Source organism: Alexandromys fortis, unplaced genomic scaffold (genome assembly GCF_014885135.2).
Source record: "Alexandromys fortis isolate MF-2015 unplaced genomic scaffold, M_Fortis_MF-2015_v1.1 scaffold_406, whole genome shotgun sequence".
Lineage (NCBI taxonomy): Eukaryota > Metazoa > Chordata > Mammalia > Rodentia > Cricetidae > Alexandromys > Alexandromys fortis.
The window spans coordinates 319,367-381,523 of record NW_026068280.1 but is presented as its reverse complement, the minus strand read 5'-3'; the positions used below and the strand labels follow the sequence as shown (position 1 = coordinate 381,523).

At 39.5% G+C, this 62,157-nt stretch overlaps 1 protein-coding gene across 2 annotated transcripts; it reads right to left on the bottom strand.

Annotated features, from left to right (window-relative positions):
- Positions 1 to 9,291: 9,291 nt before the first annotated feature.
- Klhl15 (kelch like family member 15) lies at positions 9,292 to 56,140 on the bottom strand. Of its 2 annotated transcripts, none has more exons than XM_050132166.1 (4): positions 56,092 to 56,140; positions 55,290 to 55,498; positions 34,439 to 35,150; positions 9,292 to 14,486 (listed from the first exon to the last, which is right to left on the bottom strand). In XM_050132166.1, exons 3-4 carry the CDS (start codon positions 35,141 to 35,143, stop codon positions 13,377 to 13,379), a joined length of 1,815 nt encoding a protein of 604 aa, XP_049988123.1. In that variant the 5' UTR covers positions 35,144 to 35,150; positions 55,290 to 55,498; positions 56,092 to 56,140; the 3' UTR covers positions 9,292 to 13,376. The 2 variants fall into 2 exon arrangements, with proteins under 2 accessions (XP_049988123.1, XP_049988122.1); XM_050132165.1 differs by lacking the exon at positions 56,092 to 56,140 and adding an exon at positions 55,676 to 55,792.
- Positions 56,141 to 62,157: the final 6,017 nt, after the last annotated feature.

The following is a 62,157-nucleotide window of genomic DNA, read 5'->3' as shown; positions in this document are numbered from 1 at the left end:
GGGCTGGAGAGATGGCTCAGAGGTTAAGAGCATTGCCTGCTCTTCCAAAGGTCCTGAGTTCAATTCCCAGCAACCACATGGTGGCTCACAACCATCTGTTGAGGGTCTGGTGCCCTCTTCTGGCCAGCAGACATACAGACAGACTATTGTATACATAATAAATAAATAAATATTAAAAAAATGTATTTCACTGCACAAATTCAAATCCACTTAATTTGTTGATATCAGTTTTCATCTATAAAGTGCAAGGAAACTATTTCTAGTATTTTTTGTATCCTTTGAAAAATTTTCCAAAGTTATTTTAATCTGTAAAGTTCCTGTTCCTATAATTGTTGCTGGGGAGATGTTTTAAAACTTGCCCAAATTGGGGGCTGGAGAGGTGGCTTAGTGGTTAATAATACTGGCTGCTCTTCCAAAGGACCGGGGTTCAATTCCCAGCACCCACATGGCAGCTCACAACTGTCTGTAACTCCAAGATCTAACAACCTCACACAGACATACATGCAGGCAAACCACCAATGCATATAAGATAAATAAATACTTGATGTGGGAGTGTCATATATCAATCTGTTGATTTCATTGGTTAATTAAATCAAGAAACTTCTTGCCCTGATAGGTTAAAACATAGGTGGGAGGAATAAACAGGAGGAAGTGAGGTAAGACTCCTCGGTCAGACTCTGCTCGGCTCCCGGAGAGAGACCCGATAGCTCTGCTCTGGAGCAGAGACGCCATGCTCCGCTCTCCTGATAGCTCTGCTCTCTGAGGCTCCCGCGATGAAGCTCCGACCCAACATGGACATAGGTTAGAATCTTCTCGGTAAGCGCATCTTGGGGTGCTTACACGAATTATTAGAAATGGGCTAGTCCAGGTGCGAGAGTTAGCCGAAAAGAGGCTGGATATAATGGGCAAGCAGTCTTTAAATGAATACAGTTTGTGTGTTGTTATTTTGGGCATAAGCTAGCCAAGCGGCCGGGGTGTTGGGGACGCAGCCCCGCCGCTCCGTATTTCAACAAATACTGACTTGCCTCCTGTCTTGGAAAAATAAAAAAATAAAATAAAATAAAATTTAAGAAAAAAATAAATACTTAAAAAAAAAAACTTGCCCAAATTGAGCCTGGGGTGGTAGTGCACACCTTGGATCTCAGCAGAGCCAGGCAGAGTTCCAGGACAGGCAGGGCTACACAGAGAAATCCTGTCTTAAAAACAAAACCAAGGGGGCTGGAGAGATGGCTCAGAGGTTAAGAGCATTGCCTGCTCTTCCAAAGGTCCTGAGTTCAATTCCCAGCAACCACATGATGGCTCACAACCATCTGTAATGAGGTCTGGTGCCCTTTGCTGGCCTGCAGGCAAACACACAGACAGAATATTGTATACATAATAAATAAATATTAAAAAAAAGAACCTGCACAAATACTTTTTTATTATAGACATCATGCATTTTATATTTCAAGCTCCTTGAAAATAGTATCAACATATTTTTCTTGTATTCAGAACATTGCGAGTTCCAAACAAGGCCTTGGATTTTTTGTGTGTTTGTCTTGTTTTGTTGAGACAGGGTCTCCCTGTGTAGGCCTGGACATCCTGGAACTTACTCTGTAGACCAAGCTGGCCTCAAACTCACAGAGAGCCATCTGCTTTTGCCTCCTGAGTGCTGGGATTAAAGGTGTGTGCCAACACACCTGGCTATTTTATTTTTAACTAATTGTTAAACTTCTTAGAAGTAAGCTAATTTGCTGTGTCTAAATTTCTCTATTTGAAAAATCTTGTCAGCCTAAATTTTGTCAAATGTGAGTGACTCCTGACAAAATGGAACGGACAGTGATGGTGCTATACCTGTAAAGGAGGGTGGTCCACTGGGAGTAATCCAGGACACACCCAGACACCAAGTTCTCAGCACAAAGGACATTCATTTATCACTCCAGAGGGGCAAGCAGAGGGTTGATGCAAAGGCGGTGGCGGCAGCAACAAGCAAGCAAGCAGGTGTTTTTTGCAGGAGTGGGTTTTCTAGAGAAAAGGGGGGGCGGGATCTATGCTAGGGTGAGTTGGTAAATCCTGATTGGATATGTTAGCCAACTAATGAAATTTGATTGTTGGACCTTGGTGTTTTGGGCCAAATAAGGGAATAGGCTTTGGGGGCTAGCTTTAGGAATGTAATCTAATGGTTTAACAAGGTAGGGAACGATAAAAGGCAAAACCTGTCAGCACCATTTTTGCCATAATGGGGTCTGTTGGAGAGCCCTTCAATACCCCTGTCCACCTGGCCCTACTTTTCAACTCTTCATTTGAGGATTACCTCAGTCCACAGCCTCAGCCTGAAGTGCTGGGGAGTTACAGTCCCTGGGAACCACCCTAAACCAATGACTCATTGGAGGAAAAACATCCCAGCTTCCTAGTCTCTCTGATGGGATGATGTTGAGGTAAGGAGGGAGGATTGAATCCAACTGATCTCCAGAGGATAATGTCTGATGATATACTTGCAGCCTTCATTCCTGTCCTATAGTTATCTTTTTTTAAACAGAGCTTAAGTGGGGAGTTTATTGAGAGAAAGAGGAAGAGGAGGGAAGAAAGAAAAAGACAGAGAGAGAGAGAGAGAGAGAGAGAGAGAGAGAGAGAGAGAGAGAAAGAGAGAGAGAGGACCTATAGTCATCTTAAAATAAATTATTTGCAGGTTAGCCAGATGGATCAGTGAGTGAAGGTGATCGCCACCCCAAGACTGATGACCTGAGTTAGATCCCCACAGCCAACATGGTGCAAAGGGAGTACTGACTCCTAAAAGTTGTCCTGTCCTACACACACACTATGGCACATATGGCCCTGCACAGCGATAAATCCATAAAGTTTTCCATGTTATTTTTATGTGTGTACATGCACATGCTGGTGTGTGTGGCTGTGAGCATTCATGCAGAGGTCAGAGGAGGATGGCACGTATCCTTCCATATTACCTTTTGCTTATTCCTTTGAGGTGGAGTTTCTCCCTAAACTTAGGACTTGCACTTCTAAGCTAGGCTGGAAACCAGTAAGCCCCAGAGATCCTCCTGTCTCCACCTCTGTTAGAGTTGAGGTTACAGGAATGCACGCAATGTTTGGGTTGTTATTCTAGTTCTCTAACCCATATCCTGTCCTCATGATTGGGAAAGCAAGCTCTCCTAACGGTGGAACCATCTCTCCAACACCATCTCTTGTCCCACCCTCCAACCTCTGCTTCCCGGAATTGTCTCTCCAATTGACCACATTTTAAATCCCTTTTCAAGGAAGTCCAAACTAAGATTAGAAATGTAATTGTATAGGTTTTGCCACTGTCTATTTTAATTTTTTTATTTGAAAATTTTATACATTTACAATGTATCTTGGCTATATACTTGTACTGTTAGTTTTCTAGTATTGATTGATCAACTCTAATGTTTTCCATTGTCATTTGTTTTTATTTTTTTTCTCTTTTGGTTTTTCAAGACAGGGTTTATCTGAAGCTTTGGAGCCTGTCCTGGAACTAGCTCTTGTAGACCAGGCTGACCTCAAACTCACAGAGATCCGCCTGCCTCTGTGCTTCCCAAGTGCTGGGATTAAAGGTGTGCGCCACCATCGCCCGGCTTGTTTTTAAATTCTTAAACACTTGAGTTAAAATGAGCCCAGACATTTTTCATTCAGAACAAATTTTGCTAGGCACTGTTTTTTTTTTTTTTTCTTTTTTGGTTTTTTGAGACAGGGTTTCTCTGTGGCTTTGGAGCCTGTCCTGGAACTAGCTTTTATAGACCAGGCTGACTTCCAATCAAAGATCTTCCTGAGGGCTGGAGAGATGGCTCAGCGGTTAAGAGCACTGNGCTTTGGAGCCTGTCCTGGAACTAGCTCTGTAGACCAGGCTGGTCTCGAATTCACAGAGATCCGCCTGCCTCTGCCTCCCGAGTGCTGGGATTAAAGGCGTGCGCCACCACCGCCCGGCACTAGGCACTGTTTTATGTTGTTTCTGCCAGCAGAGTCAAAGTCTGAAATGTTCACCAAGCAGGCTAAAGAAGGCTAGGGCTGGGGTGTATGCCTCAATCAGAGCATTCTGCTTTGTGTGACCTCCCAATGCATTTTTGTCTTCCTCCCTTGGCAGCCCCTTTTTCCATATCTTTCCTGTTGAGAAATACCATTTAATCTGCATGACCTAGTGAAAGTCAGTCCCGCATGACCAAGGACAGAGTCAATTCTTCCATGAAACTGGTCCTCATTTTCTTCAATAGCATTAAAATCCCCGAGCTCCCACAGCAGGCTACTTTTTCTTCTAGCACTTTTTATTTTCAGTGATTTGTTGTTGCTTACACACCCTCATTAGCAAAATGGATCTTGCTTGGGTTGTGGTGGCAGGTGTTTTAACGGGAACTGAGCCTAAGTCCTTGCTCATGCTAGGCAAGTGTTTTACCACTGAGCTACGTCCCCAGTCCTTTTTGTGTTTTCAGACAGGATCTCACTAAATTGCCCAAGCAGGCCTTGAACACGCAGTCGTGTCTCAGCTTGTCAAGTAACTGAGATCACAGGCCTGGGATCATCACAGTTGCCTTTTCCCTGAACCTGATGTCACTCCTTTAATCCCAGCAGTCAGGACACAGAGGCAGGCAGATCTCTCCGAATTTTAGGCCATCCAGGTCTACACAGAGAGACCCTATTTCAAAATAGAGGTGGAAGGAGAGGAGAACAGTGACTAGAATTAGAATTAAAATATAAATTTCATCTATTGGTGTCCATTTTTTTCTTTTTGAAGTACAGTACTCAGTATCAGTGAGGATATAGCAATCAGGTTATATCCAATACTAATATGGGTATAATACTCCACAATTTTCTGGAGCCAAATCCAGCAATTATTTGTAAGGGACTCTTGAGTTCATTCGGGGCCTTGAAGATATGGCTCAGTGATAGAACTCTTCTTATTTGGTATGCATAAGGCCCTGAGTTTGATCCCCAGCAGTGCAAAAATAAGTGCATAGAGTAGTATGCTTTAAATTCTATTTTCAGAAAACTACTTTAGGGAAATGCCCAGAAGTTTGGATGCTATAAGTATAGACACAAATCAAAATAACTTTAAATTTATGACGTTTGTATGGGGGTGTGCATGTGCCATGGTACACCTATCATGCTACACCTGCAAAGGTCAAAGGATAACTTGTATAATTAGTTCTTTCCACCATGTGGGATCCAGGGATCAAACTTAGGTTGTCAGACTTGGAGCAGCAAGCATTTTCCACTGAACCATCTTACCAATCTTGAAACAAAGAACTTTAAAATATAGTTTGTACTACTTGGGACAAGGTCAGATAAACTGCAGTATATATTTCAGAACACCAAGCAGTCATTAAAAATATTTTCAAAGAAATTTAAAGGCAGAGGAAATTGCTTCTAATAAAATTTTCCAAGGGGGGACTTAAGTGTTTAACACATCTATTGGAGCAGCTTTTGGAGATTAGCTGAGCTTTGTTTGGCTGCTCTGAAGTCCTACTCCTTTTTGTTTCCCTACTCCTTTTAAGTTGTACAAATTATACAAATTCTTCTCTTACAGGGAGAAAGTATGACCCTCCTTATGAAGTGAAACCCTCAACGTGGTGTTATCTTGGCCAAATATTGGTGTCACGACGTAGAATCTGACTGGGCCTGCAGGGGGTAGTCCTATTTTGTAACCCAAAGTGCCTACACTAGATAATATGTTCATTGTCTTCACAACTCTGTAGCTAAGAAAAAATTTAAAGGATTTATGAGAATTTTTCTTGCATCTATGTCTGTGTATCATGTGTAACCTGAAAACTGGAGTTATAGATGATTGTAAGCCACCAGGTGGGTGCTGGAAATCAAACCCAAGTCCTCTGCAAGAAAAAGTGCTCTGAAGCACCAAGCCATGATTCCAGTCTCTTAGCTAGACTTTTAAGAATATTCTGGGGAAGGTGAAGGGAATGGGAGGAGGGGAGGACGTGGGAACTGGAATTGGTATGTAAAATGATAAAGGTTTGTTTCCTTTTTTAAAAAATAAAAAAATACTTTGTGATCAAACATTTAGTTTATATGGCCATAAACAAAATCAGAATGAGTAGAGCAAACTTCTCAGAGCCTTTAATAATTAAAATGCTAAATCTGATAATTTCTCTAAGAAAGAGGAATGGTATATGCTGTTTCCCAGTAGTACTGAGACCAGTGAACACTTTCTTATCCCACATTTTGAGAGACTGATGTTCCGGCAAGCACCTTTTAGGCCTGTTTTATTTGGCATTTTCAGCCTGAATCAGGAATCCCGAGATATCCAGGAAGTATTTGTTGACAACTGTGATAAGTGCGCACACATCAGCTTTCCAGACACGAGAGCAGTGGTAGGAGAAATGAATGGATGTCTTCAGGGAAGTCAATCTTGGCAGACAAGTTCTCTAATACAACTCTCTCTCCTCAAAGGGAGCATTTTGTTGGTACTTCTCCAATTTTCTGGGTTCTATTTTTATTGAGGATTTACCATGTGCCAGATACTAAGATTCTTGGAAGACAAAAAGGACAGTATCTGTCCTTAGTATATGTACAGTTTTTTTTTTTTTTTAGTGTATGTACAGTTAGGGGTATAATGGGGAAGGGAGTTATCCTCACATATGAGAAAAGGTGAGACCTAAGTATACACAAGGTGCTATTAGAAGACTAAAGGGTAGAAGTTTTAAAACAACGAGAAAATGTTTGTTACCAAGACTGGTTTATGAAGGCCAAGAAAGGGTGAGCCAAGAGAGGATAGGGTGTGGGGTGTGGGTCAAAAGGCAATGAGGCTTGAAGAAAACATAGCCTATTCAGAAACCCATGAGGTTTGCTCAACAGGGAGTTGGGGGGACAGCTCAGTAGTAGAGTTGTTGTCTAGTAAGTGCAGGGTTCCATCCCCAATATGGAGGACAGGTCAGAAAAAGGTTTTACGTGGCACGCTAGTGATTTGGGACCTTACTCTCACAAGATGAAAGGCAATTATTGAAGAATGTTCTATCTCAGGAGCAGATTTACCTTTAGAGAGCTCTCTCTGGCAGCCGTGTAGAAAAGAGAATATGGAAGCTGATCAGAAAGACAATTCAGGAAGTCTAATAGGAACCATGAGAGCGTGAACCAAACAAGCTTAAGAAGATGGATGAGAGTTTAAAGTGGCAAAAGACCAGTGTGATGTCAGACCTGTATTCCCTACACAAGGAAGGCTGAGGTAGGATCACCCAGCATTCAAAGTCAGCCTAGGACACACAGTAAGACTGACTTAAAAGACCCTGGAGATTGGTAAGAGAACTCACATGTTGGGTAAGGACAATGCAGATTTCTGCTTTGAACTACCACAGGCAATGGCAGAGCCACACACATAATCCAGGCAAAATTGTGGCCAGATATAAGAAGGAGTGCAGTACTTAGAAAAATAAATGTCCCCCAGGCTCAGGCATTTGAACAGCTGGCTATCAGTTGGTGGTGCTGTTTGGGGAGGTTTAGAAGATATGGCCTTGCTGGAGGAATCCTGTTCCTGGGGCGTGCTTTAGAGTAAAAGCCTATCCTACTTCTAACCTGCTCTCTTGTACTTCACGCTTACATTTGAAGACATGAGCTCTCTGCTTCCTGCTCCTACCACCATGACCCTGCTTACTGCCATGGACTCTCATCCTTCTGGAGCCATAAGCCAAAATAACTTAAGTTGTCTTTGCTCATGGTATTTTATCACAGCAATAAAAAAGTAACTAATCCAGAAGATAAACATGCTCAGTTTACTATGCCAATGAAGCACACGAGGAATGCTTAGGAACTGGCTGGAACCCTAAGGTGAGAAATGTGGATTTGTCAGGTGACAGAACTGAAGTTTGAAAGGAAGCTATAGGTGTGGCTAAGATTATGTAGGAAGTGTGTACATAAAGAAAACCAAGCTAGAAGCCCAGAAGCCGTTACCTCTAACTCATCTAGCTCCCTATAGCACTTGCCTGTAACCTACAATGGAACCTGTCATGCTGCGATGAACACTTACTATGAACATAGCACAGGCTAGTCCTGAGGGTCTTTCCATTCAAGGCAGTAAGATACGGCATTTATATCCAAGGAGACTATGATCTAAGCACGGAGAAAGAATTCTGTACTATACTATTGTGCAAACTGAATGAAATCAAGAGCTACAAAAGAGTGGAGTGTAGAAGAGGCAATAAATTCACTGGGTAGAAATACAAGTTTCAAAGGGGAGGTGTATTATTTTTCTATTGTCATGATAAAATACCATGACTGAAGAAAATCATATGAGAGTTTTAAGCTTACAGTCACAGAGGATTAGACTCCATGATGGCAGAGCATAAGTAACAGGCATGTGGGTGGAGTAGAAGCCAAGAGCTGAGGGCTTACATTTCTATCTACAAGCAGGAAACAGAAAGCGCAAAGCCTGCCACCACTGACACACTTCCTCCAACAAGACCACACATCCAAGCTTCCCCTTGGGACCAAGTATTCAAATGCCCAAGATTATTGGGGGACTTCAGTTGGGCTTCATAAATGAAGTGGACTGGCAAGGAAAGAGAAAGACAGTTTGAAGCTGGACACGAATACACTGAAAGATAAACAGAATGAAAGAAGGCCATTGGAACAGCGCGCAGGAAGTGGTGGGCACAAAAGCTAGAAAATGATCTGAGTAAGTCAGGTCCTTTGGAATCCTGCTGAGGTTTCTTAGGAGTTCACGTGAAAGGCATGTGTGTGTGTGTGCATGCACACATACCTAAGACTACTTTCTGCCTATTTTCTAAGTTAAGGAATACCTTTAAGAACAATGAAAGAGGCTGGAGAGATGGCTCAGAGGTTAAGAGCACTAGCTGTTCTTCCAGAGCTGCAATTCCCAGCATCCACATGGCAGCTCACCACTATCTGTAACTCCTCTTCTAGGGGATCTGATTCCCTCATACAGATATACTTGCAGGCAAAACACCAATATATATAAAATAAATAAATTATTTTTTAAAAAGAACCATGAGAGAAATTTCAGAGAAAACATAAAGCTCACCAACTAAAGTTGAGGATCACATGCCTGTTCTCAGTTCTCATATTTCTATTCTGTAAAACTGAAAAAGTCTTGTTAGCAGACCTTTAATAATTTGGCTTTGTTATATCATTTCTATTGCATATAAGAATATAAATCATCTCACTCTAATGTTCTCATTTGAATCTTCTGCTGAAAACATTGGTAGAAATCAGTTTTCTTGGCACGTTGAAGAATAACAAAGTATACTATTAAGTTATTAATGACTTGAATGTGAAGGATTAAATAAAAGACTAAATAATCAGATAAAGACATACTTTTAAAGATTAAAAATATTTTATTTAAACTTTTCTTCATAAACACTTTTAACTTTTTTTTCAATTTAAAAACAGAATGGATAGCATAAACATGTTGAATAGATTATATCCACGGCTTGGGAAAAATTACCTGACAAAAAATGTAAAGGCTTTCAAAACAGGTATAAAAGGCAAACCTTAAATTATCCTAAGATTTTAATATCGGCTCTAGGATTATTTGACTACTGGCCCCACAGGTACCTAAAGGTCAAAATATTTTTTATAGACAAATTATGCCCAAGAGTATAGGGCATAAACAAGTTAGGTAGAAAAGAACCTTTCTGATCACCTCTTAGGAACATTCCTTCAGAAAGCAAACACCCAATCCTTACTGATATACTGATTAGTAACTTTTAATGCAGTTGTTCCCAAAGAAGTCAAAAGAAAACCCAAGAATTTTAAGAGGGAACAAAGCTAATGGCATTCTCAATGTTATTCACATAATATTGGGAGCTATACTGATATAGTAAAAGAATGGGATTTCCATGAATTATCTATTCCAGTTCATGCCTATGGGGTATCTGAAGTAATAAACTCTCAATAAACTAATTTTTTAGGACTTTAATTTTTAAGATAAATCTCTTTTTAGAAGATATTTATTCCCAAACCGACTCTAAATGCAATTAAACAAATGGATGGTCTCACAAAATGTTCAGAATACCAAAAAAAAAAAAAAAAAAAACCACCAACAATCAACTGAAAACATGGTAGGCAAACAAGAAAACTGGCACTAGCAGTTCCACTGCCATATAGCCCTCAAACATTTCTAATTTACACTACTGTCTATGTTGTTTTACTTCGGTCTAAAACCTTTAAATTATGTATTCTCAAAAGAGCTAGTTTCTTTTGAGAGATAGCTTATAAACTGAAATAACAATTTATATTATAAACTGAAATGTTATGACCTACACCCACATATACATATATAAAAATAGTCCCACAAAACGTTTGACATGTTTAGATTATGCAGCTCAAATAATTTGTTATAAAATATTTTAAAGCTTAGTTTCATGTAATTAAGACAAAACTCTCCATTTTACCACTTCTTCCCCACACAAGTGTGTGTGTCCTTTATTGTGACTCAAGCAAGTTTCCCAGAATGAGGTGTCCAAAGGTGCTGCTTTAAAAAAGATACGAGAAGGGCTCAGTAAGTATTTCACAATTAGAGTAACACTCATACAAGATAGAGCAACGAGGAGGACACAGAAAAAGTTAGCAAAGAAAGTTAATCATTCTATAATGCTTTGCCTTTTAGAAACCAGTAGCATTTCTTCCAATACAAAACCTTCAACACGAGAATCTTGTATTCTATGAAAAGGCTGTAGTGCAAGAATTTTCTTTAACATCAAAACTTAGGTCAAAGACATGTAAGAAAATAAGTGATGCCAACTAAAAGGCAATTAAAGAAAATTTACTATTTTTGTGACGTCTACCATTTAAAATGTAAAGTGGAAGATGACACATTTAAAGATCCTAACAGTTAAACCATATAGTTTCAAACCACTTACTGAGTTTTTCAAAATGACAGTCTTGTTCATATACAATGCATATAGACAGTGATTCCAAAAGAAGCACAGAAAAGCATGAAAAAATTCTATGAAAAATTTTTCATAGTTTAGTATAACAAAAATAAATCTCTTGCAGCTATTAAACCATAATTTTAAAAGGGAATGTAAGTTATTTGTGGATTTATAATCTAAATTAGAACTATGATTTCCTCATACATTCAGAACCCAAGCAATAGCAACTAGTCTTAAAGCTCAAAACTGATTACTACTAAGATTATAGTCAGACATGACTTACGTGAAGCTGAACCCAGAATTAGTTCAAGTTAAGATATCATGAATTTTCTGAAACAATCGTTGACCTTGGCCTTATATATTCCAAATGGAAGACCAAGACTATTCAATTGTTTACGAAGATGTTGATCTACACAGGACTATGAAGTTGTATGAAAGCAATTAAAGAGAACTGCCACTGGAGTGTAAAGCCTTTGATAGGGGTACCCTGTCTGATATCCTCTTCTTGGTCATTTCCAACAAAAGATATCAAGAAAAATAATGAAGACATTTTCTTTAAAGACACACAAATAAACTTCTAAGTATAGTAGAAAAAATAGATGGCTAACCTATAGTTTCAAAAAGCAAAATAATAAACTTATTTTTAAAATAAAAAAAACCCTTTAACCACATTCTAAGGGAAACTCAAATATCAATTTTATTTTCAGAAATCAGAAATAAATGAAAGGCCACCTAATAAAAATGGAAGGATCACACACAAAAGAAGCCACTATTCTGATTCCTGAAAGAAAAAAAAAGTTTTCTTTAGAAAGTGTACCTGACACTTTCTAAAACTCAAACATCTGGCTTTACAGTTTTGAAAAATCATGCTGATTCGCAGCATGGGGGGAGGGGAAGAAAAACCCAAAATCTTCACATTTCCATTCTTTCACACTTCCATTTTATGCTCAATGGTGCCAGCAGCAAAAATAAAACAAAACAAAGTAACTAGAAAAATTTATACAACAGCAGCCATATAGAAGGCATTGCAATATTGCACCAAAATCCACAGATCTGGCAGGCTATGCCAGTGTAAGATTTAATCAGATACAGACTGCTCATGAGAAAATGGCATCAATTTGAATGACCCACCCACACGGATCACTCTTAATTTTGTCAGCTATATTTTCTTCCTTTGCATTTGAAGAGTTGAAATGTGCAGTTAATCCTAAACTATTTATTATAAGCGCCATTAAAACAGCTATTCAAGATTCATTTCAAACTTTCGAGTGACTATCCTTCATGCTAGTAGCTTCCAGAAACTAAAAAGACGCTGAGGGTTAACATATCTCTCTAGTGCCACTGAATATTTTGTACAAAGTGATCAAGCAGATCTAACCAGTAACATCATAACTCCTTTGTCACCTCTCAGTCGAAACTGACTCAAACTGTGTAAGAGTTGCTGCCCCACGTTCACCACCTACAGCAAGCCTTACTGAATAGAAACTATGGGAGTTGCACTTACTTTTACGAGGCTTTTACTTAGGAGTCGGGTAGTACCTGACTTTTCTTTAAAAGTGCTTGTACACTGCAGGCTGAGAGCTTGACACAGAGCACTCTGATTCTCACTAAAACAGGGTAACCAAGATTAAACAGACTGCAAAGAAAAACATTTTCAAACAAGGAAAAAATCATACATTAATATGAAATATTAATGTTTAGTTTTGAAAACAAAATGTAAAAGTTTTTTATCCATACATGTTTCAGAAATATGAGTTCAAATTTTACTAAACTAGTATGGACTGAAGATAGACTACTTTGATACTGAATGAGGACTCCAGTTATTTTAACTTTCTAAAAACATTAGTACAGTAACGACATTACATCTAAATTTCAACAAGTATGGCGAACTGTGTGTGCAAGTGCACTAGCTTAAAAATATAGAATCCTAATCACGCATAAAAGGGATATGCCTTATATATTTATAGGATGTGCGCGAGTATGGATATGCTTTCACTAACACAATGCAGATAAGAGAAGGCAGCTTAGAAATAGTGTTCTGATATAAAAAACTTTTGTAGAAAATTTAAATTTTTGCATTTTCAGCAAAAGCCATGCAAAAAGGTCAAGAGTTTTAAACTTTTAAATAATAAACCAAAACATATAGCAGACTAAAACAATGTATAAAACTAGTTCAGACAGACAGAGACTGAAATCACATCCAGTGACACTTACTGGGTCTTCTCTTAGAAGATGCACAAATCCTACACTAACATCTGGAAGAAATGTTTAAAGCAGAAAAATACACTTCCCAGGTAAGTGGAGAAGTATAAACTGCTTTTGGAAGTAGTTTCAAGAGCTAGTGCTTTAAATGAACTTATTGCATGAGTTTGAGGCCACTCAAAGGAAAAAGATGCTAGCACAGAATGAAATCTTACAATATTAGACCAATGGCTTTGATAGGAAAACTGGTGAGGTTTTTCTTTATGCTTTTAAACTACTTTATTACAAATGCTTTATTTGCCTTTTTGATTTTTAGGGAGAAAGATGATATCAGTTGCAACGCCTAACCTCATCCATTATATAGTCTGGAAAATGTAGGTTGCACACTTGTAAACCATCCAGCTTGCAGGGCATTCGAGGATATTCGTCTTCCTTCCACTTATTTTCATCTGGGTCAAAGGTGAGAATGGAATCACTGTAATGACCATTGTAACAAAGCCCTCCAAGGACCATTATTTGTTTGTCGAGCACAGTCACACCATGGCCACTTCTACCAATTGGCATGGATGCCAAGATGGTCCACTGATCAGTATCTGGGTTGTACACCTCTGTGGAAGGGCAGCCCTGAGATTCAAAAGAGGCCCTCAAGATCACACAGACACCACCGAAGACATAAAGCTTGCCATTATAAGATATCATCTTGTGAAAGCATCTGGCATAATTCATCTTGCTCTTATTTTCCCAGCAATTGGTGACTACTTGAGTTCTCCTGGTCCGCTGTTCTATGGTCCCTTCTTTACTGGGATCAAACACACATACTTGTTTAGATGTGGAAGACGAAGTGATTCCTCCAGTGATAAACAATCTGTTATTGAGTACTGTCCCCTCATGTCCATATTTGTTAACTGGATAAGGATCTACAAATTCCCATTTATCATTAATGATATCATATCTTTCTGTCGAGTAGAAAGTCTCATCTCTTGTTCTGCCTGCTACAGCATAAATAAATTTCCCAATAACACCAACAGCAAATTCTGAGCGGGGTACAGACATGTCTGCCATGCGCAGCCAAGAATTTTGTCTTGGATCATACCTGAACACTTTTGAAGATGCATGGAATTCGCCATCTGGGCCTAGTTCTTCTCCACCTAACAGGAATACAAAATTATTGACAATAGCAAGGCAGTCTGGCCTCAGAGGTACTTGGGGGCCTTCCAGTTCCCACCAAACTCTTGGTTTCTTTAGAAGAAGTATTTTACTATTGACCATGCTATGTCCAATCATTCCTCGGAATACTGTAGTTTGTGGTTTGGCAGAACGAATACGGCTTGATTTCATGTCTAACAAGGGCTGCTGGTGAATGTTCTGGAAGTAATTCAATGCTTGGTCAACTTCATAGCGTAGCTGTCGAGAATATCTATAAAATTCTGATGTCTTTACCTAGGAATACAAGTAAAAGAATTTAACCAAAAGACATGGCATAAATGTTAAACAAACTATCAATGCCTACTATGATCAAGATATTTTAAGACTCCTTTGCTAAAACTTTTTTCCTGGAAAAATTACTTTGTTTTCTACAAAGCCTTTTCATTGTATTTGTTTCTGTAACTTGCATTTATAATTACATATATATGTTCCCCCAAGCCTTTAAAAGTAAACAATCTCTTTTTAAGGAATAAGTTAATTTTTAAACTGAACAGGGTTTATGAAAAAGTCTATTATCAGACACTGTTATATGTTAGGCCCTAGGCTGCAAGTGGTGATCAGGTCATAAACAGGGCTTCATATTAGAAAAAGATCTCATCTGTAGCTTTCTTAACCAGGGATATTACATACCATGAAACAACCTCAAGTGCATCATGTGGAGAGCTATGGTAGTGAGTTAGTGAAAATTTTATGTACATACAGAATTCCCAGAAGGTTTTTGACATGAAGATTTAGTATGTCATCAACAAATCCTATTAAATAACAAACCAGCTGAAAATGGGTCAACTTTTCCTTTGTTTTTGGAAGTAGAACTACTTTAACATGACTACTATCAAAATCTTAGGAAGTACTTCTAAGAGCTATACTAAGCACTACTGGGAGATAGAAAGGTAAGTGTAAGAAGTAGTTTATGCCAGGCAGTGGTGGTGCATGCCTTTAATAGCAGCACTCAAGAGGCAGAGACAGGCAGATCTCTGTGAATTCAAAGCCAGCCTTGTCTACAAAGCAAGTTCCAGGACAGGCTCTAAAGCTACAGAGAAACTTTCTCTCAAAAAAGAAAAAGAAAGAAAGAAAGAAAGAAAGAAAGAAAGAAAGAAAGGAAGGAAGGAAGGAAGGAAGGAAGGAAGGAAGGAAGGAAGGAAGGAAGGAAGAAAGGGTTTATTTCCTCAAAGAACTTAGGATATATTTATAAAAATTAAAGCATACATAAATTGGTCAAGTTGACAGGTATGAAGTAGTCCAGCACATCTCTGTATAGTAGCACTTTAGGTGTAAGAACGTGTCAGTCAGGCTGTGGTGGTCCATGTTTTTAATCCCTTTAATCCTAGCATTTAGGAGGCAGAGGCAGGAGGATCTCTGTGAGTTCAAGGCCAGTTTGGTCTACTGAGTAAGTTCCAGAACAGCTAGGACTGTTACACAGAGAAACCCTATCTAGGAAAAAAAAAGTTATATATATAATATATATATATATATATTTTTACCTAAATTTGCCAAGAAATACTTTGTAAAAGAGGATGTTGGAAACCAGCAGAGAAAAAAAAATCCCGTTTTCAATAACAAGGATTCACTACTCTAAGATGAGGGCTAGAGATGTAGTGGAGTACTTGCCTACCATGTGGCAAGGACCTGGGTGCCTTCCTCAGCAATGTAAACAATTCTACAGATGACCATGATTAATTTGACAGAGTAGGAAAGCGAAAACTTTAATGTGATTTGTGGACTTAAACTTAAGATATTACATGAGTGGTGGATTACAGATATGAGAAAAGCAGCTAGGCTTTGGGAGAGGTATTTATTTCCCTGGCAGGAAAATTGCTGGCAGGGTGCTGAAGAAGGAAATATCTAGGAGCCTGTTGGAAATCCAATCTGATAGTTCAAGAAAAAGTCAAAAGCAGGTATATGAGCTTTCTCTCTTCTCTTCTTAGGTGTTTTTCATTAATCCATCCTGTCATGAATTCTCCCAGGTAAGTCCAAAAAGATATCAAAGTTAAATGTTTCAACTGTATTCAATATAATTGTTGTCCTTTGTAACTCCAGCATTTCATTTATGCAAATAAGACCATCACTTTGATATGGAGGTTCCCTCCATGGGCTTCACTAGACTAATAAAGGCAAAATGTCTTGTCTAACTACAGAAGATGGTAAACAAGAGCTGTGCTGGGCACTTTATATGTGTAGATTTTGTTAAAATTATTCCACCTATAAGAGAACAATAACAATCCCTGATTTTCTGCTAAGAAAATTGAGGCTTAGGATATTATGTGACTTACTCGCTCAAATTATTTACATAACTAAACTGGTAGATCCAGAATCTGAAGACAATTTTACTCTAAAGTGCATATTATTTCTAGTATGCTGGGAATACAGCTTCCATTCTGCTTTAGAAAAAAAGAATTTGTTTTTGTCAAAACAGGGTTTCTCTGTGTAGCCATAGCTGTTCTGGAACTCACTCTGTAGACCAGGCTGTCCTCAAACTCACATAGATCCACCTGCCTCTGCATCCCAAGTGCTGAATAGAATTTTTTAAATGTATTTTCCATCTTCACATGGCTTTTTTTTTAATTGAACTACACATTTTTCTCTGCTCCCCTCTTTTCCTCCCCCTTCAGGGATAGAAAAATTTTTTAATAGTATGTTCATTAATAAAAAATCCTAGCTAGCCAGGTGGTGGTGGAGGTGCATATTTTTAATCCCAGTGCTAGGGAGGCAGAGGCAGGTGGATCTCTGTGTGAGTTAGAGGTTAGCCTGGTCTACAGAGTGAGTTCCATAATGGCCAAAGCTACAAAAAGAAACCCTATATCAAAAAACCAGAAAGATCCTAGCAAGTGATTGGACCTAATGACTCATTTCAAAGAAAAGAAACTATAACTGTCCTTAGCAAAAACTGATAGCCTGGTGTGTTAGTGCATGCCTGTAATTTTAGCACTTGGAAAACAGACATGGGGACCAGAACTGCAAGACCATCTCTGACTACATAGTAAATTTTAAGCAGCCTGGGCTACCTGAAAGTATGTCTTGAAATAAAACAAAATCAGTTACTGGGATGACAATGATTACAAATTCAGCTCAATTCTTTCTACTAAAACAAGTGTAGAAGAATTCAGCAAATAAAAACTATGAACAAATGATTGCAATAAAGAAAAATATGAAAAAGACCCAATCCTTTATCATTTTAGTTCACATATTTAACATGGAAAGATGTTCACAGAATATTTAGTTGTTTATTTTTATTTTATTATTGTTTGTTTTTCAAGACAGGGTTTTCCTGTGTAACCTTGGCATGCATTCCTGGAACTCACTCTGTACACCAGGCAGGCTGGCCTTGAACTCAGAGATCCACCTGCTCCTGCCTCCCAACTGCTGGGATTAAAGGTGCGCACCATCATCACCTGGATCAGTCAGTTATTTTATTGGTACTGATTACTGAACTCAGGTCTTGAATGACAGGCAAGCATCCTATCAACTGAGCTATATCCCAAAGCCTCACAGTATGTTCTGTTCATTTTTCTGAAGAACAACAGTACCCTGGCACTATACCAACTAAATACATTTTTATATAAGCTTACTTACATTAGTAGTGATTCCCTCTAGAATTTCACGAATATTTTCGGTTCTTTATCATGTATCATATTTGTAAGTAAAAAGGAGTCTTTCCATTTTAAAAATGGGTCCCAAAGTGGATGGGGGTGGGTTGGGGGTCAGGAGAAGGGGAGGGAGTGGGAACTGGAACTGGTATGTAAAATGAGAAAAGACTGCTTCAAAAAATAAATGGCTGGGCTATGGTGGTGCACGCTTTTAATCCCAGCACTCGGGAGGCAGACGCAGGTGGATCTCTGTGAGTTCAAGACCAGTCTGGTCTACAGGGTGAGTTCTCGGACAGGCCTCAAAGCTACAAAGAAATCCTGTCTTGAAAAAACTAGATAGATAGATAGATAGATAGATAGATAGATAGATAGATAGATAGATAGATAGATAGATACAGACAGACAGACAGACAGACAGACAGACAAACAGATTTTTTAAAAATGAATTCCAAAGTGTTGAAGATATTCAACTCAATTGCAGAGTACTTGCCTAGCCTACGTAAGCCCTGGATTTGGTTCCCAGAACCCTGAAAAAAGAAGTTAAGACCATCAAAACTCTACTTCAAGCCAGTCATGGTGGCACATGCCTGGAATTCAGTAAACAGTAGGTTAAGTGGAAGCTGAACTGATTACCTAGTGAAATATTGTTTTGTTTTGTTGGGGGAGGTGTACAGACATGATAGTTTAAAATTTCATGAGTAAAGATGAGTGTTTTTCTACTTTCCTTTCTTATTCACTTTCTATAAATTGTCTAATAGTGTGCTGTATTCATTTATAATTTCCTTATTGATTTGTTGGAACTAAAAGTTCATACTCTGTAAGTATGGACTAACAAGAATTAATTATGTATGATTAACAAGAATTAAGCATCCTATCAGTCAGAAAGACCAGGTGTTCAAGGTCATCCTCAGCTATATAGGAAGATGGATGCTAGCCTGAGCTACATGAAACTCTATCTTGAAAGAGAGAAAGAAAAGGAAAGGAGGAGAGAGAAAAAAGTAAATTAGCAGGGACCACAAACCTCAACTTACCAATTTAAGGGTTTAAAGTGCACAACCAGTGGCCTGGGTGCCACACAAATTCCTAAATAATAGAATTTTGTCCAGCATAGTAATTAAACAACCAATCCAGTATGGAGATTAAGGATTCAATTTCTGATTTTGGAACACATAAGCTGTACAACCTTGAACCTTTTGTTTTTTAAATGTGCATTGGTGTTTGGCCTACATGTATGACTGTCTGAGGATGTCGAATCCCCTGGAACTGGAGTTACAGACAGTTATGAACTGCTATATGGGAACTGAACCTGGGTCCTCTGGAAGAGCAGCCAGAGCTCCTAACCATTCAACCATCTTTCCAGTCCCAACCTTGAACCTTTAATCCTGTTTCCCCATCTGTTATTATTGGGATATCACCTATGCTTCTTAATTTTGGAGAAGATGACTGAGATAGCCCAAGTGCAAAGGATTTAGTTTAGTGTCTGTCATGTGTCCATGTACAAAATTCATTAGCTGTTACATTAAAAGTTAGTCTGTAGAGAGAGACAGAAATCAGAGGAACCTATTTTGGACCTAACTGAAACATGACTGCTAATATACTAATAGAACACTACTTTACAGAAAGCAGCCTTGTTCAGAGATTGAGGAAGGAGAACCCTTCATATCCTAGACAGGAAGCTCTCAAGTTTTTCCAAAAAAAAAAAATCAGGAACTTTGCAAGGAAGCTTAGGAAGGCTTGGAGGTTCTGTGAAGTATAACACTAACTCCTTAACTGCAAAACACCCTGAAGAGAGAAATGAGAAAGTGACCTGATGTAGCAGTTATCTGGAATTCAGATGCTAAGAAACAAGTTCATAGAGCAAGTATTATGAAGAGTGGAATGAAACTGTAAGAATGCATTAAAATGCTGAATCTTCACAAAGTACCAGATATTAAACAAAAAGCATCTTAAAGTAAAAATTAGAAGAAAAACTGAAATTAACAACAGAGAGAAAAAAAAAAAAACCTCAGGTGGCACACGCCTTTAATCCCAGAACTTGGGGGGCAGAGTAGATGGATCTATGTGAGCTATAGATAAACCTAAGTTCCAGACCAACCAGAGACCCTATCTCAAAGAAAAAATAATTAGTTGAATGAACTATGGCATATACCATCATTTTAATGATTGTGTATGATGTGAAATGAACCCAAGATGTACTGACAGATATTCAAAATGTTAAATGAGGAAAACCAAAGAACAGTACACATATTCTTAAATAAAAATCAACTATTTTATAGTTGGAAGCACATATGGGGGATCCACATGTGTTCAATACACAACTACCAGCAAGTTCCCGAGGTCTACCCCAATTTGATTTTATATGGGTTAGAATATATTTTTTTTACAAGGGTCATAGCCTTTTTTTGTAATAATCAGTTTTAAAAGATACCTAATTTGTTCCAAATCAAGACAACTGGATCTCTGGAGTCAACAAGCCCTCTGATACTAGAGGTAATGACTACCAGCAGGAACAGTAAATAGGAGTTCCAGTGTCTCAGAAAACTAGGCTAGATGACCTGACATCCCCTTCCACATTCTAACACTGCTTCTTACAGATCTCATCAAATTGGCCCAGTTTACCTGCTTTGGGAATCATTTTCCAGTCTTGCATTTTCTACCTAATCTTCTAGTTTCACTGTCCTCTTCCCCATAAATTCTATTGTGCTCTTTTGAAACCTGGGTTCTAAAGAGCTTACAAAATTTACTTCAATTCTACGTTCAAGCCCAATCAAACTGTTCTACCCCTAAGTCTCCAATACTGGAATATATGCCTTTTGAAACAGCTAATTCAAAGACCTTCCAACCAAAGAAATTTAATTCCAATTGCTTTTGGCCGAAGCAAGTTCTAGATCTGCTTTGCTCTTTTCCCAGAGCTTCTAACTGCTATGCTTTTTCTAAAATTGCACAGTAACAATAAGCACAACCAATTACTTATTTCAATCTTGGCCTAAGGGATTTTTATACATACACATGCACTCTACTTTTAAAAAAGCATAGCGATGAAACCATATGAAAGAAAGCCTTTGAAGTGTATTCATGAAGAGAGCTACCCAAAAACAAATGTGACTCATCTTTTCATAAAAAAGGCATTTCTCGCATCATCCATCCTTCATGTAACAGCTTAGCCATCTGTATATCAGGTGCTCTCAAAAGACAAATATAGAAAGAATGACATATCTTCATGTTTTGAGTTACTTTCCTTCTCCTTTCATAAATATAAAAAGCTGTCTTGTTTTAACACTTGGAAAGATTATCACTTTTCCTGCTTTCATACAGTAAGAATTTTGTTATAAAAGTGGCATTTTGTTTTATAATAAAATCCTAGGACATAAATATCATCTCTTAAAAACAGTGGTCTGAATTATTAGTTGGCCATTTCTTCCTCAAACATTTTCAATTTAACTTGTGTGCACACATATATGCATACAGTTAGGGAAGGAAGAAATACGACACAGGATTAATTCTAACAGTGGTTCCTTAAATATGTTAAAAACAGCGACTAGAGCAGAGCAAAAATTGTTTCTCAAAATGTTATACAATCCATTTGCTAAACAAGCATATTTTTTTTGAGACATGGTTTCACTATATAGTCTCACTCTATAGATCAGGCTGGTCTCAATCTCAGAGATATGCCTGCCTCTGACTCCTGACTGCCGGGATTAAAGGTGTGTGTACTGCCACTGTAAGGCTTAAATAAGCAAATTTTAAAGGTAACTTGTTCATACTACCTTAAATTTTGAGAAGTAAAATGAACTTGTAATATTAACAGGCATTTCCCTACAATCTACTAGATTTAACTCAAAATCTGAAATTTTAAATATCTATTAAGCTAGCTAGAGTCTAAAAATTAAGTTTTTAAGCAACAAAGATACTATAAGCTGTTTCATGTTTTGAATAGTCCTAGTGATCAAACTCAAGGCCACACTCGCTAGGCAAGTTCTCTTTTACTGAACTATACTATCCTCAGTCATGAAATAATTTTTTAATGTCAAATATATTTCCACTAAACCAAAAAAAATATCTTCTATATTAATATTTCCTTCAGTGTGAGATGCTGAGCCACATTCCTTTAGATACTTTTCTTCCTCACAGGGAACACTAGTTGCATGAGCAGACACTTCTGGCTCTTCCTACATCCAAAAATGCTAACTTAAGCTTCAGAATGATGAGTGTAAGCTTGTATCTTGGTTTTAAGTTTCATTCTCACTTCTCTACCATGATCCCATCTTCACAAGAGAAATACCTAAAAAAAAAAAAAAGTACTATCATGGGGCTTGTGCTAAAACAAATACTTACTTTTAGAAAGCACAGCTGCATTCTGGTTAATTTTGGGTTTTTGGTGGTGGTTAGCAATGAGACAGGTCATACTATGTAATCTTGGCTGGCCTGGAACTCACTATGTAGCTTAGGCTAGTTCTGAACTTGTCAGAAATTATTGTACCACAGCTTCCCAGGTGCTAGAAAGCGGCACTGCACCTGGCTCGTTTGATAAAAGTTTTGGTTGTGAGGAAAATGTGGGGCAGTCTTCATGTGTTGTATTGGAAAATTACCATGTCAAAGTCTTTATGGAATCATGCTTGGGAGATAAGTGTGTGGTCAAGTCCTAGCCTAGCATTCATAAGGCCCTGAGCTTTATCCTCAGAAGCAGAAAATATTCATCATCAGAACTAAAGCTTATACTGATTTATGTAAAATAAAAAGCTAGATTCAAAATGCCTTTTATTAACCCCTTTGTTAAAAAATACGGTGATAAAAAATAAGTTTAGACTAGGTGCCAATCCTTTTGGTAGTAATACTATGATTACTCAGCTCTTGGTATCAGAGAGGGATTGGTTTCAGGGCTTTATGCTGATGCTCCAATCTCTTACTTAAAATGGTACAGTGCTAACATTTGGGAGCACACATGTTCCAGCATGCTTTAAGCCATATCTAGATTACTTATAAAAATTTCAAACTAAATGTGCTTAGAAAGCTTAATTTTCTTACAACTTCAGTATGACAGAGCATTGTCAGAAATGGTAAAAGTACGAAATTATTTTAAAATAATTCTTAATATTTGAATAACTGAGCTGGGCGGTGGTGGCGCACGCCTTTAATCCCAGCAATCAGGAGGCAGAGAAGGGCAGATTTCTATGAGTTTGAAGCCAGCCTGATCTACAAAAGCTAGTTCCAGGACAGGCTCCAAAATTACAGAGAAACCCTGTCTCGAAAAACTCTATATAAAATCTTCCAGATTATTAAAGATAAATGATCTGAAAGTTAAGAAATAAAAATAAAGTTAATAATTTTTATTTAAGCAACACAAGTAAGTTCTAGAATTCATGAGGAATCTTTTTGTATTTACAGAAATATACTCTACTGGGCTGGAGAGATGGCTCAGCGGTTAAGAGCATTGCCTGCTCTTCCAAAGGTCCTGAGTTCAATTCCCAGCAACCACAGGGTGGCTCACAACCATCTGTAATGAGGTCTGGTGCCCTCTTCTGGCCTGCAGGCATACACACAGACAGAATATTGTATACATAATAAATAAATAAATAAATATAACGAAAAAAAAAGAAATATACTCTATTATATATTTTATTCATAAATGTATTTGGCAAGCAAGCCAAATAAAAGGTTTAATTTTAAAAATAATTTCTCAATAAGTCATGGAATAGTGCTTACAGAAATGTGGTTCATTTTCAGGTAATAAGTTGAAAAATTAAGACTTCAAGTCAGGAGGAGGTGGCACATACCTTTAAACCCAGAACTTGGAGACAAAGGCAAGTAAATCTGAGTTTGAGACAACATGGTCTACAGAGTGATTTCCAGAATGGCCAGGGCTGCACAGAGAAACCCTGTCATGAAAACACAATAAAATAGTAATACTTCAAAGCCTCAAATCTAAACATTCCCCCTCTGTTCCTTCTTGCTCCTAACCTTTTCTCCAGTCATTCTGACATTTGATGTTTTTGTTGTTGCTTTTCGAGACAGGGTTTCTCTGATTGTCCTGTAACTCACTCTGTTGACGAGAATGACCTCGAACCACAGAGGTCTACCTACTTATTCCTCCCAAGTGCTGGGATTCAAGGCATGTGTCACCACTGCCCAACTAACATTTAGTCTTTTTTCTTTCAAAGTGGTGGAGATGAATCCACGCTAGGGCAAGCTCTCTACATATTCAGCTCCCTTTAATCCTTTTAATTTTCTGTTTTTCTATTATCTCTCCCAACTTATTAAAAAGGGTTACTTCTCTTACACATCAGCAAAGAGGCCCTTATCCTCTTGACTTTGTTTTTTTTTTTTATTAAAATGGGGAACACTGAAATATTTTTTCTGAAAACATGTTCTTACCATATTGTCCTGGCTGGCCTAGCACCCATAGAGATCTGCCTGCCTCTGTTTCCTGAGTGATAGGATTAAAGGTATGCACCACCATGCCTGGTTTAAGATTGAGCTTTCAAATTCCTGTTTTCAATAGGTTCCTGTATAGTAACTAACCCCTAACATCCCGACAGCCTTTATCAAGGTTCTAACAGCAGTCAACATCTAGGCTTCTGACATTCTTGAAAAAACTATCAGCCTTAACTGAATCCTAGTCAGAGGTAAGGGGGAAAAGTACTCTGTACACACAGCAGATTTCAAAGCCTAAAAAACACTGTGGGTTGCTTTTTTTAGAAAAAAAAAACTGCATATGCATTAATTCTGGGCATCTTAGTCTATGGGGTCTGAGAGGAAAGATTAGCAAAAAGGAGATCAAAGTAACTGAGAGTATGTTTAATGCTGGCCTGGCTCCCAAAAGAAAACCCACCCATTTTTGTTTTCATTCCAAAGAGCAAATGAGTTAATTGTTCATTTAAGCAATTTAGCGTTCTATCTGCATAAATACTATTTCATAGCTGAAGAGGATTTTAAACTTTTCAACACAACTCAAGCTTACCAGAAATTCTGGTCAAACGTCTAATTTTCTTTCTTTAGAAATATGTTTACAGAGCTAGGTAGATGGCTCTGTGGGTAAAAGAGCACTTGATATGAAAGCAAGGGACCTGAACTCAAATCCCCAGCACTCAGGAGCTGGCTGGCCAGAATTGGGGGTCAGAGAAAAGCAGATACCAGGAGTTCAAGGGCTATTCAACTTCGCTAAAACGGCAAGCTTTAGGTTTAGTGAGAAACTCTTTCTCAAAAACTAAGGTACAAAGTGACAGAAGACTTCCAACATCCTCCTCTAGCCTCTCTTTGCATGTACAAGCACCTTACATACATAAACACTTAATACACACATGCACATATAATACAAATACATACCCAAAATATTACTGTCAAAAACACAGCACTTTTTCTCATGTTTCTAAAACTGTGAGGGTTACAAGGAAATTTCTACTTATTCTAGCTCTAACTGAAGTAATTAGATATAAACAAAGTCTTTTCAAGAAGTTTTGACTAAACAGTGCTAAAATTACAAGTATCAGGATCAGACAGCATGTTCCAAAAACATACATGAAGGGATTGCAGACCTATAATAACAGGATCTACACTGTACCCATGGGCTGTACTTCAATTAATGAGAATATCATACCACAAGCATGAGATTAAGAACAGTAACTATGTTAACAGTCCACTGTGAATGCTGATGGAGAAACTGTGTGGAGGATTAGTGTTTGGTGAAGAACACTGACACCACTATATTCTAAGGCATACTTTAGATACTCAAACCCTCATCCTACTACTACTACTACTAGGAACATTCTACTAGTTCCTAGGTGACTTCATAATGCTTTAGGCTTGTTTTAAAATGTAGCTTTGAGAGCCGGGCGATGGTGGTGCATGCCTTTGATCCCAGCACTCGGGAGGCAGAGGCAGGTGGATCTCTGTGATTTCAAGACCAGCCTGGTCTACAGAGCTAGTTCCAGGACAGGCTCCAAAGCCACAGAGAAACCCTGTCTCGAAAAACAAACAAACAAAAAAGTAGCTTTGATTTTCAGGTGTGTATGTGTATCAACACATACATGTGGTCAACAGAGGTCAATCTTGGATGTCATTCTTCTGGTGTTCAACTGTTTTTCTGACAAGATTTCTCACTGGCCTGAAACTTGCAAATTTAGCTGGGCTGGTCACTAGGACTCTAACACCTCTGTGCTGAAATTATAAACATGCAACATCATGGCAGACTTTTTTCCTGCATGGGTTCTAGGAATCAAACTTGAAGCCTCATGCTTTACCAATTGAGCTGCTATTTCCCCAAGAAACCAAAATGTAGGGGTTTGGCTGGGGGGGGGGGTATTTTATTGTTTGGTTTTTGTTGTTGCTGTTTTGAGACAGGGTTTCTCTGTGTATCCCTGGCTGTCCTGGAACTCTCTGTAGACCAAGCTCAGAGATCTGCCTGCCTCTGCCTCCCTAGTGCTGAGATTAAAGGAGTGTGCGACCATCTGCAGGTTTTTGTTGTTTTGGGATTTGTTGCTGTTGTTTTTTGAGATAAGGTCTTATTATGTAGCTCTGGCTGTCCTGAAACTGTGCAGACCAAGTTGTCCTCAAACTCAGAGATTTGCCTGCCTCTGCTTCCTGAGTGCTGGGATTAAAGGCTCAGTTTAAAGGTTTTAGTTTGTTAGTTTCATAGTTTTTAAAGCCATTAACTCCAGGTGAGCATTATGATGCCGGCCTGTAATCCCATCATTCAGAAAGCTGAGGCAAGAAAGTTAAGCCATCCTGGGCTAGATGAGATCCTGTCTTAAAATATCAAAGTGCTAGAAAGCTTTTCTGAAATATTATTTTCACTGACTTGAATTTTCACTAATAAAGATGTATTTTAAGCTATCAAAATTGTCAAAGTGGTAAATATTATATTACATATACATGGGTATGTATATGCCATTGTGTATGGATTAAGATCAGAGGACAACACTCTCCTTCCACCATGTATGTCCCAGAGATTGAACTCAGGTCATCAGGCTTGGCAGCAAGCATCTTTACCCACGGAACCATCTTGCCAGCCCAAAGAAGTAAATAGTCCCAAAATAAACATTTATTAAGTACAAATATATTCTCAATGATAGAAAAAGTACTATTCTAAATTCTGTACACACAACAGATACACATTATGGCCTTTCCTTCCTAAAAACATTAGCATTGCACTTAAAAAAAAACTGTAGGGACTCATCATAAAGCTGCCCAGTGGTATGCCTTTGGGTGTTCTAACCAGAAAAAAAAATAATTTTTATATAAATCCAGTTTTGAGGTAAGACAGAGAATTATGCTTAACCAATAAGGGGAAAAAAAACACACTACAGAGTCTGAATATCATGAGGTAGTTCATAAAACAATGTGTCTGAAATAAGAATGATGAGTTTACTTAAAGCAGACTATATTTATATAGTCTGCTTTCTTAATAAACTGGCAATCAAATAAACTATAAAACCCTAAATACAGAACAGAACTAATTTGTTTATCTATCCTCACAGGACTTAATAATTCTGAAGCTAATTCATATTAATATAATATCTAGAGGGTCAACAGCATGCTGAGCATTACCTTATGCATATTTATGATTTATGAAGATGCTCCTGTTCAAAGATGTTAAAATATGGACTCAAGATTGTAGCTAAGTGGAAAAATATTTCCCTAGCAAGTATGAGGCCCTGGCTTACCTCCTAGTAGCATCAAAATTAAAAAAAAATGTTGATGCCACTAGACTATGTTTTATTATTTATTTTCTGGGTTTTTGAAACAAGATCATACGTACACTGTAGCTCAGGATGGCCTCAAACTTAGGCCATCTTCCTATCTTAGAATTACAGGAGCCACCATTCCTGCTATGTCACTATATTAAAGAAATGAACAAATGTGTTCTAATCAATAATTTAACAATTTTGTTGGGGCTCAGAGGTTAAGAAGAGCATTGTGTGCTCTTCTAGAGGGCCTGAATTCAATTCCCAGCAACCACATGGGGGCTCACAACCATCTATAAAGAGATCTAGTGCCCTCTTCTGGCCTGCAGGCATACATGCAGGCAGAACACTATATACATTATATATTATATATATAATCTTAAAAATTGTTACAAATAAGGCCTTTTGTGTAAAGTATTTTGCCAAATATGCATTTACTGGATAATTTATTGTATCTATTTATGTATGTGTGGCCATGTATAGTCATGGAATGTGTGAAGATCAGAGGATAACTTTTGGAAGTCAGTTCTCTCCTTCTACCATTTAGGTCCCAGGGATGGAACTCAGGTTGTCAGGCTTGGTTACAAGTGCCCTGACCTGCTCAGTCATCCGACAGACCCATATTGTTTCTTGTTTTTTTAAGACACGCAGTGGTGGTGCATGCCTTTAATCTCAGCACTTGGGAGGCAGAGGCAGCAGGTGGATCTCTGAGTTTGAGGCCAATCTAGTCTGCAGAGCAAATTTCAGGACAGCTAGGGCTGTTACACAGAGAAATTCTGCTTCAAAAAGAATAAAAACCACAAAAAACAAACCAAACAAGACTAGCCAGGTACAATGGCTCACAACCACACAACTATAATGGTAGCACTCAGGAATCTAAGGTGGAAGAACTGTCTTAAATTCAAGTCTAGGGGGCTGGAGAGATGGCTCAGTGGTTAAGAGCATTGCCTGCTCTTCCAAAAGTTCTGAGTTCAATTCCCAGCAACCACATGGTGGCTCACAACCATCTGTAATGAGGTCTGGTGCCCTCTTCTGGCCTGCAGACATACATACAGATAGACTATTGTATACATAAAAAATAAATAAATATTTTTTAAAAAATTCAAGTCTAACCTAGGTTATATGGTGAGTTCCAGCTAAGCTTAGGTTACCCTATCACAAAACAAAAATAAAACAAAGAGCATGATTTAAATGATTTAACTCTCTACTGAAATTCATTGTGATAACAGGCCTTATTCCTTGTTAACAGATGCAAAGGACATCAAAGCTAGTAAAAATGCATGCCAAAGATAACTGCTTAAGTAAAAATTGAAACTATAGTCTAATTTCAATACTAAGAATCTTCGACACAAAAACAAATCGTAACCTAAACAACTATGTTTCAAAAAGACAAGATTTAACTTGGAATGTAGCTCAGTGGTGAAGTGCTTCCTTAAAATATGTGAAGACATGGATATAATCCCCACCCAGCATCATAAAAATCTAAATTTAAAAAAGACTGAAATTGTGAGGTTTGATTAAACAGTAATAACAAAAATGTGTTTCCATACCTTATATTCTTTCAGGGTTATGAATTTCTTAGGTTTGTGTTGTTCATGCTATCACTTTAGAATTTCCCAATTCTACTAACAACTTCTAAATGACTAAAGGTGAATCACAGGTAAACAGCATGTATTATGTACCTCCAGGGGCTCTGATTAGTCTAGCAGCTTTAAGAAAGATGCTGACATGAGAAATAAGCAGACCTGGATTTCATTCTGGACAGTACCACTTGTTCTGGAGTAAGATCCCTACCTTTCTGAACTTGTTTTCTTACCTATATAATGAGGATAACTTTTTGACTCTATACCTATGTAGAAAGCACTTAGTGAACACAACCTGGCAAACACACACATGCATATGCACACACAAAGCACTGTGTGTGGGGGGGGGGGGTGTGCGCGCGTGTCTGTTTCAGTGTTCCAATAAACAGTAGAGATGCCTTTGAGGAACTCAGAAAATCTGGAAACCTTGGCCAAGGGTGACTTCACAGAGCACTCACTATAAATTGAGGCAGTGTGCTGAGCTGAGAGAAATTCAGAAGGGATTACAGGGAATGAAAAGGCAGTAGAATAAACCTAGTAATCCTAGTGATTTGGACAGAGCTAGGGGCCTTATTCAGATTCCTGAATCTCTTCTTCAATGAGAAACATTCTTTTGCTTCTTAAGATGCCATCGCTTATATCTGACAGGTACTACTACAGGAAGAAGTTTCTTCCCAAAGCTTTGTATAGGTGCTTATTTTCCTGATGATAGAAAAAAGGGTCCTGACAAAGAAAGATGCCACACTCATTAACAGTTAATCTTCATCAAACACACTAAAATCTTTAGGTCTGGGAGTTTTTTTAACACTAACTGTATATAACCATAACCAAAGGATGAAAATTTAGGGAGAAGGGTCTAAATATGAGAAAATTAGTTTATTATATGCATATTCAGAGTTGCTAATGAAAACTCACTTCCTTAACTTTAGAGCAGCACTCTACTATAAAAATATAATCCAAATGACAAATGAAAGCCAAAAGATGGAAAATTTTAGATGCCCTACTATCCACATTTTAAAAAGCACAAAAGGTCAAATTTTATTTTGATATATTTAACTCAATATATCCAAAGTGCAATTTCAATATGTAATCAATCTTAAAATTATTTAAGTCTAGGGATGTAGTTCAGTAGTAGAACACCTAGCTAGCTAGTATCCACTAAGGTCCTACGTTTAAAATTCTTAGTTCCAAAGTAAATTTGAGATAAACATCCTTTTTGTTGCATTTTAAAAAGATTTATTTTATGGGTATGGGTATTTTGCCTGAATGCATATCTATGTGCATCATGTGCATCCCTGGTGTCATGGAGCCCATGGAACTGGAGCTACAGACAGTTGTGAGCTGCCATGTGGGTGCTGGGAATTGAACCCAGGTCCTCTAGAAGAGCGCCCAGTACTCCTAACTGCTGAGTCATTTCAATCCCACTTTTTGTTGTCTTAATCTTTGAACAGTGGAACTCAAATCAGTTACACCTGATTTGGGTCGTGCTGGAGACTGAATATAGTGCATACTAAGCTTATACTACAAACCGAAATCTCAGGCTCACATCTTTATTAGAAGGACTCTTTCAATTTTAACCCTTCATATAGTTTTAACTCCAATAAACCAAAGTATTCTACTTTTTCTTTAAGGAAAAAAATTTTATTACTCTAAACGAAACTGAACACAGAACAGAGTGAATAAAATTTTTGGTTTTGGTTTTAGTCACAGATATGAGCTGCTTGGAAACATAATACAAAAAAAATGATGATTTTCTAAGCCTAATAAGAACAACTAAATGGTTTTCCGAGTTTTTCCTCTGGCATTATAGTATTTTCCTGTAATTGTTCATAAAAAAAAAAACGCTAAAATGTAGCTGTGTTAACAGGAAACAAGGAGTATAAAGAAACTAAATTAACAACACAAGGAAATAATCAGACACATTAGAATACATCCAGAATGTGAAACACATTCTAGTCTTTCTCAAAAAAAAAAAAAAAGAAAAGAAAAGAAAAAAAGAAAAAGAAAAGAAAGGTGGAGGTTGCTGTAGATTAAGAAAGCTTAGAAATACATGAAGGCCAAAAAGCAATACAAAAACACTGGATTCTAGTAGATTTTGGAAGCAACTGCAAAAACTAGAATATGCATTAGCAATTTGATGATGGGCCTTAGTGTTACTGCCCCTAAGGTAAAAATAGTATTGTATTTAAATAAGAAAATTCCTTACTCATCAGAGAAATACAGTTAAGTATTTAAGAGTGAGGTATATTGATAATTACAAGTTACAAGTTATTTTCAAAAGCTAGAAAAGCAACAGCTACACATGATACAAGTGTTCATTACACCATTCATTCAACTTTTCATATGTTTGAACATCCTTAAAACAAAGGAGGAAAGGGAGAGGCAGTTAAAAATTAAAACAAAGACAACCAAATGTACTGTGCAAATCTTGATTAAATTTTAGTTCATGAAAAGCAACCAAAAAAGACACCTTTGAACTAACAGAAAATGACCTGGATGTTACATGATGCTAAAGAAATATTGTTAATTCTCTTGGGTACAACAATAGTATTTTGGTTATGTAGGATGATAGCCTTAATCTTGGGAGATGATACATGAAACAGGAATGAATGGTCACAATGCCTACAACATTCTTTTATTTTTTTTTTTTTTGAAACCTGGTTTCTGTGTAGTTCTGGTATAATGGCCTTGAATTGAGAGATCTCCCTGCCTCTGCCTCAAAAGTGCTGGGATTAAAGGCATGTGCCACCACTGCCTGGCTCTACAACATTCATTGAGCCAGTTCAGGAAGGAAAAAAGAACACATACTAAAGACTATACAATTTCTACCTATCTAACAAATATGTTAACAGCTATTAACTTACATATCATGTTGCTGGGGAGGCAGAGGCAGGAAGATCTCTGTGAGTTCAAGGCCAGCCTGGTCTACAGAGTGAGTTCCAGGGCAGGCTCCAAAGCTCCATAGAGAAACCCTGCCTCGAAAAACCCAAAATAATAAATGGCCTTTAGCAGGGCAGTGGTGACGCATGCCTTTAATTCCAGCGTTCAGGAGTGAGGCAGAGGCAGGTAAATCTCTGTGAGTTAGAGACCAGCCTGATCTACAGAGTAAGTTCCAGGACATCCAGGGCGACACAGAGAAACTATCTCGAAAAACCAAAAAGCAAAACAAAACAAAACAAAAAAACAGGCCTTGTTTGGGACTTGCATGAAAAATACATGGATACTATTTTCAAGGAGCTTAAAATATAAAATACATGTCTAAATTCTTTGTTTTGAGACAGGGTCTCTCTATAGCTGGCCTCTGCCTAAGTGCTGGGATCAAAGGTGTATGCCACCATGCCAAACCATATCTAATATGTATTTGCCAACAAAATTCTCCCTAATAGTTTGTTTTTCAAGTTATATTTCTAGCGATAAGGCCTCTAATCTGCATAATTGAAGTGCACCAACATTTAAAAAGTCATAGATTGTTTTAATAAATCTCACACACTATTAAGGCAATCTTACTAGTATTATTCAAGTGAAAGATTTTTGTATTACAAAAAAAATGAAAAATTTCTTCTCAACCGGATCTTAAGTTTACCTAAGAAAATAATTTCAGAAAGAAGCCTTAATAATATTTTTATCGTGAAAAAAACCACACACTTAGCCAATGGTGCTAACCATTGTTATGCGATAGGTGCAAAAGGAAATCAGCAAGTTCAATTGCTAGACAGCCTACTCAACACTATATTTTAGCCACTATAACAATTGCCTACTTTGAAAACTGATCATTGAAATGCAGACTAGTCTAGCAGCTCAGCATTTACAAATCATTAACTGCTCTCAGTTAACCATTATTGTGTCCCACAAGAGATGAAATTTTATTTTCTATTTCAGAAATACTTTCTACTTCAATCTCTAACTGAAATGCGGGGAGTAGGGGGCTCTGTTTTAGTAGTGAAAAAGCATCCTCATTTAATGTATAAAGACAAAACATTAATCCCCAGGGAAAGAGAGCAATAAAAACAATAGTAAAGGTAGAAAAAAAATCAAAACATAAGCAGCAAATGGTTTACATAGTTGATGTGGGGCTGGTTCTTACTGAACAAAAACAAGTAAATTCTTTAGTTTCAATTATTTCTGCCATATTAATACATTCTAAGAATAAAGATAAAATTCCATAAAATTCTCTATTAAAGATAATAACATTTCTACAAGAGCTAGTTCCAGGACAGAAACCAAAAAGCAGAAAAGAAAAAAAGAAAAGAAAAAAAAAGCTACGGAGAAACCCTGTATCGAAAAAAATAAATAAAAAAAAGATAATGACATTTCATAGCAGTTCAGAAGGGAAAAAAAAGAAAAACATGCCAGTCTGCTGAGTGTTATTCAAAGGCACAAATTTGTTTATTTTTCAAATGGCATAAACAAACTTCCTTTTCAGAGATTTTATTTTTCCACATGATCTGTTAGCAGCTAAAGCTGAGTATTTTAACATGAAGGGTGTCTGTCAAAGAAGTTTTGTGTGCTTTCTAGAAAGGAAAGATGCAAGAGGTAAACATAGCCCCAGAGGTAACCATGTGATTAGAAACCAATTAAGTTAGGCAATTACTGAAGCTGCTCTCTCTCCTTTGGGCAAGAATGGATTGAAAGTGAGACTCTGATATAAAAATGAAGATGCTTACAAAAAAGGCCAAGGCTGTTTTAGAGAAAGTATTTTAAAATAGAATTATTTACATGTTAAAATGTACACATGGATGCTTGATGAATATACATAGAGGATTTATGGTCTACTAATTTGGAAATGTCAAAATGTTTTTAGGCATATATACTATTTTCAGGGATAAATTTAGTTAGTATTCAACAGTGAAATGGGGAACAGAAATAAGTAAGAATATGGAAGACAATCACTCTGTGGCCTATTGGTCATCAAGAGCTATTTATATGTGCCCTTACTACATTTTAAATAACAAAATGCATTTAATGTATATGTACCATGTAGAATTGTAACTGCCCCCAATGTCAATTCTAGCATGGATTATTTATATTAACTTTAAAAATCTTAACCCAATTTATATTATAAAAAGCTAAAGCAAATTTGTAATAGTTGTATCACATTGTAAGCCAACCTTAAAAGTACTTCAAAAGTGGAACTATTCTACTACCTACCTGGTTCACCCTTCACTCACAAAATGTATTTTAAAAACAACTAAATACATAAGCTATAACAAAGTCAGCTTCTTATATATAAAATATTTTTATAAAACTACTTTGACTCCTAACCAACTCTGGGAATCTCATCTATAACAACATCTTTAACTAAATGAGGAGTCCTATCTACTGTTTTCAAATGCACCAACCTTTTCAAAAATGCTGGATGGAGTCATCAAACAAAACCTGATGTTCTGAATGATGGTATCTGTATGTCTCCATCGTCGTCTATCATGTCTCAGCCAAGACTGCACAGCCTCGTACAACTCAATTTCTGGAAACCTGCTCAGATGATCATTATCCAGATAAGACATGAGCTTCTCAAAGCTCAGATAGGACAGGAAGTCAGGCCTGGACATGAGTGGCACAAAGTTGTCTAGCAGAAAAGCGTCCAGCTTCTCCCTGACTCCCTCGATGTTAACACCGAAATCATCTAAGAGTCTCATAATTTCTGCACAATTTTCTAAGCAGATTTTGGCTAATAGAAAAGAACAGCAGAACTTCACCACTTCTATAAGCTGAACATACATTGCCGCTTGAAGGATTTCATGAACAGTATTCATACTCAGTTCTATAGTTCCATAATACATAAACTGAAGAACGTGGCTGAAACCGGTAGCTGTTAGACCTTTTAAATGAATTTTGTTCTGATCTCGTTCCCTCATGTCTGCAGTGAACATAATTCTGAAGTAATCACTTTGGGTGGCCAAGAGTGCTTTATGGGCCTGGAACTGATGATCTTCAATAACCAGAGTGACATCGAGAAGCAATCCCTCCTCATACAGTGCTCTGAACCCAGCAGAGACACTGGTGTCATGGAGAGAAGAACAGAAACCTTCCACGTCCCCTGCCATGAATCACCTGGAAAAAAGTAATTAAAGAAAATGGTATTAATCATGACAATGCATTCAGAAGGTATTATTAAGAGCTGTAACAGTTTTTATAATATCTTAGGTCTACTGCAACAGTCTCAAAAGTGTACAAACCCTTAGAGAGAAGGCAATCTTCTATGAAAGCTTCCAAGCTAATATTTTTGGGTTCCTACCTGGGGAAGAGACTCTACTAAAGATTAATCAATCAAGCAACAGTAACCTATTAACTTACAAACAACACACACCCATCTGACTTACTTTACATAATCCATCAAATATACACATGTTCCAAAATTAGGAATACAAAAGATTTCATATGTAGTTAAGGTAAAGAAAAAAAATAAATTCTATCCAGAAAAAAAACAAACTTGAAAATTCCTAGAAATTCACCCAAAGAAAGTAATTAGATAAACATGCCAAGTTGTACAGATAAAATTCTTCTTCCTAGGATTTATAATAAACTATTATAAAGTATCTGGCACAGTAACATGCATTTGCAGTTATAGCTCCTCAAGAGGCTGGAAGAAAAACATCACTTGAATCCAGAGTTCCAGGCCAGCCTGGGCATGATGAAGGAAGGAGAAAAGGAGAAGGGAGAGGAGTGGAAGAACAGAGAGAGAGTGATAAACAAAAGCTTGCTGAAAATTCAAAGTCAGCCTGAGTTACACAGCAAGTTCCAGACCAGCTCCTGTCTTGAGCTACAAAGACAGACCTTCCTTGTCAACAAAAAATACACAAAAGCTTGACACTTGTGGGACATGTGGCTCACGGGAAACAGAGGCATTAAGTTCTGGCCAGCTAGGGGTACATAACAAGATACTATGTAAAACAAAAACAAGTCTGACAACAGATTAGTAAATAAATATGGTACAGTCTTATGGTAGATTACTTTAACAGATAAGAACAGATTTCTATCTGCTTGTTCTGACAAAGGATGTTTATTAGCTGCTACCACAATATACTGAGTATAGCTTCAAAAATAAAATATATATGTATTTGTTCAGATGAGGAAAAAGTCTGGAAGAACATATACTAAAATGATGAACCTAGGTAGTAAGTTTTAAGAGACATTTTTCTTCTATACTTACCTTATTAACCTCATTTTAAAAAACAGATGAATGCTTTTATATCTAAAATATATCATTTTTAAAGGAAACAAATTTCCACATAGCTAAGAAATAAACCCAGGCATGGTGGTGAATGTCTTTATTCCCAGCACTTGGAAGGCAGACAGAGGCAGGTGGATCTCTGTGAGTTCAAGGCCAGCTACAGAGTGAGACCTGGTCTATAAAATGAGTTCCAGGACAGCTAGGGATGCTACTCAAAGGAAGTCTCAAAGGGAAGGAGGGAGGGAGGGAGGGAGGGAGGGAGGGAGGGAGGGAAAGAAAAAAATTAAGCTAACACGACACAATTAAAATCAGATATGAGGTAGAGGCTGGGCATGGAGGCATGTCTTTAATCCCAACATTCAAGGAAGTAGAGGCAGGTGGATCTTAATTCAAGATCAGTCATGCCTATACATCAACTTCCAAACTATCCAGAGCTACACAATGAGACTTTGTCTCAAAACACAAGAAAAAAAAACAACCAAATTCGATCTATGGCAAGAGGCATAGCTTATAGGTAGAGTGCATATTTAATATGCAAGTCTTGGGTTCAATTCCAAGTATTACAAAAATATAAATAAGAAAAATAAACTAGGTCCAAGCAAAAAGTAAGTTTAGTCGATTCTGCTTATGAACTGAAGTAATTTTCTTCTTCCCACTAGCATCCACCTCATGTCATCTTCTATCTTGTTCTTTTCTTTGCATGCTCACATAGCTCCTAGCTTCCTCTCTAAGGATTTCTCCATTCGTAAATGCCCTTACAATTCCTTCCATTGTGCCTTGTAGAACCTTGCTTAATTACACATAAACTTCCTTACATGCACATGTTGGTCCAAAGTTCCTTCTCCATCCTTATTTAAATATTTTTCCTCAAATTCCCACCTTCCAGATATCATGCTTCTATTCCCACCTTCACCCATCTTATTAAAAATACTCTTCCAAAGCATACAGATATTTTTAATCCTTTCCTTAACTTCCTACCATCCTTTTCCTAAATAAAACTCAGAATTTTTTATAATATAAAAATCCATCCTCTCTTATCTCTGTTATCTCTTATTACACACCTCTTGATCAATCACTTTCCCACATAACTGGCACCTCGCTGAGTTATATGTACCCATTCAGCATTCATAAAAGACAATCCACACAAAAACTGAGTCATAGTTCCTCCAAATATTCCTTAACTTCTATATACCCTCCCTTATTCCATTGCAAATCCTTAAGATGTGCCCTTATCCAGAACCAGTACATATCTGAAATCCAAACTATCAACTTCCTAATTAACACTGCTCCTTTAAAGAAAGAAACTGGAGGCGGGCGGTCGTAGCAGGCACCTTTAACCTCAGCACTCCAGAGGCAGAGGCAGGCAGATCTCTGTGAGTTCCAGACCAGCCTGGTCTACAAGAGCTAGTTCCAGGACAGCTAGGGCTGTTACACAGAGAAACCCTGTCTCAGAAAAAAAAAAAAGCACAGAGAAACCCTGTCTCAGAAAAAAAAAAAAAAGGCCAGGTGATGGTGGTGCACGACTTTAATCCCAGCACTTGCGAGGCAGAGGCAGGCGGATCTCTGTGAGTTCGAAGCCAGCCTGGTCTACAAGAGCTAGTTCCAGAACAGGTTCCAAAAGCCACAGAGAAACCCTGTCTCAAAAAAAAAAAAAAAAGAGAAGAGAGAAAGAGAGAGAGAGAGAGAGAGAGAGAGAGAGAGAGAAACCAAATAACCCAAGACAAAGACTCAGACATCTTGCTTGTCAAGTATAGGATCATAAGCCTTTATCACCACAGCTAGAGGCAATTCTTTCTCTTTCTTCACTTGTCATATCATATCTTAACTTTATCACTCTTTTTGCATCTTACACTTTCCCATACCAGATCACCAACTCCTGTCAGGGCTTCCATTTTTCTTGCCTCTTTGTCCCACTAAACAAAAACCATGCTGATCTGTCTTTTACTCTTAAGTGTCTGTGGACAGTTATTTCTTCTGTTATTTTGTTTTTTTTTCTTTTTTTAAAGATTTATTTATTCATTATGTATACAGTATTCTGCAGGCCAGAAGAGGACACCAAATCTTACTACAGATGGTTGTGAGCCACCATGTGGTTGCTGGGAATTGAACTCAGGACCTCTGGAACAGTAGGCAGTGCTCTTAACTGTTGAGCCATCTCTCCAGCCCTGTTTTTTGTTTTTCAACACAGGGTTTTTCTGTGTAGCTTTGGAGCCTGTCCTGGAACTCACTCTGTGGCTGGCTTTGAACTCACAGAGATCCACCTGCCTCTGCCACCCAAGTGCTGGGATTAAAGGCGTGTACCACCACGGCCATTCCCTACTGGTGAGTATTGATACACAATCACAGTATGTTACCAAACTAAACATAACTGGTATGGACTAACCTCTGGAATATTATATCCATTGGAGGAGGGGTGATTTTGAGACAGGGTTTCAAGAGTCTCACTCTACAGTCCAGGCTGGCCTTGAACTCATAGCATCTTCCTGTCTCAGACTCCCAAATCCTTCTCCACATAGTTAAGAATGTGGAGGTATCGCACACCTTTTGTCCCAGGACTCAGGAGGCAGAGGCAGATGGGTCTCTGTGAGTTTGAGGCCAGTCAGGTCTACAAAGGAGTTCCAGGACAGCCAGGACTGTCACACAGAGAAACCCTGTCTCTGTATTCTGGAGAATTACAGATGTACACCATATTCCCCCACAATATAGCCACTTTGAAAACAGTTTAGAATGTCTCATGATTTATAATTATATGTTTGAGCTATCTGCTGAAACATTACCTACACATCAGGCTTGAAGAACATATTCAAAGATGTAGCAGCCAACATCTGAGGCTCTGAAACACTGCCAAGTGACAATGCTGGGATCCAATCTCAATTTTTTTCGTCTGCTTGGGTGTTTTGAACAAAATCCCTTCCAATGGAGCAATTGGCAACATATCTGACTCCTGTCACCTGCTCTATCTTCTCCTTCTAGAGACAACACCTGCCAATCTCACTGTTCTATTACCATAGTTTCCCTTTTATTTACTGAAAAGCACCAGTTTGCCAGGCACATTATATATGGATGTATGTGCCAATCAGGAAACCTCTCTGTACGCTGGATATGGTTAAGGAGGAAAAGGCAGTGCTCAAGACATACTAAGGCACCAATTCCCCACTTTCATGAGGAGATGATCATTAGATTTCCTACTGCTTCAATACGTTGTTTTAGCTTCTTGAGTTTTTAACCTGTTTAATCAGTATTGAACCCAGCCTGAGCTCATGGAAGAAAAGAATGTGAATAAGAAAAAAGTCTGAACTAGGTATGGTGACATATACCTGTAATCTCAGCGGAAGCAAAAGGAGGAGGGTCAGTAGTTCAAAGTCATCCTTGGCTACAAACCAAGTTCAAAACTAGCGTTGGTTACACCAGATCCTGACTCTTAAGAAAAAAAAAAATCTAAGCCGGGCAGTGGTGGCACACACCTTTAATCCCAGCATTCAGGAGGCAGAGGCAGGTGGATCTCTGTGAGTTTGAGGCCACTCTGGACAGGCACCAAAAACTACAGAGAAACCCTAAATCGAAAATCAAAAAAAAAAAAAAAAAAGGCTGAAAGAATAATATATTAAAATATTTAAAAATGGTTTTCTTGGCATGGTGGTGTGTCAGGCAGTTCCACTAACTGCTAATCTATTTTGCAATATAACTGTGATCAAAAGGTATCACTGCTTTTACAAAAACCTTTTAACAAAATCTTTAAAGTCTCTAATTGCCTGGTCTCTGTTTTCCTAAATTCTTCTGCAGCATGACTTAGGCCATTGGCTCATGGCTGTCAGTAGCACATTACTCTAAATCTCTTCCTATGCTACTCATTCTTCATTCTCATTCATGAGATCATTTTTCTCAAAGTAACCCCTTGAGCACTGGTGTCATCCGCAAATCAGATCTTGCCCCATTTCTCTCATCTAAACACTGTATCTTTCTAAACAATCTCACCTAAACCTATGATTTTGAAGGTCTACTTTCACCAATATCTTGACAATCTTTCTGTATCTCAATCCTTACTCCACTCTGTCATATAATAAACCAATTGCATAGCAGACACTTCTGTACACTCTATTTGGGATGGTATCATTTTGTGACTTCAAAATTAATATATCTAAAACAGAATCCTAATCCTATCCTCCCCTACTCCGTTTTTTTTTCTTTTGTATCTTCCATCTTATCAAAAGACATATTGCAGGTGCCCCCTACCTCCCCTGTCTTTTTTTTTTTCTGAGTCAAGGTCATACTTTATAGCCCAGACTGGCCTGAAACTCATTATGTACTCCAAACTGGCCTTAAGTTCACAGCAATTCTCTTGTTTCAGCCTCCCCAGAGAGCTATGGTTATAGGCATGGACTATTATGCTCAACTCTTTAAGGCCTATTGATTCTACCACATTAAATATTCACTAATCAAAGGTAGCAAAAGTATGCACTACATGAAATTAAGATAAAAATATTTATTTAGTATGCCATTAATTAAAAATTACACAAATTTAACCAGATTTTTATTTTTAGGCAGGGTCTTACTATACAGACCTCGCTGGCCTGGATCTCATGTAAACCAGGCTAGTCTTGAACCTGCATCTGCCTCCTGGTTGAACATGGCTACGCAGTAAGACCTTATTCAAAAATTAAAAACAGGCAAAAATAATCTTTAAAAATATTTAGCTGGGCAGTGGTAGCACACACCTTTAATCCAAGCTCTTGGGAGGCAGAGGCAGGCAGATCTCTGTGAGTCTGAGACCAGCCTGGTCCACAAGAGCTAGCTCCTGTAGGCTCCAAAGCTATAGAGAAACCCTGTCTCAAAAAAAAAAAAAACAAAAACAAAACAAAAATTTTACAAAAACTTTTTGAGACAGGGTCTCTTTGTAGCCTCAGTTGTCCTGAAGCTTGCTACATAGACCAGGCTGGCATCAAAGTCGCAGAGAGCCTCCTGCCTCTGCCTCCCAAAAGCTGGGGATTAAAGGCATGCACCATGCCTGGCTAAAAATAGTTTTAATGTGAAGTTTTGTTTGAAAACCATAGAACAACAGAAGGCTATCCTTTTTTTAAAATGAAATGTTTATTTATTTATTATTTGTACAGTGTTTGGCGTGCATGTATTCCTGCAGGCCAGAAGAGGGCACCAGTTCTCATTACAGATGGTTGCAAGCCACCATGTGGTTGCTGGGAATTGAACTCAGGACCTTTGGAAGAGCAGGCAGTGCTCTTAACCACTGAGTCATCTCTCTAGCCCCAGAAGGCTATCTTTTAAGTGTGCAGGGGGGTGTTCTAGACAATGTAATATCAGAACTTTTAATTTGCATATTAAAGATTAAAGTAAGCAGGTAAAGTGCACACTTATAATTCTAGAGTTCAGAGGGCTGAGGCAAGAAGATTGAGTTTGAGCTTTGTCTAGTTACCACAGAAGGTTCAAGGCAAACCTAGGCTACTTACTAATATAATTCATCAATTTTGTCTTATCTGAATATATTTGTTGTTGTTGTTGTTTTGAGAAAGGTTTTCCTCTGTATTGCTCTAGTTGTCCTAGAACTCACTCTATAGACCAGATGGCCTCAAACTCAGAGACCTGCCTGCCTCTGCATCCCAAGTACTGGGCTCAATGGTGTATGCAACCCTGCTAAGCTTTTCTGAATCATTTAAAAAAGTTTATTAGCTCAGAAGTTTCAAGTAATAGAAGGTATATGTACAAAAATAAAATACTAGGAACAAAAGTAACCTCAAAGAAAACAATGTCTGGACAATCACTGATTAGTAGAAGGCTACCACCACACTAACTTTCAAGTAAAACACAATAACAAATTAAGCTGGATGAAAATTCTGGTCTTTCCTTACTTTCTCAGGGTTATGGTTACCAAATATCATTTTCATCAATATACACCAGTCACATTCAATGAGAATTTAACAACAGAAGCCATTACCATTCGTATACTATGGCTAGACTGTTTCTGTTATTGGCATTGCCTAAATTATTATGTATTTTACTTCCTATCAGAGAGATCATCTTTAAAGGCTAGAGTTCAGTGTTTGCCTACCATGCACAAAGTCCTAATATCAATCTTCAACACTGCTTAAAAATTAAGAAAGGAGCCGGGCGATGGTGGCACATGCCTTTAATCCCAGCACTCGGGAGGCAGAGGCAGGCGGATCTCTGTGAGTTCGAGACCAGCCTGGTCTACAAAGCAAGTTCCAGGACAGGCTCCAAAGCTACAGAGAAACCTTGTCTCTAAAAACCAAAAAAAAATAAAAATTAAAAAAAATAAGAAAGGAAAAAATGATCTAGTGTATACAATAGTTACTACTATATAAAAAGATTTCAAAAAATGTTCACCTTTATGAAAAACATTATTTAAATGGAAAAAGACCCTTTTTCATTTATTTTATGTGTATGAGTGTTGTGCCTGCACAAATGTATGTATGTGCATCATGAACATGGCTGGTTCAGAAGAAGGCATTAGATGGGTGGAATTGGAGTTACAGATGTTTGTGATCCACCATATGGGTTTTAGGAATCAATTTAACTTTCTGCAAGAGCAACAAGTGCTCTTAACCACTGAACCACCTCTCCAGCCTATAAAAGAAAATGTTTGTTTGTTTTGGTTTTTTGAGACAGTATTTCTCAGTAGCTATGGAGCCAGTCCTAGAACTTGCTCTGAGATGAGACTGGCCTCAAATTCACAGAGATCCACCTGCCTCTGCCTCCCAAGCGCTGGGATTAAAGGCATGTGTCACCACTGCCTGTCTCAAAATGAAAAATTTTAAAGTAGATATGTGGACTGCAATACGATTCAGTATGTGCAAGGCCCAAGATTCAATCCCTTTCCTGGGTTCAATCCCTATGCACCAAAAATAAAAGAGACATTACACTTTCTTTGGGGGGCATTTTTTGTTTTGTCAGGCTATGCACTTCAGGCCTGTCTCAAGTTTATTGTCCCCTTGGAAGAGATATTAAAAAGTAATCCAGACCCACATGTGGATTTCCCCTATAATTCCAGCTACTTGGAAAGTTGAGGCAGAAGGACTACAATAAGTTGCAGACCATTCTGGCCTATAGTGTGATACTTTGTCTCAAAAATAGGAATCAAGGAGACTGTAGAGATGGCTCAACAGTTAAGAGTACTGTATGCTCTTCCTACCTGAGTTCAATTCCCAGCAACCATATGATGGCTCACAACCATCTGTAATGAAATCTGGTACCCTCTTCTTACCTGCAGGAATATGTGCAGGCAGAACACTGTGTACATAATAAATAAATAATTCTTTAAAGAAAGTAATCAAAACAGCTAACTACAGCAGAAATATCATATGGCAATGAAGCAATAGGAAATGTTCTGGTAAAAAAGAAAAAAGAAAAAAAACCACTGAAGACATAAGCAGGTTACCTGTCTCGAGTGCTGGGGTACTGGGTACCTTCTTGCCAAGCCTGTCTAGAACTCCTAGCAGGTAAACTTCACTTTGGTTCTAGCCCCAATCCCACATGGTCAGACCCACCTGGGAAATATGAACCAAGATGAATACCACTTTGTCAAGAAATCTGGAAAGGCAAGGGACAGGAGAAAGGGAAAAAGGAGTGTACATTGACTATGTATGAGTAGAATCAAAACATGTTAAAGAGCAGCCGTGGGCATCCACTTGTAGCCTAATTATCACTGAAAAGCAGTCAACTAAGAAAGAAGGCCTAGACAAGAGTACAAAGAGTGCTTTCCCAGTCCCCAGATCTGAAAGGAATCTTTATGTTCTTGAAATAAAGTTTTACTTTTTATTACCTGGGCTGATTTCTACTTACAGCCAAGGGTCCTAAGTAAGTCTTAGCACAGACATACCTGTTAGTTACTTAAGATTTCTTATCATTCTGTCTCTGTAAAAAATGAAAGCATTAGACAATATCTGAACTTTTGAGGCATAATACTCCTATTTGTTTTTCTGCTTTTTATATGGCTGTATAGATAAGCAATGCTCTTACATACATATTAAAACTAAAGCTAAGCCAGGCAGTGGTGGCGCATGCATTTAATTCTAGCACTCAGGAGGCAGAGGCAGGTGGATTTCTGTGAGTTTGAGGCCAGCCTGGTCTATGTAGAGAATTCCAGGAGAGCCAAATTTGTTACAGAGAGACTGTCTCAAAAAACCCAAACCCAAACCCCAACAAACTAAAGCTGGGTAGGGGTGGTCACACCTTTAATTTTAGGACTTAGAGACAGAGGTGATCTCTGAGTTTGAGGCCAGCCTGGTCTACAAAGCAAGTTCTTTTTTTTTTAAGATTTATTTATTTATTATGTGTACAGCACTCCTTCCATGTGTGCCTGAATGCCAGAAGGGGGCGCTAGGTCTCATTATAGATGGCTGTGAGCCACTATGTGGTTGCTGGGAATTGAACTCAGGACCTCTGGAAGAGCAGTCAGTGCTCTTAACCACTGAGCCATGTCTCCAGCCCCAAAGCAAGTTCTTGAACAACCAGGGCTACACAGAGAAACCAGATCTTAAAAAACAAAATAAATGAATGAATAAATAAACTATAGCTACTTTTAAAGTCCCACCAATATTTTTATCAAGTCTATCTGATCTAAATTAACTTCTAAAGTAATTTCTGACAGCTGGGGCATATGCATTAATTTTTTTCCACCTAGGAAACTCAATGAACTTTTCAAATAAGACTAACAGCATTAGGATCAGTAACTTACACTTTTATGGAAAGCATGTATGGAAACAGAAAACTATAAAATACTCCATGATGAACTGATAACAACATATAGTCTCTCAATGAAAGCACAAGTCAAAGTCTAGATCGAGAGACACACTCAAGAGATCAAACTGTGATTATTCTTCTACTAGCTCTGTCACTTAGAGCAAACTATTTAGCATCTCCGTGGCCTGATGTCCTCATCTGTAAAATGAGGATACTAATAGTAATAGAATCTACAATATTGGATGCTCTGAGAATTAAATGTTTTAATGCACATAAAGCACTTACCATAGTGCATGGACCTAAAGTACACTATTAGTACTGCACCTTTTTCTCTTGGTGCCTACTCAAGCCCAATAGTAAATTTGACACTTTTATTAGTAGCTGAATAATAAATCTAATCCTGCTAACCTCATAAAAACCTTCTCTTCTCCCTACCAAGAGCATTTTGAACCATAGCCCACCTTCTCAGAACCCAGACCAACTGTAACTTACTTGATAGATGAAGACGCTAAGGTTTATGGATGAACAGACTTTATTTGAGGTCACACATCTAGTTAAGTGTTAAAAAGATAGGGTATATAACAATGATAGAAGTAAAGAGTGGATATAAAAAATAATGTAAGAGAATCTTTTTGTATTGAGTTTGCTATTTACCTTAGATATACTTATCATATTGAATAAAATATATTAAAAACAGCTTTACCTGTTTCTCTTGTGATAAAAAAAACTATGGCTAACAAAATTTTAAAATGCATTAGTATCTAGCATATTCTACTAAACAGCAAGGTTTTATAATATCAACATTTAAGGCATCAAATAACCAAACAAATGAACATGTGAAATAAAACCAACTTGTTCACAATTCATACCCTGAACACTACAAAGGAAAAAAAAGCACAGAATGGCAAGGTTTAAACACAAACAAAAAAGAGAGAACTATAAAACAAAAACACATATTTAAGTAAATCAAATAACTAAGAAAAGCAAAAGTAAGACTTTTAAAAAGGAACTATACAAAACCTTATATAAAAATTCTCTTTATAATTATACCAATTTTAGAAAGAATTAATAATTCTAAGATGTATAGCACAAAACCCAAATATTTAATTCTATGATCAATGAGGACTGGGAAAATATCCAGTAAGGGACTTTTGAGAAAAAATATTACTAACACATAAAATGTTACATGTTCAGAAACTCTATATCCTGACTTCTCATAATGGATCTTCAGATAAGGGCAAATTATGGCTTATAAACCCAATGTGTACATATTCTATACTTGGCCTTCAGAATTTAAAATAGATTTTTTTTCCAAAAGAGGAATGAACCTAAATTAGACTAAATTACAAGGCATGCTTATACTACTAGAAAGGAAATACTGTATAGTGTATCTTGCTGTATCAACTTGGCACTGCAGAGGCTACAAGAGGCTAAAGATGTAGTTCATACCTCGGTGACTGAGGACCCTGGATTCAGGATTCAATTCCCAGTACATACCCATACATATGCACACACATACACACCGGCCGGGAGGAGATGGGAGAGAGACAGACACAGACTGATTCATGTCTTTGGGCATATGATATGGTCTAGAGAGATCTGGAGTCACAGTCACCTGAAAGAACTTGTCAAGGTCAAAATTATTCTCAAAATATTTCAAAAGCTTTGGGGCTAAGAAAAAATAGTTCTAACAATTAGGATATGTAGCTCAGAGGTAACACACTTAACCTAGCAGCACACATGAATTTCTGAAATTCAATGCCCAAGAAGTTATCTCTTTCACCTTTCCTCTATGATTTTCAGAGTTGTTTTTTTTTTTTTAAGAAGAATGCACAGAACGTAAATACCTGTCATGCTTTTTATAAAACCAAATGTTATAGAAAGATTTGGAAAAAATGTGGCCAGCAATAATCCAATTATCAAGGATCTTTGTTTCTTTCTTTCTTTCTTTTTTTTTTTTTTTTTGAGACAGAGATTCAACCTAGTCCAGGCTGACTTTGAACTCAGCAATTCTTTTTCAATCTCCCAAGTGCTGCGATTATCAGCATGAGCCACTACACCTGACTTCAAGATCTTAATTTTCTAGAGGATACTCATTTTTCATTAAAAACCATAATTTATATAACTTTAAGAGGGCTAATTTTCAAAAGAATTACAAATATTTTTAAATTCCATAGTATCAGTTTCTACAAAAATCAATACACATAAACCAAACTTGTTTAGAATCCAAATAAATTTTAAGAGATATAAAGAGGGCCGGGCAGTGGTGGCGCACGCCCTTAATCCCACCACTCCGGAGGCAGAGGCAGGCGGATCTCTGTGAGTTCGAGGCCAGCCTGGTCTAGAAGAGCTAGTTCTAGGAAACCCTGTCTCGAAAATAAAAAAATAAAAAAAAAGGAGAGAGATATAAAAAGGCTATGGGACATCTCAAGTATCAATTAAGGGACGATAAAGAGATAAGTGACCACACAAAACACACACACATACACACACACACACACACACACACGCCTGCCTTAGAAGACTATTAAAGCTATTTATATCACAAAAATTTCTAATAGTTCAAACTCTCTAGTGACCAGTAAAGAAAGAAGTCTGGTGGGGGTAACATTGCAAGGAAATTCAAGGCATAGAAATTAAATGCTTCCCTTTTAGTTAGAAGGCTACCATTCTGATCTGAAGGCAAAATTCTAGACAATTAAATAGAAGATGTTTCAAAATCAACTAACCTCCATGTTTAAGACATAAGTAGTCATTTATTGTTTTCACATTCCTCCCAAAGCTGCCTGAAAACTAAAAAACTGTAAGCTGTTCAGTATAAAAGCTAGACTCTCAAAAGGTTAATGTTTACGCTCAATGAAAAATGTAAATAATTCCAGACTGCCTTCACTATCAAATTGTTCTAACAAAATTGACACCTATGCAAGAAATGCCATACTTCCATATTGAAAGGAAAATGAAAGCTTAGCATTTTTTAAAAGAAAAGATTTCTAAATCATAAAATCTCACACAATTTCTATAATCTAGCCAACAATTTTTAATTCAACAATCTCAAATCAGCCATTTCTAAGTACACTGATGGTAAAAGAAAATTTAGAAATGGGGAATTTATTTTTTTGAGCTCTAATAGGCATTCCTTTTATCCTCAAATATATACAACCACTCAAGCTGGGAAAGAACACAAACTGAATGTGGGAGAAAAGACTGCGTATTTGAAACTCTCTTCATCAAAATATTCTTTTAACTCAGTACTAAATTGCAAATTTAGAAAGATCTGGTCCTCCAGCCTCAAGACTGGCACCTAATACCCAAATTACTTCAGTTTACAGGTATGTTTAGTATCTAGTCACCCTATATTATAAGAAAACTGAAAAAAAAACCTCAACCATTTCAATGCTATTTTTCATCTTTAATGCTCCTTTACTTATGCCTTACTGTAAGAAGTAGTCCAAGAGTGATGTCATGGAAAACAGCTTCCCTGGTCTTTAGAGATTGGATCCAATGAGAATTCTAGGAAAAGTCTCTATTGGGAAATAAAATCCCAAATCTTCAAAGCTGCATTTTAACATGAAATCACAAATCGTGCACTGTTAGCATTTTCATTCTCCCCAAGAATTATATAACACAATCTTTTGGAAGCTCCTGAGTTTATGATACAGATTTCCTATAAGTCCATGATGCAGTATTAACTAAATTCAAAGATAATAATCAAGAACAAAAGATACTTTTTCTATCTGACCTTATTTGCTTCAATGATTCGGCTAGATCCCCCCCCCACACACACACACACAGCTTGACAAGAGCCCAGAGCTTCACACATGGGATGTAAGTGCTCTATCACTGAGATATACCCCCGGCCTGATGAACATTAGGTATCTCATATTAAAGAGAGAAAGCAGCTTACTCAAGTGGTGCAGCCTGATGACCTGAGTACCATCTCAGGGAAAAGGTAATAGAGAACCTACTCCTACAAGTAGTTCCCTAACCTCCACATTCATGCTGAGTAGCCTGTGCACATGTATGCACATACAATAAATAAATAAGCAAATATGTAAATGTATTTTTAAACATCTTATGGCCAGTGATATGACTCAGTGAGTAAAGGAGCCTGCTACCAAGTGTGATGATCTGAGCTTGATCCCTGGCTACACATGGTGGAAGGAGAGAACCAACTCCCACAAGTTGTATTCTGACCTTCACATTCTTGCCATGGCTCATATGCATGTGCATTTGAATATACAAAAAAAGAGAAAAAATATGAAGGGCTGAGGATATAATTTAAATGTATGGTGTTTGCTCAACACATAAGACCCTAGCTTCAACCTCTACCTCCAAGTATTAAAAAGAAGAAAAAAGTTGGGTAGTGGTGGCACACACTTTTAATCCCAGCACTTGGAAGGCAGAGGCAGGCGGATCTATGAGTTCAAGGCCAGCCTGGTCTACAAGAGCTAGCTCCAGGACAGGCTCCAAAGCTACAGATAAACCCTGTTTCGAAAGAAAAAGAAAGGAAAAAATAGAATATATTTTACTTTTTCACTCTTTATTATTCCAAAATTAAAAGCTCTGTGCCGAGAACGTCATTCAGTCAAAGAGCACTTGCCTGGTACATGTGAGGCTCTGGGCAGTTCAATCCTCAGCACCCTCTTCCAAAAATAGTTATAATTCTGGTCTACTGAGATGGCTCAATTTGTAAAGGCACTTGCCCCCAAGACCGACTATCTAAATTCAATCAATTCTTGGGAACTAAATGGTGGAAGATGAGAACCAACTCCTGCATCATCCTCTGACCTTCATATGTACACTCCTACATACACAAAGACACAGACAAAAAAATAATTTTTAAAAATTCTAACTTGAAAGGTTATCTACTGCCACATGTGTTGGCACACACTTTAATCCCAGTACTTGCAGGCAGAGGCAAGTAGATCTCTCTAAGTTCGAGGCTAGCCTAGTCTACATAGTAAGTTCCAGGACAACTAGGGCTATGTAGAGACCCTATCTCAGAAAAACAAAGCAAAACAAAAACAAAAGGCCATCTACTTATTTTTTTTTACTGGGAGAAGATTGTTTATTTGGAGACAGGGCTTCACTTTGTAGCCCTGGAGAGATTTGAACTCAGAAATCTACCTGCCTTTGCCTTCTTTATGCTTGAATTAAAGATCCGGGGAACCATTCCTGGCCCCCTTGTCATCTAAATTTTTTTTCATTTTGTGGTATGGGTGTTTTGGCTGCATATATGTCTGTGTACCATGAGAGTGCCTAGTGGCCATGGAAGCCAGAAGAGTCTAGGGTCACCTGGAATTGGAATTACATTTAGTTGTGAGCCAACATATGGATGCTGGGAATTGAACCCTGATCCTCTAGAAGAGCAACTAGTGCTCTTAATCACTGAGCCATCTTTCTAGCCCCATGGTCATCTACTTTTGAGCCAACAGCAATACAAGGTATACCTATGGGAAATGACCTATGGGAGCCTTTTTATTGGTTCCTAAAATGGCAACAATAAGCTCCTTCTACTCTTCCTTTTGTTGCTGCTGTTCCTAGAAAATTAGCCTCACCTCTATCCAGGTATCTATGACTCCCTTTAGATCAGTCTCAATGAGACCTTGTCCCAAATCCTTCTTAAAATAACAGAACCAGTGGGCTTGATGGTACCTTTTTTCAGCATTCGGGAGGCAGAGGCAGGAGGATCTCTGTGGGTTCAAGGCCAGCCTGGTCTACAGCCAAGATTACAGTACAGAGACCCTATCCTAAAAAAAGCAAACAAACAAAACATAAATAAATGGTCTACCCTTGTTCCTGGGGTGAGAGGACAGTTTTTGGTCAGCTGACAAAGCATTTTGTTTGTTCCTGTGCTTCCCCTGCCCCGCCTGGTGATTAGCTGTGTGGCATTGACTCCATTGTTGGTGTGGTAATTTCCCACCTGCCTGAGCAGAGGTCCTAGTGCAGCAGTTAGGTACATAAGGATTTCCCCAAGTTTGAATAAATGGCTTTCAGCTGATCTCCTTCCAAATGACCCAGGTCTCTGTGTGTGTTCTTTCAATCTCCAGGCCCTTGCCCGACTTGCATACAGTACAGTGGCGCGCGAACTGTACCAAGGGTATAACACAGAATCGGGTGTTACAAATAAAAATTACAAAACCCGGCCAGGCGGTGGTGGTGCACACCTTTAATCCCAGCACTTGAGAGGCAGAGGCAAGAAGATCTCTGTGAGTTCGAGACCAGCCTGGTCTACAAGAGCTAGTTCCAGGACAGGCTCCAAAACCACAGAGAAACCCTGTCTCGAAAAACCAAAAAAAAAAAAAAAAAAAAAAAAAAAAAATTACAAAACCCCTCTATTCCATCAACCAAAGAATCCACATCTTCATCTCTGCTTTATTTTTTTTCTAATGTATATTTAATGCTGAAGTAAAAATTTTTAAGATAGGGTCTCATATTCCAGGCTGCCTCTACTGAATAAGATTCTCAACTGATCCTCTTGCCTCCACCTCCTAGTACTAAAACTACAGAAATGGGCCACCATAGTTTTAATTTTCTCTTCAAATAATTTTGTTTTGTGCCACATATAGTTAGCTACACATGCCTATAATGCCAGTACATGGGAGGCTGAGGCAGGATTATCCTAACTTAAAAGCAAACCTGGGGTACAGTGAAAAACTGTCTGGAAAAAAATCCAAAACAAAAAAAATTGTTAAAACTATTACTACTAACTTGAATCCCCAGCACCTAGAACAGTGTGTATCACATAGTAAATGCTTAAGAAATACTTGATCTATGAAGAAATTTACTTCACAAATCTCCCTGTTCTATAACCACTCTCAATTTATTTATTTTTTTAGATATTATTCATGTTTATTTATTTCTTTAAAACATGCTCTGTTCTTATCATCCTGATTCTGCCTATAAATTGAGTCATCTATGGTCTCTCCACAGCTATCATTTATATTGTAACCAGTTTTTAAAAAAATTTTTTGGTCTTTTTTTCTTTCTCTGTAACTTGGAGTGATTTCCTATTTTTTTTATCTTACATATTCTTTCTTTTTTAATTTATTAAAGATTTCTGTCTCTTCCCCACCGCCGCCTCCCCCTTCCCTCCCCCTCCCCCAATCAAGAATGGATGAAGAAAGTATGGAATATATACATATTAGAGTACTACTCAGCAGTAAAAAACAAGGACTTCTTGAAGTTTGCAGGCAAATGGATGGAAATAGAAAACACTATCCTGAGTGAGGTAAGCCAGACCCAAAAAGAGGAACATGGGATGTACTCACTCATATTTGGTTTCTAGCCATAAATAAAGGACATTGAGCCTATAATTCGGGTTCTTAGAGAAGCTAAATAAGAAGGAGAACCCAAAGAAAAACATATAGGCATCCTCCTGAATATTAACCTTCATCAGGCGATGAAAGGAGACAGAGACAGAGACCCACATTGGAGCACCGGACTGAAATCTCAAGGTCCAAATCAGGAGCAGAAGGAGAGAGAGCACGAGCAAGGAACTCAGGACCGCGAGGGGTGCACCCACACACTGAGACAATGGGGATGTTCTATCGGGAACTCACCAAGGCCAGCTGGCCTGGGTCTGAAAAAGCCTGGGTTAAAACAGGTCTCACTGAACATAGCGGACAATGAGGACTACTGAGACCTCAAGAACAATGGCAATGGGTTTTTGAGCCTACTGCACGTATTGGCTTTGTGGGAGCCTAGGCAGTTTGGATGCTCACCTTACTAGACTTGGATGGAGGAGGGTGGTCCTTGGACTTCCCACAGGGCAGGGAACCCTGATTGCTCTTTGGGCTGACGAGGGAGGGGAACCACTCTCAATTTAAAGATGAAAAAAATCCAAAATATGAGGTCAAGTTACTGGCCTAAGGTTATGATATTACGTAACTAGTGTCCTCCCGAGTTCTCCGAGTTATACACCGTTCTAATTAACTACCATTACTGCAAGCCCTCACCAATGACCAGCTTTCGTTGTTCTTCGGTTTTTAAAAAAGCCCAAAGGAGCTATGGGAATGTTCTATCAGGAACTCACCAAGGCCAACTGGCCTGGGTCTGAAAAAGCCTAGTATAAAACCAGACTCGCTGAACATAGCGGACAATGAGGCCTGCTGAGAAACAAGGACAATGGCAATGGGTTTTTGATCCTACTGCACGTACTGGCTTTGTGGGAGCCTAGGCAGTTTGGATGCTCACCTTACTAGACCTGGATGGAGGTGGGTGGTCCTTGGACTTCCCACAGGGCAGGGAACCCTGACTGCTCTTTGGGCTGACGCAGGAGGGGGACTTGACTGGGGGAGGGGGAAGGGGAGGGAAATGGGAGGCGATGGCAGAAATCTTTAATAAATAAATAAACGGGAAAAAAAGAAATGTCTGGTAATAAATTAATCTACAACACGCCCCCAACCCAGACTAAGATTCATTGTCCTAACTTAACATTCAGTCATGAAACATTTGCAATTTGAAAGCTCAAACCTGAGGGTGGGCCACCAACATCATAGGGAGAGGGGTCAAAATCGAGGGGGGGGTGGATTCAAGTTAAAGGTACTAAAATATAGCACTTTTTCCTTTCTCCCATCTCTCGACTTGTCATGATGTATTTTTGTTGATATAAGTTGTCCTAAGTAAAGAAAAATTCCAATTTGAAATTATTAACACAAATTTCACTATTCATTTATATTGCACAATGTCAATTTATACACATTAAACCAAGTTTGGGACTCCCCCCTTCTAAACACACATGAATTCAGTCAAGCCAGTCTTGGTTCCACAATTTCATCCCTAAATAACCCACAACAAGGCAAAGATCAAACTCTGAAATTTTTGGTAACGTAGTGATCAGTCAAAATTATCTTTAGGACAAGGGATAAATCCAAAATATAAAAGCAACCACTTTAGAGTTGGCTGCTCCTTTTCCAAATTAATCCTGCCCACCTTACATTATTCTGTCTTTTTACAAAACACAGAAGCATACTGTGAAAGACAACTGGTATTAGACTAGGGAATTAAAAAACACTTAATACCAACTAAAAATAATATACTCCAAAATGATCCTTTCACTTTTTATTAACTATTTTAAGTCAAAACATCCTACAGTTTTGAAACTCTAGCAAAATATTTTCAAACCACAAATATTACTATCTTATTTTTCTGCCAAATTAACCAGTAGTAAAGAGCATTGATTAACATCCTTTACCACTGACAAACTGCGACTCAAGGCACCTACTGAGTGTTGTGATTGAAAATAGAATTTAATTACACAAATATTACATTAAAAACTAAAATGTTGAGATTCATTACACATTTCTAGACCTATTAAGCATTAGAGAAATATGCATGCATTTGTAAGCTCTTCAAAAAAACAATTTTCAAACGGGTAGAAGCATTCAGTCATCCTGTTCCCTAGACATGAAAAGCAAACATTGCAATTAGAGCATATACACTTTTAAAATGACAACGGCAAATCAGATAGCAAAGAGAAACTCTGAAAAACATAAGAAATATTCTGAGTCAGAAAAGGGCCTGAGAGGCCTAGAAAGATGACAAGCCCTATAGTGACATGAGATCTGAATTAAAGAATACCGTTATTTTAAAGAAGCAGCTAGTATTTTGTAGGAGGCAAGCCAGCCAACGTGCCTATTAAACAGCCATCGATCACAGCACTGTTTTGCTATTCCGTACTTATTTACTTATAATATAGAAATTAAGAGGCAGCAACAGTTAGCCACATTAACCACTCCAGCAAAGGGTACTTAAAAAAAAAGAAATGACCTTACATTTGCGACGACACTTTGCAGCTATAGATTATTTTTACATACATGACCTCATATAGTCCTCACTACCTTCTGATGTGGCTCTGACTGACTGCGTTTCAGATAAGCAACTGAGGTTCTGCACGGGATTTTCTCAGCCACCCAGGCGGCCCCAGACGTTCCGATTCCACGCTTTATTGCCTCACAATCCGCACAGTTCTATTTCAGGCACAACTCGGATTTTTAAAGGGAAGGAACCGGTTAGGGGGGAAATAACCATGGTACCTGCAGCTCTGTGCTGCAAAAAATGGCTGAATTATGCTTCTTCCTTCTTTTCCCCTCTCTCTCTGTCTCTCCCTCTCTCTCTGTTCCCCTGGAAAAAGAAAATTTACATTTCAAACAATTTAAGTAAACTCAAAGACAAATCGGGTCCCAGTGTCTTAGGAAATGTGTTGAGCGCCGCCGGTACAGCAAGGGCCACGGAGCCCGTGCCTTCCTCGGGGCCGCGGGCAAAGCCCGGGCTCCGCAGGCCGGCGGCCAGGGGCGGCTACGCACCTCGGGGGTCCTGTCCAGCCTCTAGTGGACGGCAGTCTGCATCAGGAAGAAGCGGGCCGGTGGGCCGAACGGTGGGAGGGTCGGACGCCGGGCGCCGGCACGGACCTCGGGAGGCTCCCTAGACCTCTACAAGGGGCCGCTCCCTGGCCGCGCCGGGGCGGTCCGGCGCGGGGCGAGCGTGCGAACCCGAGGTCCCCTCAGAAGCAGTCCTGGGAAAGAAGACAGCGCTTGAGTAGCGAGTCCAGACAGTTGGGCTAGGCGGGAGGCGCACGGCTGGCGTCGGGGCCGGGGCCCAGACTTGCCGCTACCGGGGAGGGGAGGGGGGGTGAGGCTCGCGGCACCCCCCAACAGGGTTCAGCAAGAGCACCCCGCGTAGGGCCACGAACCGGGAGAGAGCTGAGGGGGTCGAAGGCAACGGCAGAAACGCTTGCAGCAGGAGCAAAGTCGGCGACGGTGTCCCCGGGTTTCTGCCCCGAAGCGCGCGGAGCCTCGGGATCACCCACGCCGGGGGTGGAGGAAAGCGGGAAAGGGGCGGGAAAGGGGCGGGGCGAGCGGGGCCACGAGCCAGGGGCCGCTCCGGGCCTCGCGCCCCCTGCGGGCCGCGGGAGCCGCCCGGGGCCCGCCCAGGGAGGCGGGGCTGCTGGTAGGGGGCCCGGACCACGGGGTCGAGGACGCGGAAGTCGGCCTCTCCGTGGGAGCGGGCGGGAGCGGGAAGCCGCGGCTTCGAGAGGAGGCCAGAGAGGTCTCCTGAAACCCTGAGGGTGCCCCGTAGGGGCCAGCGCGCCGCCTGCCGGGTGTTTACCTTCTCCCTGGTCGAACGCCAATGCCGCCATCTTCGAACGATATGCGCGTCACTTCCGGCGCCACGGAGCGGGAGCGGGGTGTGGGAGCCGGGTAGTGGGAGGATTGTCCCGCTGCGCGCCCTGTCCCTGAGGCGGGCCTGTCACAGTAGCGGGGACTGGGGAGGGGCTCCGAGGGAAAGAGGTAGCGGGGCGCTGCAGTCCGGAGCCGATGAGGCTGCCCTTCTGAGCACCGCCGTCGCGGCTATAGAGGGTCGGCGGTGCACCTCCCCCCCCCCCCCCGCGACAGTGTCACCTCGCCTGCCCGGGAGGTGGGCCCTGAGGCGCTGCGGCGAACTCGGGGTGCGCAAGTTGAGTGCTAGAAAACCCGGAAAATTCCATTTTTCGCATCTTGCACACCATGGGATAAGGGGAAGCTTTGCCCACAGTACCTGTTATAAAAGTGACTAAAGAGAGCAACGCTAAATGACATCGTTTCTATAAGGCAATTTGCAATGGGTCGTTGCGTCACAGTTCCACTCGGCTTATTGCATAGTAATTACACATTTCACAGATACATTTCCCAGACATGAAAAAACTCATAGAAAATGGCATGACTTCACCACAGGGAGAAAAGTGCGGACTAAAAAAGCGGATTTGTTTTGCGGCAAAATAGTCAAGAACGAAGTGTGTGCGTGTGTGTGTTTACAAATCTGCTATAGAATTTAAGGTCATGACCCTTAAATATCACATTTTCTTGATTTAAGAATATGGAACTACAGCAGAGGACTCTTGTAAATTTATTATGGGTCTCTGTGAGGAAGTCGTAGATGACAAAAACACTTAGTGGAAGCCACTGGTTATATGACCGGTTTAAAATTAAGGCACCCATTGATCATTTCTGACCTTTGCAGATAGTTTTTTGGCTTTCTCCTACCTCTACCTCCACCAAGGAAAATAAATTTAAGTTTTATCTTATCTAAATAAACTTATCTTATCTAAATAAACTTATCTAAATAAACTGACACCTGCAGCAGTAATTCCTGTTTTCAATTACAGCCAGGCATTGCTCAACAACAGTGATGTGTTCTGAGAAATCAATAGGCAGGCAATTTCACTCTTAGGCAAACCTAGATGGAGGCCTAACATGGCGGTGTGCACCTTTAATTCCAGCACTTGAGAGGCAGAGGCAAGAGATTGTTGTGAGTGTGAGGCCAGCTTCGTCTACATAATGAATTCTAGGCTAGCCAGGGATTACCTAGTGAGACCTTATCTGATAGATAGATAGATAGATACATATATTCCTTATCTGATACACACACACACACACACACACACACACACATGCATTTTCAAAGGTGCTGTGGTTTGATATGACTGGCAGCAGGATGGTTCGTTTCTTCCAGAATCAACCACAAAAGGAGTAATGTGTTGCACTACAGTTGTTAGGATAGCCGAGACATCAGTAGGTAGTGGGGATTTTTCAGCTCCATTATAATCTTTTGAGAACACCACCATAAGTGCAGTATGTAATTGAAACTACATCCCTTTATTTATTTATATTCTTGTATTTGGTAGGAGAGGGAGCCGTGGAGATCAGACAGCTTGCAGGGGGGTGGGTGACGTGGGTTCCTCTTTCTATCATATGGATGCAGGGGATTGCATTTAGGTTGTCAAATTCAAGTTGCAATACTTGGTAGCAAGTACCATTACCTGCTGAGACTTGTCTTTGTCACTGGTCCTTTTTTTTTTTTTTTTTTGAGACAGTCTCTCAACTATCCCAGGACGGCTTGATCCTCCTGCCCCCACCTCACAGTAGTGTATAGTACAGTGTGATTCTTAACATTCGTGATGCTGCGACCCTTTAATACAGCTCCTCATTTTGCAGTGACCCCAACCATAAAATTATTTCGTTGCCACTTCATAACTGTAATTTTGCTACTGTTACGAATCGTAATGTAAATATCTGATATTCAGGATATATGCAACACCAAAGAGATGACAACCCACAGGTTGAGAACCACTGGTGTAGTACTTGCCTAGCACACGTCAGATGGGAGGGATTAAATCCGGGACCTCATACATGCTACACAAGTGCTCTATCAACTGAGCTATATCTCTAGTCCTGAAACAACATCCTTAGGCAACCATGACAACTTTTCTCATCGCGCTGGAAAGTCACTGGAATTCCTTCATTCCGGAAGAGCCCCCAAAAGCCGTCTGTGCCTCCCAAGTTTTAGGATCACAAGTATGAGTGCCCTGCCTGTGTTGTCTTTTCCTAGCTCCCTAGCCTAAGTGTTAAGAATACAATACACCAGCAACCACTTGGTGGCTCACAACCATCTGGAATGGGGTATGGTGCCCTCTTCTGGTCTGCAGGCATCCACACAGACAGAATATTGTATAAATAAATAAATAATAAATAAATAAATATTTTTTAAAAAAAGAATACAATACATGGGGCTGGAGAGATGGATCAGAGGTTAAGAGCAGTGTCTGCTCTTCCAGAGGTCCTGAGTTCAAGACCCAGCAAACACATGGTGACTCACAACCATCTGTAATGGGGTCTGGTGCCCTCTTCTGACCTGCAGGTGTACATGCAGACAGACCACTATATACATAATAAATAAAATCTTTGAAAAAAAAAAGAATACAATACTTATGTCCCAGTCTGTTGATGTCTGGCTGACTGACAGACCTGAGACATGCTAGAAACTTGGGCTGGGATTTGAAGGCGATCATAACCCGGGGATTACAAGGATTGACAATATTATATTCCCCCCCTTGTCTCCTTCCTTTATTGTTTTGTTTTATATTTTAAGAAGTTGAAAGCCCACAGTGGTAGTGTGTACTTGCAGTACCAGAATTAACAAGGCTAAGGAAAGAGGATGCAGAAATTGAACCAGCTAGACCCTACCTCTGAAAACAAAAGAATACCTTGAGCTCTTCTGATGCATGACTAATGGGAAATTGGGATGCATATGAATAAAGGAAGAGTCCTGCTTGGTGTTTAAGCATCCTGGCTGTGACTGGTACCCTTCATTAGGACTGGCTCTTCTTCTTTTCTATTTCCCCTGGCCTCCTGGTCTCTCTTCACTTCTCCAAATTTTTCCAACTCTCTGCCTACCTTTTAATTCATGAACCTGACCCACTTTTCCAGATAAAGTAAATACTGTACAGGAACTGCATCAAAACTTCCATCTCTTTAAATAGGTCAAGGCTTTTGGAGATGTCTACACAAGGGTTTTCCTCACTTGTCATCCTTTACTGTCAATCTCTAGTTATTCGGTAAGAATCTTTGCGTTGTTCCACTATATTCTCTCAGATCACGAAGCTCAAATCCCTCCCCAGGATTCAGATGGGGTAATTCCTTAAACACTAAGAAAGGATCCTGAGTACAAAGGCAAAAAGACACTCTAAGTCATACCTAGCAAGGTCATACCTTACTGTTTTTCAGGAACATAAGTTCTCCACCAGCAAAACAAGTTAGTAATTGCAAAGCCGGAATGGCTCACCATGATCTAAGTAACCCACTCCCCCAAAGAGAGGCATTTCAAGTGTGTACATTGTATTAGCAGCAACCCTGGGAGCCACTCAAGGAAAAGAAATCAGTAACTTAAGTCCACATGACCAGAATGACTCAGCAGGATCTGTGTAACCCCAAGAGACAGAGTGCCTAAACTGTACATTGCATTATTTCAAAGCTATGAGGCGCTATCCACGGAAAATGAATTAAATTTAAATTTACATGACCAAAAAAGAGAATTCAGCATGACCTATCCTGAAATCATGTAAATGCTAAACGTTTTTAATGTCTACTCTTGATATCCCACCTAAGCCTTTCTTTTTGGGTGGGGAGTGGGCATGGGGAAGAGGCTGGAGACAGAACCCGGTGCCTGGCTAAGTAAAGGCTCTGCCACTGAGTTACCCCCAGGCTTATTTCCACCCTTTAAACTGAGGAAGCAAATTATCTCATAGCAGTAATTAGACTAACAGCACAGCCCCTACAGATAGCCATCAGGGTTCAAAACATTCAAAGCTGGGCTCAGGGCAATAGTTTGAGGTGACATGGGGTAGTCTGGTAGAACCCAGGCTTGGAAAGATTGAACAAGGCGTCTCAAAGGGGGCGATCTATAACTCCAGTCCAGAAGGAAAGAGAGGGGGGAGAAAGAGTAAATAAGGCAGCCACAGGCTGCATCTAAACCTAGAAGAAGCAGAAAGCTCTTCAACAACCACTAATAACTGAATAGGGTGAAAATGTAGGCCAAGAGAAGGGAAGAAGAGAGTAGCTATAGTTTGCTTTTTCAAAGGCCACAAGCAGTAACCTATGTCATCTCTCTTGTTGTTGTTTTAACATGTATTAAGTTTGTTCTTTGATCATTTCATATATGTAAAGCAGACATCCTATTTAGTCTACCCATACAAACGGTGCAGCTCCTAAGGGAAAGGTATCCTGGCAGTGTGGAACCAAGGAATACCACAAAGTCACACAACAAACCTCACAGAAGATTGGGAAATAGACAGGAAATGTCTAGCTATGAGGGTCTAGAGGAGTTGTGGGATTCTGATGGGCAGCTCTGAAGGGAAGGCAGGAGAAGCGGGCAGGAAGGGGCACAGGAAACTGCAGGATTACAGCTGCAAGGGTAGAGGGACAGGGTCAGGTGAAGAGACCCACCATAGCCTTAAAGACCAAGGCTGTGGGGTACCACAGTCCAAGAGTACCTACCACAGGGCTGCCAGATACTCAATGGTCACCTCCTCAGGCTCAGGGAAGCATTTACATGACCAACAGAAGGGGGAATTTACCAAATTGCTACTGGTGGATGGGGTGCCAAGAAATTGGTGAGCAGGAAGGTGAGTCTGTTGTGGGTGGACCAGAGGTGAGGGTCCTAGTGGGGCTCAGACCCTAAGGGGGAGCACAGGCACCAGGAGAGTCACCCCACAAAAAGCTATCCTGACAGTCGGGAGCCAAGTATTACCACAAAGTCACACTGCACAATAAACTTCACACACAGATTTACTAGGAGGGAAAACTCAGATAGATGGTTGCCTGGGTTCAGATGCAAGGCAACAGAGAACTGAACAGAAGGCAGGCCTTATATAGGGTTTCTTGGGGGTTGGAGCTTTCCAGGGTGGCATGGGATTGGTGGGATTAGTGTGGCCTGATCTCAAGGCACGATCAGGGATTAGTTATGCTGTTAGAGAAGTCTGGGGGTGGAGCCTAGTCAATGGAGCTGTTTGGGGGCGGGACCTGGCCTTGGAACTCCTCAGGGGCGGAGCCTAGTTGTTGGAGGGCCTAGGGGCGGGGCCTGACTGCTGGAACTCCTCAGAGGCGGAGCCACTCAGGGGCGGGGCCTAGCTATTGGAGGGCCTAGGGGTAGGGCCTGGCTGTTGGAGCTTCTTAGGGGCTGGGTCAGGCCATGGAGCTTCTCAGGGGCGGGGTCAGGCCATGGAGCTTCTTAGGGGCGGGGTCAGGCCATTGGAGCTACTCAGGGGCGGGGTCAGGCCATGGAGCTTCTCAGGGGCAGGGGCAGGCCATTGGAGCTTCTTAGGGGCGGGGTCAGGCCATGGAGCTTCTCAGGGGCGGGGTCAGCCCATTAGAGCTTCTCAGGGGCGGTGCAGGGCCCTTGGAGCGTCTTAGGGCGGGGTCAGGCCATTGGAGCTTCTCAGGGGCGGGGTCAAGCCATTGGAGCTTCTTAAAGGCTGGGTCAGGCCATTGGAGCTTCTTAGGGGCGGGCAGGGCCCTTGGAACTTCTTAGGGGTGAGGTCAGACCATTGGAGCTTCTTAGGGGCTGGGTCAGCCCATTAGAGCTTCTCAGGGGCGGTGCAGGGCCCTTGGAACTTCTTAGGGCGGGGCCAGGCCATTGGAGCTTCTTAGGGGCGGGGCAGGGCCCTTGGAGCTTCTTAGGGGCGGGGTCAGGCCATTGGAGCCTCTTTGGGGCTGGGTCAGCCATTAGAGCTTCTCAGGGGCGGGGTCAGGCCATGGAGCTTCTCAGGGGCGGGGCAGGGCCCTTGGAGCTTCTCAGGGGCGGGGTCAGGCCATGGAGCTTCTCAGGGGCGGGGCAGGGCCCTTGGAGCTTCTTAGGGGC

What these genes read in the sequence shown, in the direction of transcription:
- Klhl15 (XM_050132166.1), bottom strand. Translation starts at nt 35,143, where the DNA reads ATGGCAGGGGACGTGGAAGGTTTCTGTTCTTCTCTCCATGACACCAGT. An exon ending in CATCCAGCATTTTTGAAAAG is followed by an intron (nt 14,487 to 34,438) that starts GTTGGTGCATTT and finishes TTGTATTCCTAG; the next exon opens with GTAAAGACATCAGAATTTTA.